Raw genomic sequence first — 72,089 nt, forward strand, 5'->3', positions numbered from 1 at the left:
CAAATTTCCTGTCTAACGTTTACTCTTCCAAGTGGAGATGACAAGGGCTTAAATAGCAACAACAACAAGAAAACAATTTGGGGAAGGGTTCAAATCCAGAGGAAGTGAACTGGCTGCCAGTTCTGGGTAGAGCATCATCTAATTTAGCTCCTGGTCCTGCAGATACTTCCTGGGCCTGTAGGGAGCTGTCTTTGGAGCTTTCCCTTGGCTGGCTGCTGAGGTCATGTTTAGCAATTCCAAAGCTTTCTTAGCTCAGAAGAGCTAATTCAAAAATCCAAAAAACTCCATGGCTGGGAATCAGGTTAATGTAATTGAAAACCACCAGTATTAAATGTTTTTCATTGTTTCTCATAAAAGCCAAGGTTGGCCAGGCATGGTGGCTCACATCTGTAATACCAGCAACTTGGGAGGCCAAGGTAGAAGGATCACTTGAGGCCAGGAGTTTGCAACCAGCCTGGGCAACATAGCGAGATACCTGTCTCTTAAAAAAAAAAAAAATAGTCTATAGACACAATCAGGAGTGAAGAATTTTGTTTGTTTGTTTTTTTTGTTTTTTTTGTTTTTTGAGACAGAGTCTCGCTCTGTCACCCAGGCTGGAATGCAGTGGCATGATCTCAGCTCACTGCAACCTCCACCTCCTGGCTTCTGGTGATTCTCCTGCCTTAGCTTCTAGAGTAGCTGGGATTACAGGTGCCAGCACTACCACGCCTGGCTAATTTTTGCATTTTCAGTAGATACAGGGTTTTGCCATGTTGGCCAGGTTGGTCTTGAACTCCTGACCTCAGGTGATCCACCTGCCTCGGCCTCCCCAGGTGCTGGGATTACAGGTGTGAGTCACTGCACCCGGCCAAAAAATGATTAATTTGGGGATTCTAATGGGTCATCCAATGGTGATTAGGGCAGAGCAAATTGCTGTAAAGACTGGTCTTCTTTACTTGTTTGTTTTTAATGGCCTATGTTCTGGATGTTTTCTCACTAAATGTAGTAGGGTCTCAAAACTTCTGCAAGGGGTCAGGCACTGTGGCTCACACCTGTAATCCCAGCACTTTGGGAGGTCGAGGCGGGCGGATCACCTGAGGTCGGGAGTTCAAGACCAGCCTGAGCAGCATGCTCCATCTCTAATAAAAATACAAAATTAGCCAGGCATAGCAGCGCATGCCTGTAATCCCAGCTACTCAGGGGATAAGGCAGGAGAATTGCTTGAACCTGGGAGGCAGAGGTTGTGGTGAGCCGAAATTGTGCCATTTTGCTCCAGCCTGGGCAATAAGAGCTAAACTCTGTCTCAAACAAAAGAAAACAAAACTTCTGCAAGAGAGATACTCTCAAAGTACCCTCAAGGAACAGATAGATCCACTTCCACTCATCCAAGAACTGTCAGAATGCGGTAGATATTTTGGAGTGAGAAATGTTATTTTGAAATCTGCTTACGGGCAGGAAGACTTACATCAGGGAATGGGGCTGTTGGCAGCCTTCCCGTCTCCTGACATACTCAGGGCTGACTGCTCTGGCCACGTGTTTGCTTTTTAGTCCCCTGAGGAAGTGTGTTGAGTTATATAAAAATTAGCCAGAAAACATAAAGCCACAGAAAGAGTTTTCCTGGAACCCACCAATGACCTTTGGAAAGTCTGTGATCCGACAGGTGCTGGGGCCAATATTGCCTATAACTTTAAGGATTTGTATCTGAGTGAGGGTTATTTCCACCATCTCTGACTCCTGTAAACATTTTTCCCCACTGTGTACTCTTTAATAGTAGCCTGTTTACCGATCTGAGCACAGCTTCCTTTTGTTAAATAATTGGATGACATTATTATTAACCCCGTCTTCTGCCTTCTGTGCTTCTCTTTGAAAAATGAATTCTCTCTCATGCTCTGGTGTTTTCTGGTTACAATAACACACAATGGCTTTTGGTCTTTTTTTTTTTTTTTTTTTTTTTTTGGTCTTGGGTCATCTAGAATCCTACTTTTTTGGAAGGAAGGATGAGGCAGTGTGAGTTTAATTTCTCTACTCCTGAGAACCAGGACAATTCGGCTTTGTATTTTGTATTTTGTTGCATTTATTTCCTCGGGCCCCTGTCTTCTTCAACCACCATTCTCCAATGCAGGTTATTCTCATTTCCATCCCAGAATATTGTAACTTGAAAAATAGTTAGATGATATTATTAGCAATGCTATGTGTGTGGTTCACAAGAATCATTATGTTAACATTAACATTAGAGATATAAATGATCAGTATAATTTGACATTCCTATCTTTTGCATATAGGAAAACGTAATAAATATTGTTGAGTAAGTTAATTCAGTAGCTAAATTACTCTTTATTCAATTGGAACTTGTAGAAATAGTTCATTGACTGGAGAGTGGAGTACTTGCTATTCATGTCTACTTTGCTCCTCCACCCTTCCCAGACTTCTGCCTTTATTACTAGGTCCCTTGCTGATAGTAACTCAAAATGTGACACAATTTGGATTTTTTTTGCTTAGGCAATACTTTTTTTTTTTTTTTTGAGATGGAGTATCGCTCTTGTCACCCAGGCTGGAGTGCAATGGCGCAGTCTCGGCTCACCGCAACCTCCACTTCCCGGGTTCAAGCAATTCTCCTGCCTCTGCCTCTCAAGAAGCTGGGACTACAGGCCTGCACCACCACTCCTGGCTAATTTTTGCATTTTTAGTAGAGATGGGGTTTCACCATGTTGGTCAGTCTGGTCTTGAACTCCTGACCTCAGGTAATTCACCTGCCTTGGCCTCCCAAAGTGCTGGGATTACAGGCGTCAGCCACCTCGCCCGGCTGGCACTGATTTTTCTTTATATATATATATATATATTTTTTTTTTTTTTTTTTTTTTTTTGAGAGACAAGGTCTTGCTGTGTTTCCCAGGCTGGTCTCAAATGCTTGGGCTCAAGTGATCCTCCTGCCTCCACCTCCCGAAGTACTAGGATTATAGGCGTGGGTCACTGTGCCCAGTGTTGGCATTGATTTTTAAGTGAGATTATTGAGGCAAGAGACACAGGCATCTCTAAGACTGTATATTCACGTTACTAAAATTTGTACCTGTTTATGCTCTAGTATATGCAGTGTGTATTTTACCACTTTCCTCAATAGCAACTGATTATCTCAGTCCTTTATTAATTAATTAATTAATTTATTTATTTATTTGAGATGGAGTCTCGCTCTGTTGCCCAGGCTAGAGTGCAGTAGCACGATCTCGGCTCACTGCAACCTCTGCCTCCCAGATTCAAACAATTCTCCCTGCCTTAGCATCGAGAGTGGCTGGGATTACAGACACCTACTACCACGCCCGGTAATTTTTGAATTTATTTTAGGAGAAACTGGGTTTCACCATGTTGGCCAGGCCAGTCTTGAACTCCTCACCTCATGTGATCCACCCACCTTCGCCTCCCAAAGTGCTGGGATTACAGGTGTGAGCCACTGTGCTGGGCCTAATTATCTCAGTCCTTTGAAGGGTCACTTAGGACATTTAAAATCAGGAAAACGGGGGGTGAGTGGGCCTCATCGTTTTAGGATTAGGGTGGAATAAGTTCATTTACAAAATAAGTTTTGCACAAGCTTTCTCCCTCCTGGAATGCTGATATGGTTTGGGGGGAGTCAATTTATTTACATGGTGGCCAAGGTGTCTTCTGGGAATTCATAATTACTAGTCCCCCTTCCCGCTTCAAGAAACACTTGTGGAGGCTGGGCACGGTGGCTCATGCCGGTAATCCCAACACTTCTTGAGGCCAAGGTGGGTGGATCACCTGAGGTCAGGAGTTTGAGACCAGCCTGGCCAACATGGTGAAACCCCAGTCTCTGCTAAAAGTACAAAAATTAGCCGGGCATGGTGGCACACACCTGTAATCCCAGCTACTCAGGAGGCTGAGGCAGGAGAACAGCTTGAACCTGGGAGGCAAAGTTTGCAGTGAGCTGAGATTGCACCACTGAATTCCAGCCTGGGCAACAGAGTGAGACTCCATCTCAAAAACAAACAAACAAGCAAACAAAAAACAGTTGTGGCGATTTGAATTATGAATATTTATAGTGGTAGATGAGGGTGACACTGATGAAAGCCTGATGAAAGCCCATTTGGAGTCTTGAAATGAGGTTATCAGAAAAGTTAAGAGAAATGCAAGTAATGGGTAAGCCTTGACACCAGATAGGAAGAAGCATTAAAAGCCCTCGATTCCAGAGACAGAAAGCTTGGGGAGAGAGAGACAGCTACAAAGTTCTTTTAATTTAGTCCAGCACAGGAAGACTACTTACAAATAGCATTTTGTTTGATTTTTTTTTTTGAGATGCAATCTCTTTCTGTCACCCAGGCTGGAGTGCAGTGGCACGATCTCGGCTCGCTGCAGCCTCAGCCTCCTGAGTTCAAGTGATTCTCCTGTTTCAGCCTCCCGAGTAACCGGGACTACAGGCACGCACCACCACGCCCGGCAAATTTTTTTGTATTTTTAGTAGAGATGGGGTTTCACTATGTTGGCCAGGCTTGTCTCGAACTCCTGACCTCAGGTGATCTGCCCACCTAGACCTCCCAAAGTGTTGGGATTACAGGCATGAGCCACCATGCCTGGCTAATTTTTCTATTTTTAGTAGAGACGGGGTTTCTCCATGTTGGCCAGGCTGGTCTCAAACTCCTGACGTCAGGTGATCCGCCCACCTCGGCCTCCCAAAGTGCTAAGATTACAGGCGTGAGCCACCGCGCCTGGCCCCTTGTTTGATTTTCGTAGCAGTTCTATGGGTTAAGGTTCTTGCTTCTGTATGTGTGACCTTCCTTCTCCAACTCCTCACTTGAACTTCTGGTTAGTACCTGGGGAATCCCTAAACACACAGAGAGCAGAAAGGAGCTGAGGCACTGTGTTAGTCTGTTTGTGCTGCCATAAAAAAAAAATTACAGGCAGTTGGCTTAAACAACAGACATTTGGCCGGGGGTGGTGGCTCATGCCTGTAATCCCAGCACTTTGGGAGGCCGAGGCGGGTGGATCACCTGAGGTCAGGACTTTGAGACCAGCCTGGCCAACATGGTAAAACCCTGTCTCTGAAAAGATACAAAAATCAGCTGGGCATGGTTACATGCTCCTGTAATCCCAGCTACCGGGAAGGCTGAGGTAGGAGAATTGCTTGAACTACATGGAGAAATGGAGAGCTCTCTGGTAGATGAGGGTGGCATTGATGAGGTGGCACTTACTCTCCTTGTAAGGGCACCAGTCCTATTGGATTAGGGTCCCACCTTTATGATCTCATTTAACATTAATTACGTCCTAAAGGGTCCCATCTGTATTGGTGGGTAGGGCTTCACATATACCTTTTGAGGGGACACAATTTAGTACATAACAGAAACCTTAGGAGAGTAGCTTGGATCTCTAGAGTTCTTGCTAATACTAGTGCTTTGAGCAGGGAGGTAGAGAATACCAGAACCAACTGTGGAATATTATACCACAATTGGGAGTTGGAGGCCGGGTGCGGTGGCTCACACCTGTAATACCAGCACTCTGGGAGGCCGAGGTGGGCAGATCAGCTGAGGTCGGGAGTTCGCGAACAGCCTGACCAACATGGAGAAACCTTGTCTCTACTAAAAATACAAAATTAGCCGGGCATGGTGGTGCATGCTTGTAATCTCAGCTACTTGGGAGGCTGAGGCAGGAGAATCTGGGAGGCGGAGGTTGCAGTGAGCCGAGATTGCACCACTGCACTCCAACCTGGGCAAAAGAGTGAGACTCCATTTCAAAAAGAAAAGAAAAAAGAAAAAAAGAATTGGGAGTTGGAGCTGGGCGCAGTGGCTCATGCCTGTAATCCTAGCACTTCGAGAGGCTGAGATGGGCTGATTGCCTGAGCTCAGGAATTCGAGATCAGCCTGAGCAACATAGTGAAACACTATCTCTACTAAAAACACAAAAAATTAGCTGAGCATGGTGGCAGGTGCTTGTAATCCCAGCTACTTGGGAGGCTGAGGCAGAAGAATCACTTGAACCCAGGAGGCAGAGGTTGCAGTGAGCTGAGATTGTGCCATTGCACTCCAGTCTGGGCCACAGAGTGAGACTCTGTCTCAAAAACAGCAACAGCAACAAAAAAAGAGAATTGGGAGTTGGAAATGAGTTTAGATATCTATTCCTTATTTTGTAGTTAAGGGAGGCCAAAAGAGCTCAAAAGAGTTGTCTAAATTAAATTTGGGACTTCATTCATTTTACTGCCAATAGATTATTGATTATGTATGCCAGGCCTTACGCCCTTTATATTTCTTTCCCAACACTAATTACCTAATTACAATCTGTATTTATCTGTTTACTTTATTGCTGTATGCAATGGCTAATATTAAGTACCGATTTGATTGGATTGAAGAATGCCTAGATAGCTAATAAAGTAATGTTTCTGAGTATATCTGTGAGGGTGTTGCCAGAGGAGATTAACATTTGAGTCTGTGGGCTGGAAGAGGAAGACCCACCCTCAATCTGGGTGGGCACCATCCAATGGGCTGCCAGCATGTCTAGAGGTCAGGAGATTGAGACCATCCTGGCCAACATAGTGAAACCTGTAATCCCAGCACTTTGGGAGGCCGAGGCAAGTGGATCACTTGAGGCCAGGAATTCAAGACCGGCCTGGCCAACATGGTGAAACCCTGTCTCTACTAAAAATACAAAATTAGCTGGCGTGGTATTGGGTGCCTGTAATTCCAGCTACTCAGGAGGCTGAGGCAGGAGAATCGCTTGAACCCGGGAGGTGGAGGTTGCAGTGAGCCGAGACCATGCCACTGCACTCCAGCCTGGGTGACAGGGAGAGACTCTACCTCAAAAAAAAAAAAAAAGGAAATGCACAATAAACATTTGGTGAATGAATAAATGACTGAATAATAAAAGCTGAACTTAAATGAATATTAATTATCAGCCATGTTAAAAACTCTACATACTTGCTTTTATTATCTTATCTTCATTTCATCTTTTTAAGTTTTGAGAGGAGGAACTTGAAACTCAGAAAGGCTAACACCTGTCAACTGAAAATGATGATGTTTATAAATTTGGAAAGGAGAGTTTTATTTTTCATAAAGAGTTGCAGCTTGTGGGGTAGCCATTCTGATAGATTGGGAAGCATAGTCTCCAGCCAGAAGCCGGAAACAGACACTTTGAGGGAGGGGCAAAAGGAACAGGAATTTATTCTGAATGGGGTGGTCAAATATACATATTTAATAAACTATAGGATGGGTCATGAATATGTATGAGAGAAACCTGTACATGCGCAATTGATCTTTATCCCTCCCTGTGGGACCCATGTACAAAAAATGGAGGTGTTAGCATTATCTGAGGTAGGAGTTTTTGGCCCTGTTACCTCAAAAGGTGAAGCAGAGCACAGGAAAACCCTTACTGTGCATTGTCCATAGACTGGCCAGAGCCACTCCATGGTAAGTGATATTTTTTTTTTGAGATGGAGTTTCAGTCTTATCACCCAGGCTGGTGTTCAATGGCGCAATCTCAGCTCACTGCAACCTCTGCCTACCGGGAGCAATTCTTCTGCCTCAGCCTCCTGAGTAGCTGGGACTACAGGTGCCTACCACCATGCCTGGTTAATTTTTGTATTTTTAGTAGAGTTAGGGTTTCACCATGTTGGCCAGGCTTGTCTTGAACTCCTGACCTCAGGTGATCCACTCACCTTGTCCTGCCAAAGTGCCGGGATGACAGGTGTGAGCCACCATGCCTGGCCCATGGTAAATGATCTCTTATCAGGTGAAAAAGGAGGAGCAGCAGCAGGTGGTTGGTTGATATCAATCAATAGTGGAGTCCTTTGAAAGGGCTGATTTCTGTTCAGCCTTTAGGGAGAAAGCCTAACTGTGGTTACCCAGGGTGGGGGTACAATGAGTGATAGCTGATCTCTTATCCCATCATGGCTAAGAACTCAGTTTTCAAGTTTACTCTGCAGTCCCCTTGGCCAAAGTATGGTCAGTTCAGTCAGTTGTGGTGCTTGGAATTTTATTTTGTATTTACACACCTTTTCCAAAGACAAAGCTAGGAAGGACAGAACTGGAATTCTGTTTTGTTTTGTTTTTTTTTTCAGATGGAGTCTCACTCTGTTGCAGGCTGGAGTGCAGTGGCACAATCTTGGCTTATTGCAACCTCCGCTTCCTGGGTTCAAGCGATTCTCCTGCCTCAGCCTCTGGAGTAGCTTGGACTACAGGCCCGGCTTATTTTGTATTTTTAGTAGATATAGGGCTTCACCATGTGGTTCAGGCTGGTCTCGAACACCTGACTTTGTGATCCACCTGCCTTGCCCTCCCAAAGTGCTGGGATTACAGGTGTAAACCACCGTGCCTGGCCCAGAGCTAGAATTTGAACTTACATCTGGCTGATCCCAAAGTTCATTAAAATGCTTAGTCAAAATGCTGAACTACCCACTTGAAATTCAACACAATGTAGGTAGGGAGGTCTTTGGGTAAAATAGAGAAAAACCGTATAGAATTTACTTTTTAAGATGTGTCTTAAAACATGTCTGGGCTGGGTGTGGTGGATCATACCTGTAATCCCTGCACTTTGGGAGGCTGAGGTGGGCAGACTGCTTGAGCTCAGGAATTCAAGTCCAGCCTGGGAAAGATAGCAAATTCCCATCTCTACAAAAAGTAGAAATAATTATCCAGGTGTGGTGGCATGCAACTGTAGTCACAGCTACCTGGGGAAGCTTGAGGCAGGAGAATCCCTTGAGCCCAGGAAGTTGAGGCCACAGTGAGCCTTCTTGTTCATGCCACTTCACTCCGGCCTGGGTGACAAAGACCCTGTCTCAAAAAAGAAAAAAAAAAGGCATGTCTGGGTGTTGCCAGGCAGATAAGAGGCACTGTTTTCAGATAGAGGAAAGAGCATGAGCCAAGCCATGGAGGTTGGAAAAAACAATGTGCATTCAGAAAACTTAGAAATTTTAGTAGGCCTAGAAGAGAAGGAATCTTAAAGCAAGTTGCAGCAGTAGACCAGATGGGTAATTTGGGTCCAAAATATGAAGAGTTCTTTTTTTTTTAATTTTTATTTATTTTTATTTTTTTATTTTATACATCAAAACCACAATCAGAAGAAATTATGAAGAGTTCTATATGCCAGTTGTAAACCAAACATAAAATTCTAAGTCCCCAGCCAACTAAATGGACCACTCCTCTCGGCCAAGGGCATTCCAAAGTTAACCTGAAAAAACAGTTCAGGACATGCCTTACGATATGCTCTTCCCTCTGGAATTCAGGGACAACTGACTAGCATTAACATTAAAACAGATCTTACGACTGACCAAACAGACTCTCTGTAGCAATAAGACACCAAATTCCAACCTGACTCTAGTATAGCATCACATGACTGATAGGAAGCCCTAAAAGAATTGAAGCATTTAGGCCAGGCGAGGTGGCTCACGCCTGTAATCCCAGCACTTTGGGAGGCTGTGGCAGGTGGATCACGAGGTCAGGAGTTTGAAAGCCTGACCAACATGGTGAAACCCCGTCTCTACTAAAAATACAAAAAGTAGCCAGGAGCAGTAGTGCACGCCTGTAGTCCCAGCTACTCAGGAGGCTGAGGCGGAAGAATCACTTGAACCTGGGAGGCGGAGGTTGCAGTGAGCCGAGATCATGCCACTGCACTCCAGCCTGGGTGACAGAGCGAGACTTTGTCTCAAACAAACAAACAAACAAACAAACAAAAAACAAGAAACTGAAGTATTTTATCCTAAAATATATCTTTGACATATTTTGAAATAGTCCTATAAAGCTGTCTCTTGTGGGGAAAGTCTACATTCTGTAGAGCATCCGCTTCCCTTTCCAGGTCTTTTCTCTGATCTGGGAGAGATTATCTAAGAGTCTGGCACGTTTAAACGTCTGATAAGGGGCTGGGCACAGTGGCTAATGCCTGTAATCCCAGCACTTTGGAAGGCTGAGGCGGGCGGATCACAAGGTCAGGAGTTTGAGACCACTCTGGCCAACATAATGAAACCCCATTGTAGAGAAAATACAAAAAAATTAGCTGGTGTGGTGGTGTGTGCCTGTAATCCCAGCTACTTGGGAGGCTAAGGCAGGAGAATTGCATGAACCCAGGAGACAGAGGTTGCAGTGAGCTGAGATTGCGCCATTGCGCTCCAGCCTGGGTGACAGTGCGAGACGCCATCTCAAAAAAAAAAGTCTGATAAGAAACATTTACAATCTGTTCTCTCGGAAGACTGCTACCTGGAAGCTTCATCTGAGTAATAAGGACCTTGGTCTCAGCAACCATTTATTAACCTAGACATTCCCTTCTATTGATTCCAGGTTTTTAGATAATAACTTTTTCAACCAATTGCCAATTAGAACATCTTTGAATCCCCTTATGACCTGGAAGCTCCCTCCTTCCCCACCCTTCGAGCTGACCCACCTTTCTAGACCAAACCAATGTACATAGTGAAAGGAAAATATCTTGGGCCCCCAAAATCACTAAAAAAACTCAAGGCGGAAACTGCTTAGGGCTTCGGCTTGGAATAAACCTCTTCAAATACTTTACAAGGTTTGACTGTTTTCCTCAACACAGAGATCATCAAACCAAGACTTGTAGGCCAAATTTGCCCCACTTCCATTTCTGTGGAGTCTTTGTAGAGAATTGTTTTTACATCTTTAGGGAATTGTTGGGGAAAAAAAGAATATGCGACAAAGACCATAGGTGGCTAGCAAACCCTAAAACATTTAGTATCTGGTGCTTTACAACGACGTCTTCCACCCACTGCAGTGTGCCAGGAGTTTAGGCTTTATTTTGTAAACGCTTTATCTTGTAAGGGGCTGTTGTTTCCAGGTATTCAGGTAGGGAAAGGATGTCTACCTGCAAGAGAAAAGGAAAGGGAAAGGATATGGCAAGCCTGAATTTTGTCTTGTTCCTTTGGGTAACTTCAAAGAAGTGGGAGTTGTTTTGGAGTGGGTGAATGTGTAGATGATTCTGGTGTAGATATCTAGCAGGCTGTGACAGGTGTAGCCAAGGTGGGGAGGTAAGATTGTTCAGGGTGTGGGAAAAGTTCTGGTTGTTGTCCTGTCTGCTTTTTGTTTTTCTCAATTCTCACTAAATTGTTCTTAACAATTGAGGTTTCCAAAGATGAGACCTTGAGGAAAGCTAGAGATCAGGAAGGGATGATCGGGCATCATGATATTATGGATTAAAGAGAACATATTCTCTTTTTCAAATAAGTTACTCATAAACTTTTGGAATTATGTTCTGGTGTAGTCATAGAGAAGATACCAGTGTTCACAAAGTATTTATTAGGCCAGGTGCGGTGGCTCACGCCTGTAAGCCCAGCACTTAGGGAGGCCGGGGCAGGTGGATCACCTGAGATTGGGAGGTGGAGACCAGCCTGATCAACATGGTGAAACCCCATCTCTACTAAAAATACAAAAATTAGCTGGGTGTGGTGGCAGTCGCCTGTAATCCCAGCTGCTCGGGAAGCTGAGGCAGGAGAATTGCTTGACCCCGGGAGGTGGATGTGGTGGCTCACACCTGAAATCCCAGCACTTAGGGAGGCCAAGGCAGGCGGATCATCTGAGGTTGGGAGTTTGAGACCAACCTGGTCAATATGGCGAAACCCCGTCTCCACCAAAAAATACAAAAATTAGATGGGCATGGTAGTGCACACCTGTAGTTCCAGCTGCTCGGGAGGCTGAGGCAGTAGAATTGCTTGAACCCAGGAGGTGGAGGTTGCAGAGAGCCAAGATCATGCCTCTGCACTCCAGCCTGGGCAACAGAGCAAGATTCTGTCTAAAAAAAAAAAAAGTATTAATGCTGACTGAAAAAAAATTACACAATTTAAAATGGGAATTTTTTTTAAAAAACACTCTTTTGAACACATCCTGAGGGTTATAGTGCTTTGTAAAGTTTGTGTATACAATTAACATGTTAAACCACTCATCACTTAGCCAACAAAATGGTAGCTTTTTCACTAAAGGGAAAGAAAAACTCCACACTAGAAAAATATGTTATACAGGCCGGGTGCGGTGGCTCACGCCTATAATCCAAGAACTCTGGGAGGCTGAGGCAGGCAGATCACCTGAGGTGGGGAGTTTGAGACCAGCTTGACCAACATGGTGAAACCTCGTCTTTACTAAAAATACAAAAATTAGACAAGCATGGTGGTGAGTGCCTTTAGTCCCAGCTACTTGGGAGGCTGAGGCAGGAGAATCGCTTGAACCCAGGAGGCGGAGGTTGCATTGAGATCACGCCACTGCACTCCAGCCTGGGCGACAGAGCGAGACTCCATCTCAAAAAAAAAAAAAAGAAAAGAAAAGAAAGAAAAATACATTATACAGCCAACTTCCTTAAGGTAATGACAAGGGCATATTGCCCCAAGATAGAAGGGAAAATCGCTAAAAACTTCTTTCTCAGCCCTCTAAGACTTTACAGAAATGATTGCCTTTTAATTCATTTGTGGATATGTTCTGGATACATTTTAGATAAAAAGGTCTATTCTTTGGCGTTGTCAAAAAAAACAAAATTGCAACAAATTTAAAGATCATAATTGGCTTTAATTTGTGATTCTACAATCACTTTTCATTATATAAAGTGAAATTAGTGTTCTGATGGGCTGAGCAGAGGAGGTTGCTTTATAAACAGAACCTGGCTGAGGAAAACAGATACAGAGAACAAAATACAGATCTGTAGTTTGAAAGTTACTTTCCCTGTAAACATTAAAGCAGAGGGGACTTCCTTATCATGCTGGTTAAAACTGGCCTGTTTGGGGATTTGGCTATTCTCTCTCTCTCTCCCCTGATTTCTTGGAAGGTCAGATAAACAACTTAGTTTTGGCTTGGTGGTATGGAACTTCCACATGAGTGACTTTATTTTGGTTTGGTCTGTTGGTCCAAGTGCAGAAGTTCAGTCCAAACCAAAGGCCTCATATAAATTTTATTCTATTTTCATTTTTATTTATTTATTTTAAGACAAGTTCTCTCTGTGTCACCCAGGCTAAAGTGCAGTGGCACAATCGGAGATCACTGCAGCCTCAACCTCCTGGGCTCAAGTGATCCTCTACCTCAGCCTCCTAGTGCAGCTGGGACTACAGGCACCTGTCACCATGCCTGCACAATATTTTTATTTTTTGTAGAAATGGGGTCTCACTGTGTTGCCCAGGCTGGTTTCGAATTCCTTGACTCAAGCAATCTTTTTTTTTTCTTTTTTCTTCTTTTCTTTCTTTTTCTTCTTCTTTTTTCTTTTTCTTTTCTTTTTTTTTTAAGATGATCCTTCTAACATGCTGCTGGATCAAGCAATCGTTTTACCTCGGCCTCCCAAAGTGCTAGGATTGCAGGCGTGAGCCACTGCACTGGCATATACATTTTATTTAACAGCATTTTAAGAGTAATGTTTCTTAAAAAATTTTCTTCCTCATTTCTCCTTAGCCATTTGATTCTAAATACCATTTACTTGATAGGTAAGTGGCTTTTTTCTGTAGTTGGCAGATATTGCTAAAAATATTGTAACCACCCAAGGGGTTCACCTTGTCCGCTGCCTACACAGAGACAATTCATCAAGACAGGGGAATTGCAATAGAGAAAGAGTAATTCACACAGAACTGGCCGTGTGGGAGACCAGAGTTTTATTATTACTCAAATCAGTCTCCCAGAGCAGTAGGGGAGCAGAGTTTTTATGGATAACTTGGTGGGTAGGGGGAAGCCAGTGAGCCAGGAGTACTGACTGGTCAGAGATGAAATCATAAGGAGTCTAAGTTGTCTTCTCGCACTAAGTCAGTCAGGGTGGGGGCCACAAGATCAGCTGAGCCAGTGTATCAATCTGGGTGGGGTTAGCTGCTCCATCAAGTGCAGGGTCTGCAAAATATCTCCAGCACTGATCTTGGGAGTAGTTTAGGGAGGGTCAGAATCTTGTAGCCTCAGCTGCATGACTCCTAAACCATAATTTCTAATCTTGTGGCTAATGTTAGTCCTACAAAGGCAATCTAGTCCCCAGGCAAAAAGGACATCTGCTTTGGGAAACGGTTGCTGTCATCTTTTTTTTTTTTTTTGAGGTACAGTCTCGCTCTGTCACTCAGGCTGGACTGCAGTGGTGCGATCTTGGCTGACTGCAACCTCTGCGTCCCGCGTTCAGGTGAGTCTCCTGCCTCAGCCTCCCAAGCAGCTGGGATTACAGGTGTGCACCATCATGTCTGGCTAATTTTTAAATTTTTAGTACAGACAGGATTTCTCCATGTTGGCCAGGCTCATCTTGAACTACTGACCTCAAATAATCTGCCTGCCTCGGGCTCCCAACGTGCTGGGATTACAGACGTGAGCCACTGAGCCTGGCCGAGATTCTTTACAGATGAAAATTTGTCACTTGAAATTGGGAGTTCAAGACCAGCCTGACCAACATGGAGAAACCCCGTCTCTATTATAAACAAAATTAGCAGGGCATGGTGGCACATGCCTGTAATCCCAGCTACTCAGGAGGCTGAGGATAATGAATTACTTAGACCTGGGAGAGGGAGGTGCGGTGAGCTGAGATTTCACCATTGCATTCCAGTCTGGGCAACAAAAGCAAAACTCCATCTCAAAAAAAGAACATCTATTAACATAGCTAGATATTTTTCTTCCAAACCCTCCTAATTAACTGAATAGGAAATTTGTGTCATCTATTGTCTCTAAGGGCAGCCACTACTATAAGATTTCAAAAGAAATTTGGTCTCCATAGTCTTTATCTTAACCTGAACATTCCCTTTCTATGAATCCCAGGTCTTTAGATAAACTCAACCAATTGTCAACCAGAAAATCATCTATAGCCTGGAAGCCCTTGCTTTGAGTTGTCCCACCTTTCTGGACCAAACCAATTTATTTATTTATTTATTTATTTATTTATTTATTTGAGATGGAGTCTCTGTCACCCAGACTGGAGTGCAGTGGGGCGATCTTGGCTTGCTGCCACCTCCACCTCTGGATTCAAGTGATTCTCCGGCCTCAGCCTCCCAAGTAGCTGGGACCACAGTCATGCACCACCACGCTTGGCTAATTTTTGTATTTTTAGAAAAGAAGAGTTTTCACCATGTTGTCCAGGCTGGTCTTGAACTCCTGACCTCTGGTGATCCACCTGCCTCAACCTCCCAAAGTGCTGGGATTACAGGCATGAGCCACTGCACCTGTCAAGAGTAAATCTTATAGAACTATATAATCAATTCAAAAAGTTTTCACCAACGCTCTGAAATAATCACTTTAATCACTTTCGGGGTCTGATTTAAAATCTTGAAGGAGGCATATTTCTTGGTCCCATTCTCAATTTAGGTGTGTATTTGAGGAGGTATAGGGTGAGTGTAGGTTCGGTTACACTGATGTTTTAAAATTATTGTATAGTCATTAGCCATTATGTCTGGATAAAATGTTGTTTCTTGGGATCAGGAACACAATGAACTTAATTGCCTTAGAATGGACACATTATTTCAATGTGTCTGTATTTATTGGACCACCCTGTTTTATATTGTCTAAATTTTCTAATATCCTCACCCTGAGACACTTCAGTCTCCCATTGTTATTATTATTACTATTATTTTTCTTTGAGAGAGAGTCTCGCTCTGTTGCCCAGGCTGGAGTGCAGTGGGCATGATCTTGGCTCACTGCAACCTGTGCCTCCCAGGTTCAAGGGATTCTACTGCCTCAGCCTCCTGAGTAATTGAGATTACAGACGCCCACCACCACGCCCGGCTAATTTTTGTGTTAGTAGAGATAGGGTTTCACCATGTTGGTCAGGCTGGTCTTGAACTCCTGACCTCAAGTGATCTGCCCGCCTCGGCCTCCCAAAGTGCTGGGACTATAGGCTGAGCCACCGTGCCTGGCTCTCATTTATTATTATTATTATTATTATTTCAAGATGGAGTTTTGCTCTTGGCGCCCAGGCTGGAGTACAACGGCATGATCTTGGCTCACTGCAACCTCTGCCTCCCAAGTTCCAGCGATTCTCCTGCCTCAGTGTCCCGATTAGCTGGGATTACAGGTGCCCACCACCACACCCAGCTAATTTTCTGTATTTTTGGTGGAGACGGGGTTTTACCATGTTGACCAGGCTGGTCTCGAACGCCTCAGGTCAGGTGTACCACCGGCCTCAGCCTCCCAAAGTGCTAGGATTACAGGCGTGATCCACAATGCCCAGTCTCTCTCTCTCTCTCTCTCTTTTTTTTTGAGATGAGTTTTGCTCTGCGGCTCAGACTGGAGTGCAGTAGTGTGACCTCAGCTCACTGCAACCTCTGACTCCTGGGTTCAAGTACTTCTCTGGCCTCAGCCTCCTGAGTAGGTGGGACTACAGACATGTGCCACCAGGCCTGGCTAATATTTTGTATTTTTAGTAGAGACAGGGTTTCATCGTGTTAGTCAGGATGGTCTCAATCTCCTGAACTTGTGATCGGTCTACCCTGGCCTCCCAAAGTGCTGGGATTACTGGCATGAGCCACCGCGCCTGGCCCAGTCCCTCATTTTAATTGTGTTTTTTTCGGCTGTGTTTAGAGTTTGTCGTCTTCTCCTCCATTCTCTTCCCTCAACCTTGCGAACCACCTCCATGAACATTAATTTAAATAAAATGATTGCCACAATTGTCCTCATGCTCTTGCTAGTCTCTACATAGTGAAATTATATTGAGTCGTAGCAAAAGACAATTTGATTTTCCAATCTGTTTTAAATTAAAAGAAAACATAATTCAAGCTAACAGGCTAATTATTTGCAGAGATATGGTAAGAAATAAAGGAAGATGAGTAATACAAATGATAATGAAGGTAAGCCATTCAGTTTATAGGGATTTTACATGCTTAGGAAAATTCCTCTCCCAGTCAACAAATGACAAAACATAAACTCACAAGCTATGTATTAGGTTGGTGCAAAAGTAATTAATAAATGATATTAATAAATGGGCATATTGTTAAAAAATAATAAGAAAGTGCCAGGATTTGAAAAGCCAAGTGCAATTATGCAAGCCAATTTTTTAAGTAATGCAATTTATGCCAGAATTCCTTGTTTTTCTATTAAAATGAATACTGAGAGGACTTTTGTTTAATTGTACAGCAGATGTGGGTGCAATGCAAGTTCAAGACAAGTTTCTTGGTTGGTTTGTGCGGACTTGGGTTAGCTGCTTGGTGGTCAATATGGCTTTGTATTCATATAATCCCATGGGGTTTCTCAGTGAAGACCTTGACCTTGTTCTTCTGTCGGATTTAAATAATAAGAATGATGCTGGTTGGGTACAGTGGCTCACCCCTGTAATCCCAGCACTTTGGGAGGCCCAGGCGGGTGGATCACTGAGGTCAGGAGTTCGAGACCAGCCTGGACAACATGGTGAAACCCCATCTCTACTAAAAATTAAAAAAATTAACCGGGTGTGGTGGCATGTGCCTGTAATCCCAGCTACTTGGGAGGTTGGGAGGCTGAGGCAGGAGAATCACTTAAACTCAGGAGGTAGAGGTTGCAGTGAGCCGAGACTGTGCCATTGCACTCCAGCCTGGGCGACAGAACAAGATTCCGTCTCAAAACAAACCAGAATGATGCTAAAAAATTATGTCCTCGGCCGGGCACGGTGGCTCACGCCTGTAATCTCAGCACTTTGGGAGGCCGAGTTGGGCAGATTGCCTGAGCTCAGGAATTCGAGACCAGCCTGGGCAACACAGTGAAACTAGGTCTCTACTAAAAATATTAAAAATTAGCTGGGCGTGGCAGCGTGCACCTGTAGTCCCAGCTACTAGGGAGGCTGAGCCAGGAGAATTGCTTGAACCCGGGAGGCAGAGGTTGCAGTGAGCCGAGATCATGAAACTTCATTCCAGCCTGGGCAACAGAGAGAGACTCTGTCTTGAAAAAAGAAAAAAAAATTATGTCCTCTTGCCAGGTTAGGAATTACAAGGTTTCTAGGCCCTTCTTTACCTCCTTTGGATTCCTGGCAGGAACTCAAGAGAGAGAGCAGGTAAACAGATTCCAATCTCAAGCAGCAGGGCATTAGAAAAATATTGGTCCCCTAGTGAGCCCTTGCACCCTTAGAAAAGTATGGCTTGAAACAGGGTTTCTCTGATCTTTTACAAGCCTATTTCCTCAAGCATGTGAATTCTGGTAGGGTGTTCAAAATATTCTTAAAAAATTATTCTGACAGTGTGCAAGTGATGGGCCTAAATTTAAAAACAATTATGGGACACTTCTTAAAATGGTAAGGAAGACTTTGTTCATGACTATTGCAATAGGCGTCAAGACTATTGCAATATAGCCTAGCATGGTGGCTCACGTCTGTAATCCCAGCACTTTGGGAGGCAGAGGCAGGAAGACTGCTTGAGCCCAGAGGTTCAAGACCAGCCTGGGCAACACAGGGAGACCTAGTCTCCACAAAAAATAAAAATAAATTAGCCAGGAGTGGTGATGCATGGCATGGAGACCCAGCTACTCTGGAGGCTGAGGTGGGCAGATCTCTTGGGCCCAGGAGTTTGAGGCTGCAGTGAGCCATGACTGCGCTACTGCACTCCAGCCTGGTGACAGAGCGATACCCTTCCTTGAAAATCAAAGTTATCACAATAGGGGTGAGTGATGGTTCTCAACTCTGAACACAGCAGGGAATTTATAGTAAATGATCAGAGTGAATGGATCAGTGGGGGGAAGATTAGGCCTCCCAAAGTGCTGGGATTACAGGCGAAAGCCACCGTGCCAGGCTTTTTTTTTGAGGTGGAGTCTTGCTCTGTTGCCTAGGCTGGAGTGCAATGGCATGATCTCGGCTCACTGCAACCTCCGTCTCCCGGGTTCAAGCGATTCTCCTGCCTCAGCCTCCTGAGTAGCTGGGATTATAGGCATGCGCAACCACGCCTGGCTAATTTTGTATTTTCAGTAGAGATGGGGTTTCTTCATGTTGGTCAGGCTGGTTTCGAACTCCCGACCTCAGGTTATCTGCCCGCCTGAGCCTCCCAAAGTGCTAGGATTACAGACGTGAGCCACCATTTAACAGGATTTTTACTGGTGGCAGAGTGATCAGATATCAAGGGTGGGGTTGAGGAATTTGATCGGATATTTAAGATGATTCGATATTAAGGGTGTGGGAGTTCTCACTAAACTGACTTAATTGGATTCTTGCCACAAATGGACTAGACAGGTCAAAGACGACCCAAGGAGGAGACCTAGTCAAAAAGAGCTCAGAGGAGCCTCCTCACTAAAGTTTGGTCAAGGAGAGAGTCTTTGTCAATACCCAGCTGGTTTTCCCTTTGTACCACCATGTGGCGCCCTCCCTTCCCCCCATTCCTTCAGTCATAGGCTCTTTAAACCAAAATAATGAAATTCAGGTTATGGAAATTCTAGGACGGGCGATCCCTCCCACTTCTCCCTTCCCCCTCCCTAGTTGCTGAAGGCAACGGACTACAAATCCCCTACGCTATCGCGGGGCTACGATCCGACCAGCCCTTCCCCGCATTCCGGAGTCTCGCGCCTGCGCAGAAGGCAGAAGGCGCTGCGCTGAGCGAAGGGGGCGGAGACAGGACTACGCGCCAGGAGTAGGAAGGGGAGGAAAAAAGAGACCATAGACTCCCATCCTGGCCTAGAGCGGCCCTTAAAGTGCCAGGGAGAGGAGGGCGGGCGGGGACCACTACAGAATTGGCCGCCGGCGGTATCATGGCGACCCGGAACCCCCCTCCCCAAGGTGAGCGGCCAGGGCCTGAAGTGATATCTGGGACGCGGCTCACAGCTCTCGACCTTGCTCCCATGGCACCTATTCCTTCCCCTGCCCTAGGATTCTTCGAGCTCTATTGTTTATTTTTAAGGCAGCCCCTTTGAGCACCCCCTTCGAGTTAGACTTTTTCCTCCCCTCTCTGCGGAACTCAAGCGGAGAGCCACCCCGCAACCCCCAGCACAGCCCTACCTGCCTCCTGCCTTACCTTAACCGTTGGCCCATCATCTCCATCTTCAAATGTATTATTATTTTTCTTTTTTTAAACGTCTAGACTCTGAAGTGATTTCGCTGGGCTCCAGACTAGTTCTCAGAGGAGGACCCCTCCCCACCCCCACTCCTCCCACTGATGAAAATGGACCCTGCACTGACCTTGACCTTACTAAGATTTGGAGTGGGGGTGACCCCTCACTACTGTGTCATTCTGAGTTGGCCCTGGCTTCGTGACCCCAGGCCGGTCTCTGGGCCTTTGAGAAAGCAGACGGGGGTCATTGTTGCAGGGCCCTTTACTCTTGAGGCCGTGGTCTCAGGAATTAAGTAAAGTCAGTAGTTTCCATCTGGGCATTTTTAGCTGTAGGCCAAAAGTAATGAGTTGTAACAGATTTTTTAAAAGATGTATGGGACATTTCTGACTTTTGATTGACTCTACATTTATTTTTTCCATTTTGCTATTTTAAAGAATATGAAAGTGATGACGACTCTTACGAAGTGTTGGATTTAACTGAGTATGCAAGAAGACACCAGTGGTGGAATCGAGTGTTTGGACACAGTTCGGGACCTATGGTAGAAAAATACTCAGTAGCTACCCAGATTGTAATGGGTGGCGTTACTGGCTGGTGAGAACAACGTTTTTTTCATTAAATTTCATTTGGGGGCCTGACGCTGCTGTCCTTTCAAACATGGGTGAGAGTCACTGTGCACATTCAGTGGGTCTACACTGTTAATTCCAGAAGAGGCTTTTCTCTAAGTTAAAATTGGTGTAATCTACATTCCCAGACTCCCTGTTAGGTTTTGGTGATTCCCCTCCCCCATGCCCACCACTGTTCTCTCCTCCCTCCTCACCCTTCTTTTGATTCTTTGTATGTTTTCCCCATTCTCGTGTTCAGCAAATGTCGTGGATCTGATTCAGTAATAGTAGATAGGAAGAAATATATGAGTTAATTATATGTAAATTTTTACATTTCATTCAGTGCTAACTACTGAAAAAAACCTAAGAAACTCCCACGGTAGAACTGGCCTCTAGTATTGTCAGCCTTGTAGAGAGCAGTGTAAAAATGCTCTGCACAAATTATTGGTGATGATACAGATGATTCTGGGTTTTTCTTTTGTGGGCTCGTTCAGATTATGATAACTCTTTGGAAAAGAGCTGTAGAACATTAGTTCTGTGTTGAAATTAAAGATCTGATTGCTTACTTTGTAATATTGTGGAGTCCATTAAGAAGTGGTTAATAAGCACCAGCCTGACCAGTTAACATTTCAAACCACGTGATAACACAATGGCTACTGTGACTCTAATTAGATAACAAGGGGCAGAAACAAATTTCACTGTTTTGAAAATGTTCGTGACTGTAGAGAAATTTTGGAGTTAGTGAGGGTGCTTAACTTGTGCATGAGCATTTTTTCTTAGATTCTCATTTAAGTTCCTCTTACATTGATTTAATGGAAATATTTACATGTTTCCACTTGGTAAGTGTAACAATGAGTTTTTTGATTTGTGTTTTACATGCACTTTGGAATAATGACACACTCCTCTATGCCTTTTTGCAAATGCCATTTTATGATAGAAATACTGATTGTGAAGATTCTGTGGTGCAGAGGTGCGGTATTTATTCATGATATGTACTTATTAATGCTGCTGCGGGAAAAAAGCCGGCAATAAAAAGAGAGATGCCTGTCAGGGCCTGGTCATTCAGATAATTCTCCATAGTAGTTCCTCTAGCCCTGTAAATTCAGGGTATGGCTCTCTGCTTAAATAAGCTCACAATTTGGTGCCATAAGTGATTGGTTAATGTCAGTCAGTGCCTAAAGTCTAGTCTTCAAACAGACTAAAAAATAATTGAGAAATAGAATTACCAAGTCATTTCATGGTTTCTCCTTGGAGAGCAAACTCCTTATAGACCAAGCCCTATCATTCGTAGAAGTTTGCTCGAAAAGGCTAGAGACAGAGCAGCAGGAAATAGGTTCATTTTAGTGACTGATGCCATCAAGCAATGGCTACACATGCTTGTGGAGCACAGTCCAAGAGATATTGTGGCTGCTGCCTGCTTTTTCTGTTCCCTTTTCTGAGCCTTTGTTGCTGACTCCCCTATTGAGGGGCACATTCTTTATAGTAATACAATCGTCCATCAGCATAGGTTACCAAAATCTGCAGATGCTCAAGTCCCTGATATAAAATGGCATAGTATTTCCTTATAACCTACACACACTCTCATATACTTTAAATCATCTCTTAATTACTTATAACACCTAATGCAATGTAAATAATGTAAATACTATGCAAATAGTTATGTGGAATTTTTTTTGGTGTTTTTTTTATTTTTTATTTTTTTGTCTTTTTTTAAGTTTTGTACCCTGATTGGTTAAATTGTGGATGTAAAACCTAGAGAGGACACAGACACACACACACACACACACACACACACAGAGTGTTGGTCCAGGAGCTCACACACACAGTGTTGGTCCAGGAGCTGTATAATAGAACTCTAATAATACAAGTGATTTGTTGCAATGACTTTATTCAGTGTAGTAATTTTTGCAATTTTCTTAGGATGTAAAACTGATGTGATATTGTGGTGTATATTAAGGAGGAACAGTTAATAGGCATTAACTTGACCAGGTAGCAATTTAGACCAATTCAAGATGTGAATAGGAGGCTGAGGAGATTTTATTTAGCTGTGGGTAGCTGTAGGCTTTGATCATGACAAAAAAATTAAAACTATTATCAGGATGGATGATTGCTAGGAGAGATGGGAGGTGTCAAGACCAGCTAGAGGGCCCTTAGAATGGTCTGGAAGCAAGGTAATGATGACCTTGAGAATGGAAAGAAGACAGTCAAATCACGTTTTGGAGATAAAGTATATAGAACTGTGGAGGCCAGGCGTGGGCCTCATGTCTGTAATCCCAGCACTTTGGGAGGCTAAGGCAAATCTCAGACATTTAGGGTAAATTACCTGAGGTCAGGAGTTCAAGACCAGCCTGGGCAACATGGTGAAACCCTGTCTCTACCAAAAATACAACAATTAGCCGGGTGTGGTGGCAGGTGCCTGTAATCCCAGCTACTCGGGAGGCTGGGGCAGGAGAATTGTTTGAACCCAGAAGGCAGAGGTTGTGGTAAGCCAAGATCGCGCCACTGCACTCCAGCCTGGGCAACAGAGCAAGCTCCATCTCAAAATAAATAAATAAAATAACAGAAATTTATTCTCTCACTATTCTGGAGGCTAGAAGTCTGAAATCAGGATGTCAATAGTGTTTGTTCCTTCTTGGAGGCTCTGAGGGAGAAATCTGTTTTTTTTTTTTTTTGGGACGGAGTCTCGCTCTTGTTGCCCAGGCTGGAGTGCAGTGGTGTGATCTTGGCTCACCGCAACTTCCACCTCGAAGGTTCAAGTGATTCTCCTGCCTCAGCCTCCTGCATAGCTGGGATTATAGGCATGTGCCACCACGCCCGGCCAATTTTTGTATTTTTAGTAGAGATGGGGTTTCTCTGTGTTGGTCAGGTTGGTCTGGAACTCTCCACCTCAGGTGATCCGCCCACCTCGGCCTCCAAAAGTGCTGGGATTATAGGCGTGAGCCACCACGCCTGGGCAGAAATATGTTTTATCTTTCTCTTTTAGGTTCTGGTGGTTGCCAGCAATCCTTATCATTCTTTGGCTTGTAGACTGCCAAATCTCAGACTGCCTTACTCCAGTCTGCTTCTGTTGTCCTGACAGGTGTCTTCCCTCTGTGTGTGTCTTTATTGGATTAAAGGCCCACCCTGTTCCAGTATGATCCCATCTGAACTCATTACATCTGCAATGACTCTGTTTTCTTTTTTTTTTCCTTTCTTTCTTTTTTTTTTTTTTTAAAACGGGGTTTCACCCTGTTGGTCAGGCTGGTCTTGAACTCCCGATCTCAGGTGATCTGTCCGCCTTGGCCTCCAAAGTGCTTGGATTACAGGCGCGAGCCACCACACCTGGCCAACTCCGTTTTCAAATAAGGTCACATTTAAGAGGTTTGGGGAAGGATGTGAATTTTGGGGACGGGTACCAGTCAACCCAGTGCAAAAGGCTAGAGTTAGAAATATAGGATTCATTTGCACAGTATGGATCTAGAATGCTGAAGGGAATGTCAGCTCACTGAAGGAGTGAATTAATCACAAAAGAAGTAGGGAGGCTGACACTCTTAGAGGGTAGATGAGACACAAAAAAGGTTTAATGTAAAAATAGGTAGATGTAGATAAGGAGGCCTTTAGAAATGTGGGCTCAAGTATAGTCATTGAGGTGGAACAACAGCTGGACCTGAAAGGGTAGGAAAGCTTTAGATAGGCAGAGCTAGGCAGAAACCCCTAGAAGCAGAGAGAGTAATAGCTTGAACAAAGGTGTGACCCATTTGGAAGTTAATGGGATTGGAGCAGAAGGTTAAGGTAGAGGTGGGGGTCAACCACGTGTATGGACTATCTTGACTGTGTTAAGCAAAACAAATTACTTTTATTATGGGAGGTTTCAGCTTATACAAACGTAGGGGCTGGGTGTGGTGGCTCACGCCTGTAATCCCAACACTTTGGGAGGCCAAGGTGGGTGGATCACCTGAGGTCAGGGGTTCTAGACCAGCATGCCCAACATTGTGAAACTCCATCTCTACTAAAAATAGAAAACTTAGCTGGGCGTGGTGGTACACTCCTGTGATCCCAGCTACTTGGGAGGCTAAGACAGGAGAATTGCTTGAACCCAGGAGGTGGAGGTTGTGCTGAGCCGAGATTGCACCATTGAAATTCAGCCTGGGCAACAGAGCGAGACTCTGTCTCAAAAAAAAAAAAACAAACGTAGGCGAAGTGTAATGAACCCCTGAGTACTCGTCATTATTTTAGTAGCTGGTCCTTTTTCCTATAAATTCCCCTCCTCTTCTCTCCATCCCTTATTTTAAAGCAAATCGCAGACACTTTAGATTGTGCATTTTTGACTAGCCTATATAACTAAGGGGAAACATTGAGGTTTCTGAGCAGGTAACAGATATGATCAAAAGAAATGTGAAGTCGTAAGATTTTATTAGGAAAGCAATGAAAAGTAGAAGAGAGAGAGGGTTTAGTACATAATTGATTGTTTTCATCTTTTGTTGTTTCTTTGATTAAAGGTGTGCAGGATTTCTGTTCCAGAAAGTTGGAAAACTTGCAGCAACTGCAGTAGGTGGTGGCTTTCTTCTCCTTCAGGTATGTCAGAGTCTTAAGTACTTGCCTTTGCTTACATAGAAGGTGGAATTTTTCTTTTAGGCATCAGTTTATGGAAGAGCTACAATGAGTTTTGAAAGCTGACTTTTGTCTTGAAAGATAATAATTTAAATATTTCTGAGTTATTAAGCATAGTTTGATCCCAGCTATTGAAAAGACAGCCATTGCCAGACACATTGGCTCACGGCTGTAATCCCAGCACTTTGGGAAGCTGAGGCGAGCAGATCCCTTGAGGTCAGAAGTTCAAGACCAACCTGGCCAACATGGTGAAACCCCAGTCTCTACTGAAAATACAGAAATTAGCCGATGTGGTGGCGCATGCCTGTAATCCCAGCTACTCGGGAGACTGAGGCAGGAGAATCACTTGAACCCAGGAGGTGGAGGTTGCAGTGAGCCGAGATCGTGCCATTGCACTACAGCCTGTGTAACAAGAGCAAAATTCTGTCTCAAAAAAAAAATTAGTTATAATCTTATTTCTGAGAGGCAGGTGGATTTGAAGTTTTGGTTTTGTTCATATTTGCTATTTGAGGATGTTTATCAGGGCATTATCTGGCATTCATGTCTGTTTAGCATATATTTTTTCAAAAATATAATTCTTTGAAGATCAAATATAGTAAATCCAAAAATTGAAAATCTCTAGGAATGATTGAGAGTAGCACTTTTAAAGATACAGAGAACTGTCAGTTGTACTAGATTTTAAAAATGATTGATGTTCATAGCAACCAAAATCTGAATTCAGCACCGAAGCTTTTGATCATGTAACAACCAGTGTAATCACTTTAAGTACAAAGGGACTGGATCTGTATGTATGAAGCACAGATTTTGAGTTGTTCACTAAATAGCCTTTTAAAAAATATATATATTTTCTTTCTCTTGGTGACATTATTAGGAATAATTGCTTATTACCTGTGGTAAGAGATAGAAAATGATAAATATCTAAATTTGGTTCTTTGGATGAATATGCCAGCATTAGTACAGATAATTTTACTTAAGCTGATTTTGACTTGGGTTTATATGGAATCAAGAGCATATTTTATTCTATAGCTATTTTGAAGACTCAGTTGTCGTTTCTGTTAGCGTAAAAGGGTACTGGACTGAAGCACAGTTTCCTAAAATGTTCACAGAATGGAGAGAAGTGTATATTTTAATCCACTCTGCATGTCAGTTTTTCAGAAGTCCATTTCAGTTCACTCAGTATGCACCATTCAAATCCATATTTTGCCATTGCCACCTCCCACTTTTCTGCATTTAGTGCACATATTCTTTGAAGTTTTTAAGGCAGAACAACAGAGGACCTATCTGCTTCAAACCAGTTTTTGTCACAAATATAACTAACCTTGAAAACTAGTAGAAGGAAAGTGAAAGAGGAAATAAAGTAACAAATGGCTTTTAGGCTAATTGCCTAATATTCTTTAGGCCCACTTTCATATTTTTGTGATTAAAGATAAATATTAGTTTATTTAAAACTTAAAGCTTTTCTGGTAACAATATTGTTTTCCAATAGATGTTTATTACACTGCCATCTTAAAATACAGTCTCTTTTTAAAAAAATTTTTGAAATTATTCATGCATGTAATTCAAAGGGCCAAATACTTGTGCAAGGCTTGTTACAGATTAGAGTAATCCTCTGCCTCTCTCACTACCCCTGTTTTTCCATCCCTTGAGACATCTACTTTGAATTCTTAACTGATTCTTAAGGTAATTCTCTCCTTTTCCCTAAACAAGTTTATTGACATTTCTTGACCTTTCAGTTTTAGGTGTTAACTGTTGGCTTCCCATTATGGAATAGGACAATTTAGCTTTCATTTATTGACCTATTTTGTTTTCCCTACACCTCTCCTTCCAATCTCACATACTTGAATGCTTTCTTCCCTCTCCCTCAATAGTCTGAGTGTTGTTATTCATAATTGTGTTAGATCATTTATTACATGGAGTTCACTGAGCTGCTCGAACCTGTAAATTTATATCTTGTTTGGGAAGATTTTGGCCTTCCGAAAGTGCTGGGTGCTGGCGGCTTTTGGCTTCCTGCTCTCTTCTGCCTTGTCCCTTCTATTTGGCCATTATTTCTTTTAGGAAGTTTGGGATCCTTTCCTTTCCTTTCTGCTTTCCACTTTCCTCTTTCTTTTCTTTCTTTTATTTTGACGGAGTTTCGCTCTTGTTGCCCAGGCTGGAGTGCAGTGGTGCAATCTTAGCTCACTGCAACCTCCACCTCCCGGGTTCAAGCGATTCTCTTGCCTCAGCCTCCTAGTAGCTGGGGTTACAGGTGCACACCACCATGCTTAGCTAATTTTTGTATTTTTAGTAGAGAGGAGTTTTCACCATGTTGACCAGGCTGGTGTCAAACTCCTGACCTCAAGTGATCCATCTGCCTTGGCCTCCCAAAGTGTTGGGATTATAGGTGTGAGCCACCGCACCCGGCCAGTTATTTCTTTAGGCAACTACTGGTTGTATAAATCATCTTTCATCGTTGTCATATGCATCAAATAGTTCATCAGTTTAACCTTCTGGGCAAACTTGGTCCCAGAGTCATTTCTCCTATTTGTGTTCTAGGCCTGGTATACAGCTCTTATCCTGGGATCTCTCTTTGTTACCTTCTGGATATTCCCTTTGGTTTTTGTCTTGGGTTGTTTCCTATATGTTATGTCTTTTGTTTGTTTGTTTTTTTGAGACAGTCTTGCTCTGTTGCCCAGGCTAGAGTGCAGTCGTGCAATCTCACTCACTAAACACTCCACCTTCTGGGCTCAAGGGATCCTCCTGCCTCAGCCTCCCAAGTAGCTGAGACTACAGGCGTGTGCCACCATACCCAGCTGATTTTTGTATAATAGGGAGGTCTTGCTATGTTGCCCAGTCTGGTCTCGAACTCCTGGGCTCAAGCAGTCCATCCACCTTGGCCTCCCAAAGTGCTGGGATTGCAGGCACAAGCCACTGCACCTGGCCTATCCTATGTCTTGATATATTCTCTTGGTGGACACATCCTCTAATAGCTTTCATAGAAAATGAGGACGGGAAGTGTAGTTTTTGAGATTTTGCATGTCTGAAAATTTCTTCATTTTATCCTCACATTTGTTTGATAATTTATTAATAGCTGCTGGGCATAGATATTACTCCATTGTTTTCTGACTTCCAGTATTGCTGTTAAAAGTCTAAAGTAATTCTAATTTCTGAACCTTTACATGTGTGGGTTTTTTTTTCCTCTCAGTAAATGCTTATAGGATTTTCTTTTTGTCCTCAGTATTCTGATTTTTCCCAGTGATGTGCCTTACTGTGGGCCTATTTTCATCCGCTGTGCTGGAAACTCAAGGGACCCTTTCAGTTTGGGGAAATTTTCTGTATATTTATTTAGTTAATGATTTCCTGCTTTTTAATTTTCCCATCTTTTTTTCTGTTGTTCCATTTATATGGATCTCCTGTACCAGTTGTCTAATTTTCTTTATTTTTGTTTGTTTATTTTTCGGTTTTAAACTTTTTTTTTATGTTTTAAAAATAAGGATGAGGTCTTGCTATCTTGCCCAGGCTGGTCTCGAACTCCTGGTCTCAAGCAATCCTCCCACCTTGGCCTCCCAAAATGTTGGGATTACAGGCATGAGCCAGTGCACTTGGGCTAATAATCTTTTCTTTTTTCTTAGGTTTGGCAGAACACTAATAATCTTTTCAATTTTTTACTTCTGTCCTTTTGGTCTGCTTTCTGGGAGATTTCTTCAACTTTATCTTCTAATCATTTTACTGAGGTTTTTGTTTTGTTTTGTTTTGTTTTGAGACAGGCTCTCACTCTGTTCGCCCGGGCTGGAGTGCAGTGGTGCAGTCTTGGCTCACTGCAGCCTTGACCTCATGGGCTCAGGTGATTTCTCCACCCCAGCCTCCCAAGTAGCTGGGACAACAGGCATGGCGTGCCACCATGCCTGGCTAATTGTATTTTTAGTAGAGATGGGGTTTTGCTGTGTTGCCCAGGCTGGTCTTAAACTCCTGAGCTCAAGTGATCTGCCCACCTCAGCCTCCCAAAGTGCTGGGAGCCACCATGCCCAGCTGTTGTTCTTTTAATGTGACTTTAGCATTCTGTTTCTTGCTTTTCCTTCATGGATGGAGTGAGCAGTATCTTTTTTTAAAATGTTTTAATGGCTAATACTTGGATACTTTTTTTTGAGAGATTGGTGGAATGTATTTATTATGTGAGACTTGTCCTCCTCCAACCCATTGTTTCAACCAATGCAATGGTTAGAAGACAGTCCCTTCAATAAGACTTTTAAAAACACATCATATTACTGAAGCACTAACATTCTTGGAAACCATTTTAATTGCATGTCTATAGACCAAGGTTTGTGAGAGATGGTATAGTTGAATGCCTTCTGTAATTCGAAGATAGAAGGTTCTTAGAGAGTGGCAGAGACTGAAAGTTTTCCTTAAATCACCAGATGCTACTTTGAAGTGACTGCCTTAATAGACTGCAGGTTCAGAGTGTTGATCCAAATAGTCTGTCCCACATGCAATTCTTAGCATCTACACAGAATGTTCATCTAGCAGTTTATTTTTTCAGCTTTACAAACAACTCTACAGTGACTAGCCATTTATATACATCTTTGCACACTTGTTTAAGACAAAGCAAAAATATACATATTTAGGCCAGGCGTGGTGGCTCACGCCTGTAATCCCAACACTTTGGAAGGCTGGGGTGGGTGGATCACCTGAGGTCAGGAGTTCGAGACCAGCCTGGTCAACATGGTGAAACCCCGTCTCTACTGAAAGTACAAAATTAGCTGGGTATGGTGGCATGCACCTATAATCCTAGCTACTTGGGAGGCTGAGGCAGGAGCATCACTTGAACCCGGGAGGCAGAGGTTGCAGTGAGCCGAGATCGTGCCATTGCACACTAGCCTGGGTGAAAAGAGTAAAAGTCTGTCTCAAAAAATATATATAGATATGTATATACACACACATATACATATATATATTTAAGCCTCTTTATTGTCAAGTAACCTTCCAGAAAGTATTCCCACTATCCCCATGAGAGGATCCACCAGCTTTCCCCCCTTTTGATACTGTACTGTGGATAGAGATCCAAGATGGCTGATCACTAGCAGCTCAGGCACATAGCTCCCAGTGAAAGCGCAGAGAACGAGAGGACGCCACACTTTCAGACGAATATTTGTAGCTCACGGACCAGGAGATTCCCAGCGGAGGAGCTCCACGGGTCGCCAGAGCGACTCTTGTGGCCGGCGCGGCGGTTTTGCTGGCGCCTTAAAGCGGCAGTTCTTGGTGCAGAGTCCAGAGATTCCTGGGCAGAAAGGCACCATCAACCTTAACACCGCTGTCTTGGCCGGCACAGTGGATTGCTCAGATTTCGGCGCTGGGAATCAAAAAGATGGACGTCCGCTCAGAGACCTAGTTAGAAAGTCAGTAATTACAAAGACGACAGATGGATAAATATATAATCAAGGGAAGAAAGCAGCCTAAAAAGGCAGAGAATACTCAAAATCAGAATGCCTCTCCCTCTACAGGGGATCGCAATTCCTCATCAGTAACGGAACAAGGCTTAATGGAGAACGAGTGTGTTCCAATAACAGAAGCAGGTTTCAAAATGTGGGTGATGAGAAACTTCTGTGAATTAAAAGAACTTGTTCTAACCCAATGCAAAGAAACTAAGAACCTTAAAAAAAGGTTTGACGAAATGCTAACGAGAATGGACAATTTAGAGAGGAATATAAGTGAATTGATGGAGCTGAAAAGCACAACACGAGAACTTCGCGAAGCATGCACAAGCTTAAACAGTCGAATTGATCAAGCAGAAGAAAGGATATCAGAAGTCGAGGACCAGCTCAGTGAAATGAAATGAGAAGACAAGATTGGAGAAAAAAGGATAAAAAGGAATGAGCAAAGTCTCCAGGAAATATGGGACTATGTGAAAAGACCTAATCTACGTTTGATAGGTGTACCTGAATGTGAGGAAGAGAATGAATCCAAGCTGGAAAATACTCTTGAGGATATCATTCAGGAAAACTTTCCCAACCTGGCAAGGCAGGGTAATATTCAACTCCAGGTAATACAGAGAACACCACAAAGATATTCTTCAAGAAGACCAACCCCAAGGCACATAATTGCCAGATTTATTAGGGTTGAAATGAAGGAGAAAATACTAAGGGCAGCCAGAGAGAAAGGTCAGGTTACCCACAAAGGGAAATCTATCAGACTCACAGCAGATCTCTCAGCAGAAACCCTACAAGCCAGAAAAGAGTGGGGACCAATATTTAACATCCTTAAAGAAAAGAACTTTCAATCCAGAATTTCATATCCAGCCAAACTAAGCTTTATGAGCGAAGGAAAAATTAAATCTTTTGCGAACAAACAAGTACTTAGAGAGTTCACCACCACCAGGCCTGCTTTACAAGAGCTTCTGAAAGAAGCACTATACATATAAAGGAACAACCAATATCAGCCTTTCCAAAAATATATCAAAAAGCAAAGAACATTAACACAATGAAAAATTTACATCAACTAATGGGCAAAACAGCCAGCTAGCATCAAACGCCAGTATTAAACTTATATATATTGCAATTGGATAAAAAGCCAAAACCCATCGGTATGCTGCATCCAGACCCATCTTACATGCAACAATACACAAAGACTCAAAGAGAAGGAGGAAGATTTACCAACCAGAGAGTAAAAATAAACAAATAAACAAAAAGCAGGAGATGCAATTCTCGCCTCTGATAAAGTATACTTTAAAGCCACAAAGATCAAAAGAGGCAAAGAAGGACATTACATAATGGTAAAAGGATCAATGTAACAAGAATAGCTAACGATTCTATAGATCAACGAGATAGAAAATTAACAAGGATATTCAGGACTTGAACTCAGACCTGGAACAAGTAAACTTAATAAACATTTATAGAACTCTCCACTTCAGATACACAAAACATACATTACCACCTCACACCTATTCCAAAAGTGACTATATAATTGGAAGTAAATCACTCCTCAGTAATCGCATAGCATTTCATAGGTTTAAATGAAATATTGGTTGGCTGTTTGTTTGTTATCTTCTTCCCTTATTCCTTCCTGACTACATCATTAAGTATAATTATCAGTATAAAAGACGTTTTCAATACCCATTACTAAACTGCATTCTAGCCTGGGCAAGAAAGCAATACTCCCATTCTCTCTCCCTCTTTCTTTTCCTTTTTCCTCCTCCCTATTCTCTCTCTCTCTTTCTCTTCCTTTTTCCTCCTCCCCATTCTCTCTCTCTCTTTAAAAAAAAAAAAAAAAAAAAGAAAGGAAAAAAAAAGGATACTGTACTGTTTGTCTTTTTTTTTTGAGACAGAGTTTCACTCTTTCGCCCAGGTTGGAGTACAAGTGGCACCATCTTGGCTCACTGCAGCCTCTGCCTCCCAGGTTCAAGCGATTCTCGTGCCTTAGCCTCCTGAGTAGCTGCGATTATAGGTGCACGCCACCGTCTGGCCAATTTTTGTATTTTTAGTAGAGACAGGGTTTCACCATGTTGGCCACGCTGGTCTTGAACTCTTGACCTCAAGTGATCTGCCCTCCTCAGCCCGCTGAAGTGCTGGGATTACAGGAGTGAACCACCACACCCGGCCTCTTACTGCACTCTTTGGAAGGGAGTCACTGTATGTAGCCCACATTTCTGGTGTGTAATTATGCTCCACCTTTCTGAGGGCAGAGTAACTACATAAATTACTTAGAAATAGTCTTTTGGAAGGTTTGTCTCTTCTTTCATTTATTCAGTCATTTATTTATGTCAATATGGACTCATGGATATTTATTTTATACTTTGGGTTATAATCTAATGCTCTTGTATTGCTCAAATTTTGCCAGCTTTGGACATTAAGAGCTCTTTCAGTTGTGCATCATCTTTTTTAATCTCTCTGAGGACATAAATGATTAAGCATCTTTGTGTGTGTTTTTTTAAGATTCTTCCTACCAAGTCCCTGTTTGTCTAAGTTTTTTTTTTTTTCCCTTCCTCTTTCCTGCTTGTTTATTTTGGTCTTTAGTTTTCAAGTTAAAGGCCTTCCTCCATGTTTGATGATCCTTGGTTGTCTGCTCATATTTAAGAATTGAGCACTAGGCTGGGTGCGGTGGCTCACACCTGTAATCCCAGCATTTTGGGAGGCCGGTGCGGGCGGATCACCTGAGGTCGGAGTTCGAGACCAGCCTGACCAACATGGAGAAACCCTGTCTCTACTAAAAATGCAAAATTAGCTGGGCATAGTGGCGCATGCCTATAAACCCAGATACTTGGAAAGCTGAGGTAGGAGAATTGCTTGAACCCGGAGGCAGAGATTGCAGTGAGCCGAGATTGCACCATTGCACTCCAGCCTGGGCGACAAGAGCTAAAGTTTGTTCCAAAAAAAAAAAAAAGAAAGGAAGGATTGAGCACTAAAAGTGCTCAATAAACTCTAAACATGTGGACCTGTGGATGGGGCTTTCTCTTTTCTGGGAAATCTGACCAGTCCAAGAAAAATGATCTAAAGATAAGGAGTTGGTGGGGGCAGAATTTTCTGCAGTGAAATAGTCCAGTTAGATCAGCAATCAGCATATGGTGAAGTTCACAAGCAAAAAGCCCCATCTACCTGTTCGGAGCTTTCTGGCTGACATGAATCTTTATCCAAAAGCCTGGTGTGTGTGTGGTTTTGTTTTTTTGTTTTGTTTTGTTTTGTTTTGGAAACAGAGTCTCACTCTCTGGCCCAGGCTGGAGTGCAGTGGCGTGACCATGGCTCACTGCAGCCTTGACCTCCTAAGGCTCAAGTGATCTTCCCATCTTAGCCTCACAAGTAGCTGGTACTACAGGTGCATGCTACCATGCCTGACTAATTTTTGTATTTTTTTGTAGAGACAGAATTTTGCCACATAGCCCAGGCTGGTCTCAAAGTCCTGGGCTAAAGCAGTCCACCTGCTTCACCCTCCCCAAGTGGGGATTATAGGTGTGATCAATCGCACCTAGCCTCTGGCATTATTATTTCTTTATTTCTTTTTTTTTTTAATCTTTTTTTTTTTTAAAAAAAAACAGGGTTTCACCATGTTGATCAGGCTGGTCTTGAACTCCCGACCTCAGGTGATCCGCCTGCCTCAGCCTCCCAGAGTGCTAGGATTACAGGCGTGAGCCACCGTGCCTATTTGTTTATTTCTGAGATGGTCTCCCTCTGTCACCCAGACTAGAATGCAGTGGAGGGATCTCTGCTCAATGCAACCTCTGCCTCAAGTTCAAGTGCCTCCGCCTCCGCATAGCTGGGATTACAGGCATGAGCCACCACACCCAGCTAGTTTTTTGTATTTTTAGTTTCACTGCCATAGTTTCACCATGTTGGCCCAGCTGATCTCAAACTCCTGGCCTCAAGTGATCTGCCTGCCTTGGCCTCCCAAAGTGCTGGGAGTACAGGGGTGAGCCACCATGCCCACCCCCTCTGGCATTATTATTATTATTATTATTATTATTTTGAGATGAAATCTCACTCTGTTGACCAGGGTGGAGTGCAGTGGTGCGATCTCAGCTCACTGTAGTCTCTGCCTCCCTGGGTCTAGCAATTCTCCTGCCTCAGCCTCCCAAATAGCTGGGATTATAGGCATATGCCACCACGCCTGGCTAATTTTTGTATTTTTAGTAGAGATGGGGTTTCACCATGTTGGTCAGGCTGGTCTTGAACTCCTGACATCAGGTGATCCGCCTGCCTCTGCCTCCCAAAGTGCTACGATTATCGGCACAAGCCACAGCGCCCCCCCTGGCATTTTTTTTTTTAACTTGGAAGCTTTTATTCTAATGAAAGTACCTTACCTAATCCTGTTAAATATTTTAGTGTTGTTGGAAGTCAGATGTTCAAAACGCAGGCATCACTGCCCCATTCCCTCCCCAGTCTGTTGGCTTGCATTTCTCTGTAGTTGCAGATGAATTTTGTGTGGACAAGACCGAGTAGGGTCCTGTATATATTTGTTGATTAGGTTGGTTGTACCTGAACCCCACTGGGGGCAGATTGCTTGTCCTTGGTCATCTCTGTACTGGAGCAGGGTGCTCAGTTTGGACTGGTATTCTTCGGTTTGATCAGAAGTGCACTTCTCAGCTGGGTGCTGTGGCTCACGTCTATAATCCCAGCACTTTGGGAGACCAAGGCAGGAGGATGGCTTGAGGCCAAGAGTCCGAGACCAGCCTGGGCAGCATACTGAGACCTCATCTCTCTCCCTCTTTCTTTTTTAAGGCATTAATATCTTTAGTATCTCAATATTTTTCATTTTCCCTGCAAGGTAACAGATTCTCAAGGGAATTTGTTCAGTTATGGTAGATCACTTCAGCATCAAAGATCATTCTCTTTAGTAGACATGGTAGGTCAGGCCCTTTGGGGTAATCTAGCCCATTTGTTGCTGAGAGTCATTATTTGAGCCAGGTTGGTTAATACAGCTTTTGAGATTTAGTCTTTATTCACTGTCTTTGTTATCATTCATTTAGTATGTCTCATTCATCTGGCATTAGTTGGGACTCCAGGGATATAGAGATTCGCAGCCCATATGGTCAGTGCTGAGCTGGAAGGGTGTGTTTAGTGCTGAGAGAGCAGAGTGAAGATGCTCTGACTGCTTGGAGGTGTTGAGGAAGTTTTCTCCCGAAGAGGCATTAGTGTTTTAGCATCTCAGGTTTTTCATTTTCCTGCAACTGTTTGACATATTTCCCCGAAATGTAGAGGATTCTTTAAACTATACAAAATCTTTATCTCAGATAATGCTGGGTTTACTTATTATCAGTGACAAATGGCTATGTAAAAATATTTTATGTAGGGGCCGGGTGCAGTGGCTCACGCCTGTAATCCCAGCACTTTGGGAGGCCGAGGCGGGTAGATCACAAGGTCAAGAGATCGAGACCATCCTGGTCAACATGGTGAAACCCCGTCTCTACTAAAAATAGAAAAAATCAGCTGGGCGTGGTGGCGCATGCCTGTAATCCCAGCTACTCAGGAGGCTGAGGCAGGAGAATTGCCTAATTGCCTGAACCCAGGAGGCAGAGGTTGTGGTGAGCCTAGATCATGCCATTGCACTCCAGCCTGGGTAACAAGAGCGAAACTCCGTCTCCAAAAAAAAAAAAAAAAAAATTTTGTGTATAGAATGCCATTTGTGAGAATTTGTTTAATCTGTGTCATTAAATGGTTTCCTTTATTCATTTGCTGGGGATGGGTGGTGGATAAGGGGTCTTACCCAGGGAATATAGTTAAGGTTATTTTTTTGTTGTTATTTTATTACCAATTTAACTCATGGCATGAAGATTAACTTTTATTATTATTTTTATTTGAGACAGAGTTTCGCTCTTGTTGCCCAGGCTGGAGTGCAGTGGTGTGATCTTGGCTCACTGCAACCTCTGCTTCCCGGGTTCAAATGATTCTCCTTCCTCAGCCTCCCGAGTAGCTGGGATTACAGGCATGTGCCACCATGCCTGGCTAAGTTTGTGTTTTTAGTAGAGTTTCTCCATGTTGGTCAGGCTTGTCTCCAACTCCCGACCTCAAGTGATCCGTCCGCCTCTGCCTCCCAAAGTACTGGGATTACAGGCGTGAGCCATTGTGCCTGGCCGAAGATTAACTTTTAATAAAAAATGTTTGTAACTTAAAATGTTAAGACTTGAAAATGACAGTTGAATTGGGAGTTGCTGATGAGTGGTGGCATAGATAATATTTTTGTCCTAAACAAAAAATAAAGCCATATACATACATGAAAATTTTGTACAAGCTTTGGATTGAGTAAGAAGAAATGTTAAGATTCAGCAAAACGTAAAGTTCTTCAAAAGCTTCAAAGTAATCAACTATTTTGATTACTTAGTGGAAGCTGGTAAAAAGTCTTTTCAATTTATATGTAGAAAATGGTAGGTCAGGCCCTTTGGGGTAATCTAGCCCAAAGGTTCATCATCTTTCCTAAGGTTCATCATCTTTCCTAAGGTTCATCATCACCTCCATGCCTGTGACTCAAATTGCTATATCAAATACTACCAGAAAAAGCTTTCACTTGCCATTTGATTTGATCACCACTGTTTTGCTGCGGCTGGAGTTTGAAGTGATAGTGGATGAATAAATACGAGAAGAAATGCAGATAAATTCTTCTATGGAGTCCTTCACAGATAAAATAGAACCTAAGATTTCTAGTCAACCTGTTTAGCAAAATCAGATATTTTTATTATTTAAAGTATTTTCTGTGTGGCTAAAAGTCAGTGTGTTCATTCAGGGTGCAGATGGCAAAAAAAAGAAGTGTTGCACTAAAAAATTACAAAGAAAGCGTAAGCTTGACAGAAGTGATTTATGATGGTATATATGTCTGTTTTATTATTTGGAGGCACTGACTTACTGAACTGGCTTGCACATACACTGTTTTTCCTGTTCAGATATTGCAGTTTCTCAGTAGCATCGTATGATAATTTTTCTTATGTTAGGCATTTAGCTATAGTTTTATTAAAAGGATTTATAGCATGAAACTTGTGTAGAGTGCAGCTCGTTTTACATTCTAGTTTCTTTTTTATTGTTTTTTTGAGACGGAGTTTCGCTCTTGTTACCCAGGCTGGAGTGCAGTGGCGTGATCTCGGCTCACCGCAACCTCTGCCTCCTGGGTTCAAGCGATTCTCCTGCCTCAGCCTCCCAAGTAGCTGGGACTACAGGCGTGCTCCACCATGCCTGGCTAATTTTTGTATTTTTAGTAGAGACGGGGTTTCACCATGTTGACCAGGATGGTCTTGATCTCTTGACCTCGTGATCCACCTGCCTTGGCCTCCCAAAGTGCTGGGATTACAGGCGTGAGCCACCGCGCCCGACTTACATTCTGTTTTCAAAAGCAATTGCCAGAAAGTATTCTTAATTTAAATAAAGAGTCAGAGCTATTTAAATACTTATCAGGCTACTTAAATTTCTTTAGTGATCTAATAACTGATTGGCTTATGAACCTTTATAATTAAATATCTATTTAATTAAAAGGTATTTTTAAATTAGCCATATAGTCTAGATACTCTCCATATCTTTTTAACTAATTCCCTATTCCAAAAAGTATGAAAGAATGATAGTATAGTTAAAAAACAAATTTTGGAATTATTTTCTCATCATGTACTAAACACCGTTCATCACATCTAAATCATTAGTTACTTATGCTTTTCCCTAACAGACCTGAAGCTCTCTGAGGGTCTGGGCTTATGTCTCCCTTAGCATAGGGTAGGCACTAGTGTCTGTTAAATGAATAAAATAGTGGATAAAAAGCGATTTCTTAGCAATAAGTTTTGTAGGTTTCTTGAAATCTGTGTGTTTATATATTCTTGGTTATTATATTAGTCAGCAACCTAGTTGGTTTGGTATTAATCATTTTTATGTTTTTTGCAGATTGCTAGTCATAGTGGCTATGTGCAGATTGACTGGAAGAGGGTTGAAAAGGATGTAAACAAAGCAAAAAGACAGATTAAGAAACGAGCGAACAAAGCAGCACCTGAAATCAACAATTTAATTGAAGAAGTAAGATGATATATAATTTTGACTCTTGTTTTTGGTTAATGGGTATCCCTTAACAGACAATGTGATGGGGGTGGGGGGTGGGAGGATTTTATTATCTTTTTAAAAAATGCTGTTTTTGGTTATATATCTAGAGTGTTAAGTAAAATTTGAAATCATACTACTACTTAAATCAGTCATTTTTTCTTTTTTTGGTGGTTGCTATAGATTCTCCTGCCCATCTCTAGCTCGATTTGATCTTGTTGTAAAAACTCAGAACATTCTTTTCAACATTTTTCCTCTGCTTTTATACATCGACATGTACAGGCGTAGTAAAACTTAAAAGATCACATTTTTTTTTTCTTGAGGTAGGACAGTTTGAAAACATATATGTTTTATTAATATGACTAATATATTTTATTAATGTTTTCACGTGTAATTTGACCCTTTTCTTTTGTACTCTGTTTAACATGGAATTGAATACTTCCTTGCCTTTGTTTTTGTTTTATCCTTTTAACTCTCTCAACTTTTTAGTTTGAAAAGTTTCAAACCAGTTAAAAAGTTGAAAGACAAATATAGTGAATATCTAAATACCCTTTATGTATTCACCAAACTGTTCATGATTTGCCATGTTTACTTTATCTATGTGTGGGTGATACACACAGATAAATTTTTTTTCCAAACTAAGATGTCATAACTTTTTATCCTTAAATACTTCAATATGTATCTTCTAAGAGTACAGATGTTCTCTTACACACTTTAAGTACCCCCCTCCTTTTTTTTTTAAACTATGTGAGACCTGCCAGTTTAGAAACTTTTTTTTTTTTTTTTTTTTTTTTTGAGACAGGTCTCATTCTGTCTCACTGTGTTGCTTCGGCTGGTGTGCAGTGGTATTATCATGGCTCACTACTGCCTTGACGCCCCTGACTCAAGTGATCCTCCCACCTCAGCCTCCCAAGTAGCTGGGACTACAGGTGTGCATGACCATGCCCAGCTAATTTTTAAAGTTTTAGTAGAGACAGGGTCTTGCTATGTTGCACAGGTCTCGAACTCATGGGCTCAAGCATTCCTCCTGCCTCAGCCTCCCCAAGTGCTAGGATCACAGGCGTGAGCCCCCATGCCTGGCCAAATGCCATTAATAATAATTTTTAAAAATGTAACATTAGATAATAATATTTCCTTTCTTTCTTTGTTTTTTTGAGACACGGTCTTGCTCTGCTTCCCAGGCTAGAGTGTAATGGTGTGATCACCGCTCACTGCAACCTCAGCCACCTGGGCTCAAGTGATCCTCCCACCCTAGCCTCTCAAGTAGCTGGGACTGCAGATCCACGCCCAGCTAATTTTTACATTTTTGTAGAGACGAGGTTTGGCCATGTTGCCAGGCTGGTCTCAAACTCCTGGGCTCTAGCAGTCTGCCTGCGTCAGCCTCCCAATGTGCTGGCATTACAGGTGTGAGCCACCGCGCCCAGCCAGTATTGTCTAATGTACAGTTCATAGTAATATTTTTATACAAAATACCTTTTATTGCTTTTTTTCCCCAATTAAGAATTATATGCCAGGTACAGTAGCTCACACCTGTAATCCCAGCACTTTGGGAGGCTGAGGCAAGAGGATCACTTGAGCCCCAGGAGTTTGAGATCAACCTGGCAACATGGCAAAACCTTATCTCTACAAAAATATACAATTTTTTTTTTTCAGAGACAAGGTAACAGAGACCTTGTCTCTACAGAAAATACAAAAATTAGAGCGTGGTGGCGTGCACCTGTAGTCCCAGCTACTTGAGAAACTGAGGTAGGAAGATTGCTTGAGGGTGGGAGAAGATTGAGGCTGTAAGTGAGACATGATTGTGCCACTGCATTCCAGCCTAGGTGACAGAATGAGACCCTGTTCCCACCTTCATCCCCCCGCAAAGAATTATATATTGTTTTTGGTTATGTTTATAATGTCTCATTTAGTCTTAAACAGTTCTTTCATCTGTTAATTTTATTCCCCCATCTTTCATGGCACTGACATTTTTTGAAGCCTCTAGGCAGAGTATCCCACAGTCTGGCTTTGTCTAATGGCTTCCTCATGATTTTATTCTGGTTAAGCATTTTACCAAAGTGATTTGTTTTGGTTTTGATCCTGTACATTTTTTTTCTGTTGGCTAATTGGACTATTAATAAATACCATTGTGCCTGCTGGGCAATTTATTAAATAATCTGTGTTAATAACTTGATGATGGGCCATTTATATCTACCTTACAGGTAGGTAGATTTCTTTTTACTTGTGAGATTATTGCTGCCCATATACTTATTGTCTGAATAGCCAAGGAGCTTACTGGGCATGACTGTGTGCTCTAGGCTCCTTCAATTAGTAAGGATCTTGCATGCTATTTGGCACCTGCAGTAGTAGGTGCACAGGAATTTTTGCTGAATATTTATTGAATTAAGGAAAATAACTGAAACTGCTACTTGGCTCTAGATTCAGCAATTATTTTTTTTTTAAATGTGCCTCTTTTTATTGTAGTAAAATATATATAACCAAAAATTCACCGGTTTGACCATTTTTAAGTGTACAATTTAGGGGCATTAAGCATATTCACATTTTTCTGCAATCATTACCACTATTTATTTCCAGAATTTTTTCATCATCCCAAACTCTGTGCCCATTAAACACTAATCCCAAACTCTGTGCCCATTAAACCCTCCCCAGCTCTTAATGATCTGTATTCTGCTTTCTGACTAATCATATGAGCAGAATCATGTGATATTTGTCCTTTTTTGTCCACCTTATTTCACTTTGCATAATGTTTTCAAGGTTCATCCATGTTGTAGCACAATTGAGAATTTTTGTTGAAACTTTGTTTCAGGCAACAGAATTTATCAAGCAGAACATTGTGATTTCCAGTGGATTTGTGGGAGGCTTTTTGCTCGGACTTGCATCTTAAGGACATGAATATTCTCCCATAGTGGATTCAACTATGAGAAGAGAAGTGGCAGCAGTAAGGCGGTCTCTCAACAGTACATGCTGCCAGAGTCTCTAGGGCAAGGAAGAACAACTAGCTGGACAATACTGAATTCACAACTTAGCATTTTGCCATCTGAAGCTTGGCAAACTAGTATCTGCTGTAAAACAACCTATATGGTATGTGAACCATAGTATTCCTGAGCAAAACATGGCTTTCATCACTTTGTAAAAATTTGCATCTGTTTAGAAACTAGCCTATAAGATATCAACATTGGATATAGATATGGAGAGAAAAGAAATTTGTTGGATTTATTGCCTAGTGAAATATTATTTTCTTTTTATTTAAATGTTCTTCATTGTGTTTTATGAAATATGTCAATAATTTAAAATTTGTATTATAGCTTCAGTATTAAGGCTGACTTTTTTTTTTTTAAGATATGTTTGCAATAAGTTAAAAAACTGTAATACCCTTTTGTGGAAAGCTTTAGAAATGATATAATTATTAAAGATATGAAACAGACTCTGCTGATGTAATATAATACCAATTTTTATGTTGTTTTTTTCCTGGAGTTACTACTTTGCTATAAGTGTAATAATTGTACATTTCTTTCTTTCTTTTTTTTTTTTTTGAGACAGAATCTCTCTCTGTCACCTAGGCTGGAGTGCAGTGACACAATCTTGGCTCACTGCAACCTCTGCCTCCCAGGTTCAAGTCATTCTTGAGCCTCAGCCTCTCAAGTAGCTGGGACTACAGGTGTGTGCCACCACACTTGGCTAATTTTTCTATTTTTTAGTAGAGACGGGGTTTCACCATGTTGGCCAGTCTGGTCTCAAACTCCTGACCTCAGGTGATCTGCCAGCCTCAGCCTCCAAAACTGTTGGGATTACAGGCATGAGCCACTGCACCCAGCCATAACTGTACACTTCAAAAAAGGCACTTCTAGGGAAATACTACAACATGTCTAAAGCTCTTTTTTCTTTTTTGATGTCTGTAGTTTTAAAAATATCTTCTTAGATGTAAGCTTCTAATTTTTTTGTTTATCCTGGCAGTCTGGGCAGAATTAATTATTTTGGGGTTACATATTTTGGGGTTAGATCACTGATTGGTTTAACCTTGAATGCATCTGCTTTTCATTTCTAAAAATCATTATTTTGGTCCCTTCATTACCAAGAGGCCAAAGTCACTTTAAAATACTTAGTAGTATAATATAAATTTACTCTCTGATGAACAGTGATTTCTAAGAAAATATAATTGTGAAATTGTAGCTTGAAGAGAATTGTCTTCTTGATTTAATCTAGTGTTAGATGTAAATACCAAGATTTCAGGCTTTTGGTAGCATTATGTTGGTTAAACACTAGGCCAGTTCAATTGTTTCTCAGGGCTAGTATCACACTCCCTCAGAGGCTCCTTTACCCAAAAAAGCTTTCGGTGTTGTTAGTTTTGCCCATAGAGTTCTAGGTTGGAATTGGAAGAAGCAGCAGAACAATATGTATTAGAGTCTTCATATTAGAAAGTCTTTCCAGATACTCAGACCACCTCCTTTTGATAAGAAGTCACTATAGCGTATTTTGTGTATTGTAAATATATGACATTTCATATTTTCAAGTTTGGTTACAGGCTGCATGCTTTCATTATCGTGAGACTCCTTAAAATTTAATGTGTGCTCTATCTTTGGTTTCTTCCTTATTCTCGTTAGTGCCTCAGATACAATGCTAAATAAAACTCAGACTTTCTTAATAGGAAGTGATTTTACTCATAAATACTTGTTTTTTCTTTGAGCTCTTATTTGTTTCTGCCTTGCCAAGCTTTTTGTTGCTGTGGAATTAAAAGGGACAAATATTCATGAGTGTGATCAGGTCACATTCTGTGTGCCACACTTGCGTGATGCTCTTATCTGATACAGTGAGGCAGGCTGCTGTGGAGAGCTCTAGTCGCTGGATCATTTTGTTCATTTCTGAAAATATAGTGCCCTGTGCATGATACACTAAGAATGTGGGGGGCACAGAAATCTCTGCCACTGAGCTTTCAATGGAATAGACATAAATATTCCTACATGAAAAGTTACATAATATAGGAGAACTTGGCATATGACTTAGTGGTAAATGAGTAGTAGGGATAACTACTTTGAGAGTTTGAACATAGATTGAAAAAGGTAGCACTTCACTTTTACCTATACATTTCTAAGTATCTGTCATATTTGAAAATATTTGTGTGCAAGTACAGAATATTAACAGTACTCTCCACACTGTCCCCTCTCTGTTAATGCTCCTTGTTCTGTCTCTTATCCATGCTGTTTTCTCCCACAAGGTTGGAGTCTACTTGGAACAGTTGTATGTGTTAATCAATTTCTCACTTGTAAAGCATGTAACTTTGCTCACAGTAGGTATTCAGTTAGTATTGTGATGTGTGATCAGGTATGTGAAAAGCATATTACTGTGTCAGATTTAGTGTCAGCCTGTAGAAAACTGTTCCCTCTCTGTAGCAGTCCAGTGAATCAGAGGCTCCATCAAAAATGACTTTGTGGGATTTGGTTGCAGTGAAAAGCTTACGTAGCCTGCCTTTGACAAAATGGAGATGTTTATGTTTGAGGGCATAAAGGCTATTTGCAAGATTTATTAAAACTTGAGTATATAGAGGCTAGGCATGGTGGCTCATACCTGTAATCCCAGCACTTTGGGAGGCCGAGGCAGGCGGATCGCCTGAAGTCAGGAATTTGAAACCAGCCTGGCCAGCGTGGCAAAAACCCGTCTCTACTAAAGATACCAAAATTAGCTGGGCTTGGTGGCAGGTGCCTATAATCCCAGCTACTTGGGAGGCTGAGGCACAGGAATTCCTTGAACCCGGGAGGCGGAGGTTGCAGTGAGCCAAGATTATACCACTGCACTCCAGCCCAGGCAACAGAGCGAGACTCTTGTCTCAAAAAACAAAAACAAAAACAAAGTTGGGTATATGGAGTCTATTTATTTTGAGGCAGAGGCTTTGAAAGATATGTAAGAACATTTTGATTGACTTTTAATTTTATGATAATCTTCCCATTACCCCCTAACAAAAATAGATGATTTTTGTTTTCTTATTTCAAATATAATATGAATGAAATATGTTCGTTATAGAAAAATCAACATAAAGAATAGATAGGAAGTTTACGATATACTTAGGGATACTTATTGTTCAGATCCTGGAGTCTTTTTATTCCTGTGTATGATCATGTATGTGTATATTATATAAAAATTGAGTCATAGTTTATATCCTATTTAGTAAGTAGCTACTTTCAGTTATACATTATGAATATCTTTTTATAATAGTAGGTACATTTGTGATAACAGAAAGGTATAACATTAATGCCCATCCTCGTTCCCTTTTATGGAACAACCAATACTAAGAAACACATTTTTTTTTTGAGGCCAGGCATGGTGGCTCACACCTGCAATCTTAGCACTTTGGGAGGTTGAGGCAGGAGGATTGTTTGAAGCCAGGAATTCATGACCAGCTTGGGCAACAAAGTGAGACTTCCCCACCCCCACCCCATCTGTATTAAAAAAAAAAAATGGCCGGGCACAGTGGCTCACGCCTGTAATCCCAGCACTTTGGGAGGCCAGTGCGGTTGGATCACGAGGTCAGGAGTTCAAGACCAGCCTGACCAACATGATGAAACCCTGTCTCTATTAAAAATACAAAGATTAGCTGGGCATGGTGGTGCATGCCTGTAATCCCAGCTACTCAGGAGGCTGAGGCAGGAGAATTGCTTGAACCTGGGAGGCAGAGGTTGCAGTGAGCCGAGATTGTGCCACTGTACTCCAGCCTGGGCAACAGAGTGAGACTCCGTCTCAAAATAAATAAATAAAAATAATTTAAAAAATCTTTTAAAATATATACTTAATATACTTATTTTTATTATCTTAGTTTGGATAGTATATACTGAATGTCCACTCTGGAAGGAGAGGAATTTTGTGTACATTCATTGTTTTCTCTTTCTTTTGATTACTAATAGATTTTTAGTTTTTCTAGTGGTTGCCTTTATTTTAAATATTATACTTTAATTTTTCAGTCTTTATTTACCAACTTTAGCTATCTGCTAGTTCCCTATAATGAAAGATGAAGACGATAGAGCCTGTCTTCTCTCCTTGTTTTTGTTATTATTACTGCATTATGTCATATTCAAATGATAGAATTCTATGCAATTTTTTTAAAGAGACAGGGTCTTGTTAACATTGCCTAGGCTGGAATGCAGTGACTTTTCACGGGTGTGATCATCGAATACTACAGCCTTTGCTCAAGCAAACCTCCCACCTCAGCCTTCTGAGTAGCTGGGACTACAGATGTGTGTCACTTTGCCCAGCTCTATACAATTATTATTATTATTATTTTTTTTTTTTTTTTCGAGACAGAGTTTCGCTCTTGTTACCCAGGCTGGAGTGCAATGGCGTGATCTCGGCTCACCGCAACCTCCGCCTCCTGGGTTCAGGCAATTCTCCTGCCTCAGTCTCCTGAGTAGCTGGGATTACAGGCACGCACCACCATGCCCAACTAATTTTTTGTATTTTTAGTAGAGACGGGGTTTCACCATGTTGACCAGGATGGTCTCGATCTCTTGACCTCGTGATGCACCCGCCTCGGCCTCCCAAAGTGCTGGAATTGCAGGCGTGAGCCACTGCGCCCAGCAACCATATTTTTTAGAGTTCCTATTATGATAAATGACTTGAACTTCCTATTGTGGTAGATGTGGAGTTAGCTCTATAACACATTTTTCACATTCTTGTCTACCAATTTATTAAATTCCTATGAAGTTTTACACATTATTATGACAAACGCTCTACTGTTGAATAAGGATGCAACTTTTTTTTTTGAGATGGAGTCTCTTTTTGTCACCCAGGCTGGAGTGTGGAGTGTAGTGGCACGATCTTGGCTCACTGCAGTTTCTGCCTCTTGGGTTCAAGCGATTCTGCTGCCTCAACCTCCCAAGTAGCTGGGACTACAGGCACGCGCCACGATGCCTGGCTGATTTTTATATGTATTTTTAGTAGAGATGGGGTTTTGCCATATTGGACAGGCTGGTCTTGAACTCCTGACCTCAGGTAATCTGCCCACCTCAGCCTCCCAAAACGCTGGGATTGCAGGTGTGAGCCATCGCGCCTGGCGGATGCAACTTTTTTACAGTTCCATTTATGTGAGTTCAGCTGGACTGTAGCCTTAGCCTGAACCTGCAAATAGCTCTGAAGCGTGAAAGGCACTGTGATCAGTGGCCCTGAAGGATGTCCACGTCTCAATCCCCAGAATCCGTGCAAATGCAGCTGTTTTGTTTTTCCAATTCCCTGTCCCTGGAATAGTGCCAATTTTACTCCAGTTTTGACACCCTCCTTGAGGCCAGTTTCTTTAGAGAAGCATTCTTAGATTTTACTGCCAGCAGTTCTGTTCAGGTGAGGGAGAAAAGGGCATGGTGAAGAGAAAGGAATCTAAGTGTCTCTACTCATGCCGATAAGTTTTCAAAATACAGAACATTAGGCAACCATATGACCCCTTCCCCCTTTCTCCAAGGCTTCTTTGACAAGAACCCTTCTGATGACTGATCTGTGGGTTTCTGTCCTATTTCTCTTCCAATCTATTTTTTCAGATGTCCTGAATGTCACTTTTTTTTTTTTTTTTTTGAGATGGAGTCTTGCTCTGTTGCCCAGGCTGGCATACAGTGGCACTATCTCTGCTTACTGTAACATCTGCCTCCCGGGTTCAAGTGATTCTCCTGCCTCAGCCTCCCGAGTAGCTGGGACTACAAGTGTACACCATCACACCCAGCTAATTTTTGTGTTTTTAGTAGAGACAGGGGTTTCGCCATGTTGGCCAAGCTGGTCTCAAACCCCTGACCTCAGGTGATTTGCCTGCCTCAGTCTCCCAAAGTGCTGGGATTACAGGAGTGAGCCACCGCGACCAGCCTTCACAAAATTTTTCATCTGTGAATGGTACCTGTTTTCTAGCACTGTTACAGTTTTTAAAGACCTTTTATTTTATTTTATTTTATTTATTTTCCGAGATGGAGTCTCACTCTATCACCAGGCTGGAGTGCAGTGGCGTGATCTCGGCTTACTGCAACCTCTGCCTCTCGGGTTCAGGTGATTCTCCTGCCTCAGCCTCCCGAGTAGCTGGGACTACAGGTGCACGCTACCATGCCCAGCTAATTTTTGTATTTTTAGAAGTGGAGACGGGGTTTCAACATGTTGGCCAGGATGGTCTCGATCTCTTGACCTCAAGATCCACCCACCTCAGTCTCCCAAAGTGCTGGGATTACAGGCATGAGCAATCATGCCTGGCTAGAATGAATAATTTGTAAACATGGGTTTTTTAGGAAAAAAGAACATTTCTTCATCACCTGTTTGGTTACTTTAGATGCAGTTAGAACAGGAAGGTCAGGATATAAAAATTTGCATGAATTGTATAAATTTTTCAAAAAACAATTTACTGACCAGGCGCGGTGGCTCACGTCTGTAATCCCAGCACTTTGGGAGGCCGAGGCAGACAGATCACTTGAGGTCAGGAGTTTGAGACCAGCCTGGCCAACTTGGTGAAACCCCTTCTCTACTGAAAATACAAAAATTAGCCAGGCGTGGCGGCAGGCACCTGTAGTTGTAGATACTCAGGAGTCTGAGGCAGGAGAATCGCTTGAACCCGGGAGGTGGAGGGTACAGTGAGCCGAGATGGTGCCACTGCACTCCAGCCTGGGTGACACAGCCAGACTTTGACTCAAAAAAAAAGAGAAGAAAAGAAAGTCAGTCAATGTTGTGGAGAAATGGTACACTGTTGGTAGAAATGTAGATTGGTTCAGCCATTATGGAAGGCAGTATGGAGGTTTGTAAAGAAATTAAAAATAGAACTATCATATGACCCAGCAATTCCTCTTCTGGATGTAAATCCAGAGGAAATGAAATTATCACGCTGTAAAGATGTCAGAATTCCTACAGTCATTGCAGCGTTATTCACAATGGCCATTATTCACTTAGGTTATGAAAAAACCTAGGTGTCAGTTGATAGACAAATGAATAAAAAAGCTGATAATATATGTATATATTTTCATATACAATGAACTATTATTTAGCCCTAAAAAAAAGAGGTCTTGCCATTTGCTACAACATGGATAAGTCTGGAGGAGATTATGCAAAGTGAAATAAGCCAGACATAGAAAAATATTGCGTGATCTCACTAATATGGGGAATCTAAAAGGTTCCAACATGTAAATATAGAGAGATAAAAAACAAAACAGTGATTACAGTGTAGGGATTGGGGGTGGGAAAGGAAATGGGGAGATATAGGTCAGAGGATACAAAGTAGCATATATAAGGACTATAGGTAATATTAATAAAACTGTGCTGTATTTGTGATTCCTGGTAGATGAGTAGATTTTAGCTGCTCTTGAAACAAGAAAAAAAAGGGTAACTGCAAAATGATGGATATGTTAATTTGCTTCACTATAGTAACCTTTTTACTATGTATATTTATCCCATAACATCATGTTGTGTGCCTTAAATACATAACATAAAAAAACTCATCAATGTATTTTGCCTCATTAACAGAATAAAGGAAAAGGCCATATTACTATTTAGTAGATGCAGAAAAAGCATTTAATTAAACAATTACTTATGATAAAAAATACGGACTCAAACTTAGAAGGAAACTTCTGCAATCTCATAAAAGGTATCTTCAAAAAGCCTAGAGCTAGGATCATATTAATAATGAAATAGTGTGCACATTTGGAATGAAACCAGGAAGTCTATTTTAACTGCTTCTATTCAACATTGTACTGGAGGCTTTAGCCAGTGTGTTATTAAACTTGAATTTTGCCAATCTGATAGGTGAGAAATGGTATCTTAGTGTAACTTTAATTTGCATCTCTTTTATTACCAGTGAGAGTGAACATCTTTTCATAAGCTTAAGGATAATTTGCATTTCTTTTTCTTGAAATGTGTGTTCATTTCTCTTTCCCATTTTTTTTTCTATGAGGGTAGGTGGCCTTTTTGTTTTCTATTTAAAAAAAATACATAAAGGAAATTAAACCTTTATCTGTGATGCAGTTTCCAAATATATTTTCCCAAATTGCCATTTGTCTTTTTTTTTTTTTGGACTTATGATGTATTTTAGCATGCAGTTTTCTTTTTCACTTTTATATGGTCCAATTTAGTAATGTTTTCCCTTCTTGCTTATGAATTTTGAGTCCTAGTTAGGATGATTTTTTTGCACTCCCGAGTTATAAAAGAATTTACCTATGATTTCTTCTAGACTTGTATGGTTTAATCTTTTTACTTTTAAATCTCTGCTCTATTTGGAATTTATCAGATCCCTTTTTATCTTTTTCTATCTAACAAGTTATGTAATTATAATTTACTAAAAAGACCATCGTTCCTCCATTGTATTGAGATGTTACCTTTATTATACGCCTAATTTCCATGTGCAAGTGGGTTCATTTCTAAATGTTATGCTCATGTGCCAGTACTCCACTTTAAATTGAGGCTTTATGTTTTTTAAAAAACAAACTATCTTATTTATCTTTTCAGATGGAAATATAGGAGAACGGTTTATTATTTTAACAGGATGGATTTCTCAAAGGAGCAACACACCATTGCTAGAAGGTAGCTAGTCAGACAAGAGCAGGGCAGGGGAGGGCCTCACCCCCAGGAATGTCAAGCGACCATCAGGTGATGGTCAAGTGGTTGTTAACTGTCTCTCTAAAATGACAATTGGTCACAGCCGGTGCCTGGGAACGGCAGTCTCCCAATACACAGAAAACACCTGGAGCTGGTGATCAGCAGCTTCCTGATAAGATTTTAGGAGTTGGCAAAGTGGATTCAAGAGGCAAAATGGTGGAGTTTAACCAGTACATGACTTTTCTCTGGGACTGCTCCACTGGTAAGGGAAAAATGCCTCAAGTGAGCACGCGCACAACTTCAGTAAACACACTGCACATGCAGCCCCTCCCAAATGCTGGCAGGCCACTATGCCTGTGGACAGCCCACCCCAAGGGAAGGATCAAGGGAGAAGAAACACAAACCCCAGAACCATGCCAATGTATAAAACTATGCCATGTCAAGGGCCAAATAGGGCACTTGACTCTCTCAAGTCGCCCACTTGGCCGTCTTCCGAGTATAGTTTGCTTCCTTTCACTCCCGATCTAAAACTTTATTTAATAAACTCTCACTGCTGCTCTAAAATTTGCCTTGTTCTCTCCCTCTACTTTGAACTGACTTCTGCCCCTTGGTCAAATTCTTTCCTCCAAGGAGGCTAGGATTGAATCTGATGCAAACCCATACAGATTTGCAGCTGGTAACACCATAAAGAAACAAACAATAATTTTGACTGTATCAATATTTAAAAGTTTAGTATCATAAAAGACACCATAAACAAGGTTTAACATCAAGGATATAAGGAGATATTTGACACACGTATATATAAATACTCTAAAATACATAACAACTTCTACAAATCAAAATGAAGATGACAGTAGATTAGCCACTAAATAGGAACATGGTCAGAGTAAGAAAACATGGAAACACAGATGAGGAAGCCCTAATGGTTAGTAAATGATGAAAGATAAATGACTTTACTAGAAATCACAGAAGTGCAACTTAAAATAACTGTTCATGTCATGTTTTTACCTAGCAGATTTACAAACAAATTGAAAGTCTGAAAATAGTAAAAATCAATGAGGATGCACGTGTTATTGGGGAAGTGGAGTGGAATTACATTTCTCATACACTGATGGTGGGGATGACAATTGGTACTATTTTAAGATCAATGTGACAGTATCTAGCAAAGTCATTCTATGACCTAGCAATTCCACACTTCTAGGTCTGTTCCCCAGTTAACCTCTAGCGCAGGCCACAAGGTGACAACTACAAAAATGTTCCAAGTAGCATTTTTCTCAAAAGACTATTTTTTAGAACAGTTTTAGCATTACCAAAGGAAAAAAGAAAGAGAGTGCTCATACACTCCACACCTAGTTTCCCGTTATTAACATCCTACGTTTAGTATGGTACATTTGTTACAATGAATGAGCCAATACTGATACATTATTATTAACTAGAGTGCATACTTCATTCAGATCTCTGTAGTTTTTGCCTTGTATCCCTTTTGCATTCCAGAATCCCATCCAGGATACTGTACATATGACATATAATAATGTCTCCCTAGGCTCCTCTTGACTGTGACAGTTTCTCGAGCTTACCTTGTTTTTTTGTTTGTTTTTTTGAGACCGAGTTTTGCTCTTGTTGCCCAGCTGAAGTGCAATGGTACGATCTCGGCTCACTGCAACCTCCGCCTCCCGGGTTCAAGCGATTCTCCTGCCTCAGCCTCTTGAGTAGCTGGGATTACAGGTGACCGCCACCACGCCTGGCTAATTTTTGTATTTTTAGTAGAAACGGGGTTTCACCATGTTGGCCAGGCTGGCGTTGAACTCCTGACCTCAGGTGATCCACCCGCCTTAGCCTCCCAAAGTGCTGGGATTACAGGCGTGAGCCACTGTGCCCAGCCAAACTTACCTTGTTTTTGATGATCTTGGCAGTTTTGAGGAGTACTGGTCAGGTATATTGCAGAATGTCCCTTTACTGGAATTTGTCTGATATTCATGATTGGAGTGGGTTTATGAATTTGGGGTAGGAAGCCCACAGTGGTACATCACTTCATATCAAGATCGTATATTACCAATATGATTTTATCATTGCTGATGTTGACCTTGAGCTCTTGGCTGAAATAGTGTTTGTCAGGTTTCTTCACTGTAAAGTTACTCTTTTTTCCTCTGTGTATTGTACTCTTTGGAAGAAAGTCACTATGCAAGGCCCACACTTAAAGAGTGGGGAATTATGCTGTAATTCCCTGAAGGTAGAATATCCACATAAATTAAATGAAATAACTGCATGTGAGATGTGTCTTTTATACCCTATTTGTTTATTCAATCATTTATTTATATCAGTATGGACTCATAGATACTTATTTTATACTTTGGGTTAATAATGTGTTTTAATATCTGATAGGGCTAGCTGCCATCTTTATCTTTTTATTTATTTATTTATTTTTTGAGACAGTGTTTTGCTCTTGTTGCCCAGGCTGGAGTACAATGGCGCGATCTCGGCTAACTGCAACCTCTGCCTCCCGGGTTCAAGTGATTCTCCTACCTCAGCCTCCCGAGTAGCTGGGACTACAGGCATGCACCACTGAGCCTGGCTAATTTCTTGTATTTTTAGTAGAGACGGGGTTTCACTATGTTGGTCACACTGGTCTCGAACTCCTGACCCCGTGATCCGCCCACCTTGGCCTCCCAAAGTACTGAGATTACAGGCGTGAGCCACTGCACCCGGCCCCATCTTTATCTTTTTCAGGTGTTTCCATTCTTGCTTACTTGTTCTCCCTAAACTACCAACTCCAGGAAACAAAAATCTGATGCTATTTTTACTGGGATTGCATTAAATGTATACACTACCTTGGAACTAATTGACATCCTTCATGATGTCAGGTCTGCCTATTCCATAATATGGTATGTCTTTCCATTATTTCAAGTGTACTTTTGGTCTTTTAGAAGAACTTTGTCATTTTCCTCATATAAATAGTTTTGAACTTTTCTTATTAAGTTCATGCCTAGCATTATTTATTCTTTTTTTAAAAAAGGTATAATTTCTGTCATATGAATGGAGTGTTATGTATGTGTTCTTCTCATTGGACCAGAAGCCCTGATTCATTTTTTTGTCTGTATCCTTTTTTCTCCCCCCAAGATGGAGTGTCTATATCCAGGCTGGAGTGTAGTGGCACGATCTTGGCTCACTGCAACCTCCACCTCCTGGGTTCAAGTGATTCTCCTGCCTCAGCCTCTTGAGTAGCTGGGACTTCAGGTACCTGCCACCCTAATTGTATTTTTAGTAGAGACCGGGTTTCATCATGTTGGCCAGGCTGGCCTTGATCTCTTGACCTCGTGGTCTGCCCACCTTGGCCTCCCAAAGTGCTGGGATTACAGGCATGAGCCACCTCGGCCAGCCATTTTTTTTTAGACTGAGTTTTACTCTTGTTGCCCAGGCTGCAATGCAATGGTGTGATCTTGGCTCACTGCAACCTCCTCCTCCCGGATTCAGGTGATTCTCCTGCCTCAGTCTCTCTGGTAGCTGCCATTATAGGTGCCCACCAAAATGCCTGGCTAATTTTTTGTATTTTTTTTTTTTTTTTTTGTAGATGTGGGGTTTCTCCATGTTGGCCAGCTGGTCTTGAACTCTTTTTTTTTTCTTTTCTTTTCTTTTTTCTTTTTAAAGGAAGAAAGAAAGAAAGAAAAAGAAAAAAAAGAAGAAAGAAAGAAAAAAAGAATGAAGAAGAGGAAGAAAAAGGAAGAGAAAAGGAGAGAGAGAATGGGAGTATTGCTTTCTTGCCCAGGCTAGAATGCAGTTTAATAATGGGTATTGAAAACCTCTTTTATACCAATAATTATACTTAATGATGTAGACAGGAAGGAATAAGGGAAGAAAATAACAAACAAGCAGCCAACCAATATTTCATTTAAACCTATGAAATGCTATGCGATTACTGAGGAGTGATTTACTTCCAATTATGTAGTCACTTTTGGAATAGGTGTGAGGTGGTAATGTATGTTTTATGTATTTGAAGTGGAGAGTTCTATAAATGTTTATTAAGTTTACTTGTTCCGGGTCTGAGTTCAAGTCCTGGAAGTCCTTGTTAATTTTCTGTTTCGTCGATCTATAAAATCGTTAGCTCTTCTTGTTACATTGATCCTTTTGCCATTATGTAATGTCCTTCTTTGCCTCTTTTGATCTTTGTTGCTTTAAAGTCTATTTTATCAGAGGCGAGAGTTGCATCTCCTGCTTTTTATTTATTTGTTTATTTTTACTCTCTGTTTGGTTGGTAAATCTTCCTCCTTCTCTTTGAGTCTTTGTGTATCGTTGCATGTGAGATGGGGCTGGATGCAGCATACCGATGGGTTTTGGCTTTTTATCCAATTTGAATATATATGAGTTTAACACTGCTATTTGATGCTAGCTAGCTGTTTTGCCCATTAGTTGGTGTAAATTTTTCATTGTGTTGATGCTCTTTGCTTTTTGATATATTTTTGGAAAGGCTGATACTGGTTGTTCCTTTATATGTATAGTGCTTCTTTCAGAAGCTCTTGTAAAGCAGGCCTGGCGGTGGTGAACTCTCTAAGTACTTGTTTGTTCACAAAAGATTTAATTTTCCTTCGCTTATAAAGCTTAGTTTGGCTGGATATGAAATTCTGGATTGAAAGTTCTTTTCTTTAAGGATGTTAAATATTGGTCCCCACTCTTTTCTAGCTTGTAGGGTTTCTGCTGAGAGATCTGCTGTAAGTCTGATAGGTTTCCCTTTATGGGTAACCTGACCTTTCTCTCTGGCTGCCCTTAGTATTTTCTCCTTCATTTCAACCCTAATAAATCTGGCAATTATGTGCCTTGGGGTTGGTCTTCTTGAAGAATATCTTTGTGGTGTTCTCTGTATTACCTGGAGTTGAATATTACCCTGCCTTGCCAGGTTGGGAAAGTTTTCCTGAATGATATCCTGAAGAGTATTTTCCAACTTGGATTCATTCTCTTTGTCACATTCAGGTACACCTATCAAACGTAAATTAGGTCTTTTCACATAGTCCCATATTTCCTGGAGACTTTGCTCATTCCTTTTTATCCTTTTTTCTCCAATCTTGTCTTCTCGTTTCATTTCACTGAGCTGGTTCTCGACTTCTGATATCCTTTCTTCTGCTTGATCAATTCGACTGTTTAAACTTGTGCATACTTCGCGAAGTTCTCATGTTGTGTTTTTCAGCTCCATCAATTCACTTATATTCCTTTCTAAATTGTCCATTCTCGTTAACATTTCGTCAAACCTTTTTTCAAGGTTCTTAGTTTCTTTGCATTGGGTTAGAACAAGTTCTTTTACTTCACAGAAGTTTCTTATCACCCACCTTTTGAAACCTGCTTCTGATAATGGAACACACTCGCTCTCCATTAAGCCTTGTTCCGTTGCTGATGAGGAACTGCGATCCCCTGTTGAGGGAGAGGCATTCTGATTTTGAGTATTCTCTGCCTTTTTAGGCTGGTTTCTTCCCTTCATTATATATTTATCCCTCTGTCGTCTTTCTAATTACCGACTTTCTAACTAGGTCTCTGAGCAGACGTCCAACTTGTTGATTCCCAGCGCCGAAATCTGAGCAGTCCACTGCGCTGGCCAAAACAGCAGTGTTAAGATTGATGGTGCTTTTCTGCCCAGGAATCTCCGGACTCTGCACCAAGAACCGCTGCGCCAGCCACAAGAGTTGCCCTGGCGACCCGTGGGGCTCCTCCGCTGGGAATCTCTTGGTCCGTGAGCAACAAAAATTCGTCTGAAAGTATGGCGTCCTCTCGTTCTCTGCGCCTTCACTGGGAGCTACTAGCCCGAGCTGCTAGTGATCAGCCATCTTGGATCTCTCTCTATTTTTTGTATTTTTAGTAGAGACAGGGTGTCACCATGTTGGCCAGGCTGGTCTCGCACTCCTGACCTCAGGTGATCCACCTGCCTCTGCCTCCCAAAGTGCTAGGATTACAGGTGTCAGCCACCACACCTGGCTGTCTGGATCCTTTTTAATTGATTTTTTTATTGTAGTAAAATACACATCATAGTTATCATTTTAACCATTTCTGAGTGTGTAATTCAGAAGCATCAAATACATTCACATGTATTTGATATGAATCAATACCCATCACCACTATCTACACCCAAAACTCTTTCATCATCCCCACGTAAACTCTATACCCATTTGTTGTGATACTGGAAAAAGTAAAGTGTTTTCCCTACTCTCACACAGTCAACACTTCTGATACCAGATGTGTAGGGGTATTTCCCCACATACCACAAGCGATTCTGCGGACACAAGCTGAGTGTCAGCTTATTCAATTAGATAGAGTCAGATCCCACAGGTTGAGGGCTCAATCCCATGATGTCCGTCACAGGTCTGGGCCTCCAAAACTTCTCATAAACCAGCTACAAATCAGAGCTCCCCTGACTCTCCCCTCTGGTTTGATTATTTTGCTAGAGTGGCTCACAGATCTCAAGGAAACACTTTACTTACATTTGCCCATTTATTATAAAGGGTGTGACAAAGGATACAGATGAACAGCTAGATAGAAGAGAAGCGTAGGGCAAGACATGTGGGAAGGGGTGCGGAGCTTACATGCCCTCTCTGTATGCCCTACCATCCAGGAACCTCCAGGTGTCCAGCTATCTGGAAGCTCCCAGAACTCAGTCCTTTTGGAATTTTATGGAGGCTTTATGATGTATTCATGATTGATTAAACTATTGCCCATTGGCAATCAACTTAACCTCCAACTGGTTTCCTTTACCCAGAGGTTGGGGGATGAAACTGAAAGTTCCAACCCCCTAATCATGCCTAGTCTTTCCAGTGAAACCAGCTCCCATCCTAAAGCTATGTAAGAGTTCTCAGCCAGCAGTCAACTAATTAGCATAAAAAAGACACTTATCACTCCAGAGATTCCAACGGATTTGGGAGCCACAGGCCAGCAAATGGACTAGGAAAACAAGATGTATATTTCACAGTATCAGCTCCATTAAACAATAACACTTCTTTCCCTCCTTCCCCAGCACCCCCCACCGCCAACCTCTATTCTGCTTTCTTGTCTCTATGAATTTATCTATTCTAGGTACCTCCTGTTAAGTGGACTCGTACAATATTTGTTCTTCTGTTCTGCTTTATTCATTAAGCATAATGTTTTCGAGGTCTGTCTATGTTGTAGCATGTATCCAAATATCATTCCTTTTTATGGCTGAACAGTATTTCCTAATCCATTTTTTATCATAAAACGTTATTTATTTATTTATCTACACTCCTTGTTTCTTAGGTAATATAAAATATATTTAGTATTCTTTTTGCTGTTGTTGTTTTTGAGACCGAGTCTCTCTCTGTTGCCCAGGCTGGAGTGGAGTGGCACAATCTCAGCTCACTGCAATGTCTGCCTCCCAGGTTCAAGCAATTCTCCTGCCTCAGCCTCCCAAGTAGCTGGGACTACAGGTGAACGCCACCACACCGGCTAATTTTTTTGTATTTTAGTAGAGACAGGGTTTCACCATGTTGGCCAGGATGGTCTCGATTTCCTGACTTCATGATCCACCCGCCTCGGCCTCCCAAAGTGCTGGGATTACAGGCATGAGCCACCGCGCCGGGCCATAACCTACTTTTTAAAAGTCAAACTAATGTAAGCTTTAGAGCGAAAATATAGCCTCACATTTACTGTTCAAATTGAGGAAAGGAACATAATTTCTGCTTCAGAAGTACAATAATTTATTACAGTCAGCATCGGAAACATTTAAATATTTATCCTTTTGAATGCATATCTTTATTTATTTATTTATGAATACAGAGTTTCGCTCTGTCACCCAGGCTGGAGTGCAGTGACGTGATCTCTGCTCAAGTGATACAGGAGATGGAAATTATTTAGGCAGATAGTGAGGGCAAAAGGGTCCCTGGCAAGGCTTCCCTTCCAATAAAAAGGAGCCCAATAAATTATTTTTTTCTAACAAAGAGCAGCCTGAAAAATAGAGCTGCAAACATAGATAGGCAAGCTGGAAGCTTGCATGGGGAATGCCGGCAGCTGTGCCAATGGGAAAGTGCTACCAGGCATGTCTAACATGGAGGCTTCATCCTCCCTTTCTTTGTTACCATGTGTACAGTAAAAAGACATGAGCAACATGACACAGCTCAGGCAGAGAACTCACCGGCATAATAAACGTTTAGGGTGGGCGAGGCCAGAGATTTGCACCCTATGCAAATGGCACATCTGGTCTAACCAGTCTTTCGCACCCTATATAACTCAGACACTGCCTTCTCACCAGCTCATCTATAATTTCACCACGGATTTGGCAACCCGTTTTTCCAGGACCCATCTCTGCAGCAGAGAGCTGTTCTCTTTCTTTTGCCTATTAAACTTCTGCTGTCAACCTCACTCTGTGTGTCTGCGTCCTTGTTCTCCGTGGTCAGGAGACAACGAACCTCTGGTGTTACTCCAGACCAACGAAGTCATTTCACAACCTCTGCCTTCTGGGTTCAAGCAATTGTTGTGCCTCAGCTTCCTGAGTAGCTGAGATTATAGGTGCGTGCCATCATGCCCAGCTAATTTTTTTGTGTGCATTTTTAGTAGAGATGGAGTTTCACCATGTTGGTCAGACTGGTCTCAAACTCCTGACCTCAAATAATCCACCTGCCTCGGTCTCTCAAAGTACTCTGATTATAGGTGTGAACCACTGCGTCTGGTCAAAATGTCAATTTAAAACAAAGACTGAAGAGTTTATGGTTTATGGTAATCTGAGGAACAAAATTGTTAACTGTTCACTTGACAGGAGTAGACGTAATTTAGTTTTCTGGAAAGCAAGAGTTGATTAGGAATTTAGATGACGCGGGGATAGACTCTCTCTGGTAATAATGGGCTTTAATAGTCCGCTGTTAAAAAGAGTTTCTCTTTTTAAGAGAAACTGACAGGGAGGGAAGAGAGCTAGGAAAAAAAAAAAAAGAGAAACTGACAAAATATGAACAAATAGGGATCAGCTGGCTAATAAGTCAGTGTTTGGCTGCTTAGGGTAGTAATTTAATTTGCAATCCTCTTCCCTCAGTCAGGGTTGCTTGAAAACATATTTTATGTGACAATATTATGGAGATATTCAGCAAAACTAAAAGAAAATGGCACATGAGTAGCATTAGTCATTAGAGTAATGAGTAAAAGAATTTTTTTTACTCATTTAGAATAATTACTCATTTAGAATTTGGAAGAATTCTTTTACTCATTACTCTAATGACTAATGCTACTCATGTGCCATTTTCTGAAAAGATTTAGAAGAACCAAGGCATATAAAACTGTAGAAACAGGCCCGGCATGGTGGCTCACACCAATAATCTCAGCACTATGGGAGGCCGAGGCAGGCAGATCATCTGAGGCCAGGAGTTCTACACCAGCCTGACCAACATGGTAAAGCCCCGTCTCTGCTAAAAATACAAAAATTAGCCAGGCATGGCGGTGCACGCTTGTAATCCCAGCTACTCAGGAGGCTGAGGCAGGAGAATCGCTTGAACCTGGGAGGGAGAGGTTGCAGTGAGCTGAGATTGCACCACTGCACTCCAGCCTGGGTGACAGAGTGAGATTCCATCTCCAAAAGAAACCCAAAAAACAAAAAACTGTAGAAACAGAATTTTTATATCTAGAGACACAAAACAAAACAACAAAAACCAACCAACCAAATAAACAAAAACCCAGCCGGCCCTGGTGCCACGTGCCTGTAGTCCCAGCTACTCAGCTGAGGCAGGAGTGAGGGAAGGTGTTCTCTTTCCGGGTCCACAATGGGGCGTAGTTTTAAGGGCAAGAACTTCCTAGCGCCATGCCCCTGCTCCTGTCTCTTTCCATCTGGGAGATTTAACGGTTTATGTTTGAATTTCGAGGGCACGGGAAGAAACTAAGAGTCAATCACTCCAGCGGAAGTTCTAAGGAACTCCTTTCATTGGCCTGGGGTCTTAGAGAAGGTGGGGGTTCCTCCCAGTTTAAAAGTCCCCTTCTTTAACACCCCTTCGGACTCCATGTTTGGGTCCCCTTTCACAAACACTGCCTTCGTGGAAGCTGTTTTTCTCTCCCAGATTTCCCCTCCGGAGTCCCCTTCTACACTCTCTCGTGGAAGCCTGTCTTCCCCTCCTAAACTCCATCTCTCTCTATTCCCTTCCACTCAGTGTGGAAGCTGCTTTCCTCTCCTGGATTCCATCTTTCTGGATTCTCTCACTCAGGGTGAGAGTTAGCTGTTTCTTTCTCTCTCCTTCTCCTGTTTCTCTCTCTCTTCAAATAAATCACTTTCTACACACACTTTTGAGTCCGGCATTTACTGCGCACTGTGCCGTGATCCCCTCTCTCAGTCTTGAGAGGGCAGGAGACCAAGAACCTGGAGAAACGTCCAATCAGGGGAGCTGAGGGCACCCTGAACCCCTGAACCCCAATATTACAGGAGGATCACTGGAGCTCAGGAGATTGAGACTGCAGTTCATGCCACTGCACTCCAACCTGAGTGACAGAGCAGGACTCTGTCTCTAAAATTTAAAAAAGAAAAATAAGACACATAAGTAAAAACTCTGACTGTGTTGGTCATTTATTGACTGAGAAATGGCAAAAAATTGAGTAAAGAAGTGCTCTTAATTTAAAAATAAAGTGACCAAAGCAGAGATCCTAAAGAATTCTAGAGAAACAAAGGTAAATGATAGGAAAGGAGGGAAGGGGAGGTCTGAGGAGGGCAGGGGCTAGAAATGGGAAGCAGCAGATGTAGAAATAAGAGGAAATAAAAAATATCCAGGTCGTGCGTGGTGGCTCACGCCTGTAATCCCAGCACTTTGGAAGGCTGAGGTGGGCAGATCACCTGAGGTCAGGAGTTCGAGACCCGCCTGGTCAACATGGTGAAACCTCGTCTCTACTAAAAATACAAAAAAATTGCCCAGGCATGGCAGCATGCGACGGTAGTCCCAGCTACTCTGGAGGCTGAGGCACAAGAATTGTTGAACCTGGATGGCGGAGGTTGCAGTGAGCCGAGATTGTACCACTGCACTCCGTCCTGGGCGACAGAGCGAGACTCGGTCTCAAAAAAAAAAAATCCCGACTCAAAAATCTGCTGTCTACATGAGTGATGTTGTAAAGTGAAAACTGGTCTTTCAGATAAAGACCTGGAAGAATAGCAAGATCCCAAATTAATGAAAATTCTGTTTTTCAGCATTCTGGGTTTAATAAGACAAAAAGCAGAATTGGTACAGTTTAAGCAGGTGTTTTTTTCTTTTTTTTTTTTAACTGGGGTTGGGAAGTTGTGGTAGATGATCTCAAAATTCCCTTGTAGTTCTGAAATGGATTCTACAGTTGTAGTGCTTACAGATTTACTTCTTAGACCACGTGCCCATGGTAAAATGGGCTGTCACTTGCATCAGTGGGAAAATATATCACAAAGACTGAGTGGCTATGTGAGATTGAACAATTTGTTTCTGAGATGGGTCAGTGTTGGTGTATTTGTAGCTTGTTCCTTTTTGTTTCTGAGAGGTACTTCATCGTAGCGACATACCCACAGGTTTACCTATTCGTCTGTTAATAGATAAGGAATACTGCTGGGTTTTGTCTCCTTTGCTGAAGCTACTCTTAACATTTGCAGACAGTTCTTTGTTTAGACATGTTTCCTTTTTTTCTTTTTCTTTTTTTTTTCTGAGATGGAGTCTCGATCTGTTGCCCAGGCTGGAGTGCAATGGCGAGATCTCCGCTCACTGCAACCTCTGCCTCCTGGGTTCAAGTGATTCTCCCACCTCAGCCTTCCGAGTACCTGGGGGTTACAGGCACCTGCCATTATTCCCAGCTAATTTTTGTATTTTTGTAGAGATGGGGTTTCACCATGTTGGCCAGGCTGGTCTTGAGCTCCTGACCTCAGGTGATTTCCCTGCCTCGGCCTCCCAAAGTGCTGGGATTACAGGCGTGAGCCATCGCACCTGGCCAGTTTAGACATGTTTTCACTGATCTTGGGTAAATGTCCAGGAATGAAATTACTGGTTTGTATGGCAGGTGATTTTAACTGGCAAACTGTTTCCAAAGTGGTTGTGCCATTTTCTATTCCTATCAGCAATGCATGAGCGTTCCATTGGCGTCGTATCCTTGCCAACAACTAGAATGATCAGATGTTTACATTTTAGACATTCTAGGGGGATACAATAGTATCTCACTGTGGTTTTCATTTGCATTTCTAGGGTGTCTAAGAATTTTCTGTACCTACTTTTAAAAAATTTGCAAAATACTAAACTCAAAGATCCTAGCCTGTACCCATGGAGTCATTTGATGCTAAAAATCTTAGGATGACATCAGCATAGCCATTTCACATGGTATAAATCTCTACAATTTACAACGCCCTTAAGGGTGGATACTGTACACACAGTTCTTGACATATGGTAGTTTCAATAAACATGGGCTGAATTATGGTCTAATCAAATGCTTAAAGGCAACAGTCACTATTATTAAGGGCAGGAAGGGTTTTACAGAATGTGCTGTATCTGATTTAACTTGGATATTTCAATATCTCTGATTTCATCAGGCAGTGAAGCTCCTAAGGGGGAAATCATTTTCAAGATTATTTTTAATTAATAAAATGTCGAAAATAGTAGCAGAATCCTTGAAATTTAAGACTGGAAAAGATTCCTGTGTAAAGCAGTTCTTGAAAAATACAGAGTATGGCTGGGCACGGTGCCTCATATCTAAAATCCTAGCATTTTGGGAGGCTGAGGTGAGAGGATCGCTTGAGGCCAGGAATTTGAGACCAGCCTGGGCCAGATAGTGAGACCCAGTCTCTACAAAAAATAATAATAATAAATTAGCCAGGTATAGGGGCACATGCCTGTAGTCCTAGCTACTCAGGAGGCTGTGGTGGGAGGATTACTTGAGCCCAGGTGATCAAGGTAACAGTAACTATGATTATGCCACTACACTCCAGCCTGGGTGACAGAGCAAGGCCCTGTCTCTAAAAAAATTTTAAAATAAGTAATAAATAAAAATACAGGGCATGATCTCCACAGTACTTAGTTTCTCCATCTACAAAATAGAACGATCAGTGAATCTGAGCCCTTTCTTGAGATGGAGTTTCGCTCTTGTTGCCCAGGCTGGAGTACAGTGGTGAGATCTCTGCTCACTGTAACCTCCACCTCCTGGGTTCAAGCAATTCTCTTGCCTTCAGCCTCCTGAGTAGCTGGGATTACAGGTGCCCATCACCATGCCCGGCTAATTTTTGTATTTTTAGTAGAGACAGGGCTTCACTATGTTGGCCGGGCTGGTCTCGAACTCTTGATGTCAGGTGATCCACATGCCTTGGCCTCCCAAAGTGCTGGGATTACAGGTGTGAGCTACCAGGCCCAGCCTGAGCCCTTTCTTAACTCTAGTCAACCTCAATATATAACTGCCTCATGACTATCAGGTAGTTTTATCATGTTATTAGATTACTGAGTTGTCTGTTTGTTTTTGAGATGGAGTCTCGCTCTGTAGCCCAGGCTGGAGTGCAGTGGTACTACAATCTCGGCTCACTGCAACCTCTGCCTCCTGGGTTCAAGCAATTCTCCTGCCTCAGCCTTCCGAGTAGCTGGGACTACAGGCACATGCCTCCACACCCAGCTAATTTTTGTACTTTTAGCAGAGACAGGGTTTCACCATGTTGGCCAGGATGGTCTTGATCTCTTGACCTCGTGATGATCCACTCACCTCGGCCTCCCAAAGTGCTGGGATTACAGGCATGAGCCACCTCGCCCAGCCTTAGATTACTGAGATTTAATAGCAAAATTTTGGAGGAAAAAGAATATCCCTGGCAGTACTGACAAAGATCTTTTTATCCCTTTATTTTAAAAATTATTTATTTATTCATTTATTTATTTCTGAGACAAGGTCTCACTCTGTCACCTAGGCTGGAGTGCAGTAGTGCGATCTCAACTCACTACAGCCTCTGCCTCTTGGGTTCAAGTAAGCTTCTCACCTCAGCCTCCCGAGTAGCTGGGGACACAGGTGCCACCATACCCAGCTAATTTTTTGTATTTTTAGTAGAGACAGGGTTTTACCGTGTTGCCCAGGGTGGTCTCAAACTCCTGACCTCAAGTGATCCACCTGCCTTGAGCTCTCAAAATGCTGGGATTACAGGCGTGAGCCACCTCTCCTGGTGTTTGACAAAGATCTTTTTCTGTGTTTTTTTTTCCTGTAAGATCATTAAGAGAATTGAACATCTTGATTTTCTAGCTATGATAATATCCATAAATTCTTTTTTCCTAACATTTTATTGTAAATATTATCTTTTCTTTTCTTTCTTTTTTTTTTTTTTTTGAGACCGAGTCTCACTCTGGTGCCTGGCTGGAGTATAGTGGTATGATATTGGCTCACCATAACCTCCGCCTCCTGGGTTCGAACGATTCTCCTGCCTCAGCTTCCTGAGTAGCTGGGATTACAGGCACAAACCACCCTTCCCAGCTAATTTTTGTATTTTTAGTAGAGATGGGGTTTTACCATGTTGGCCAGGATGGTCTCGATCTCTTGACCTTGTGATCCACCTGCCTCAGCCTCCCAAAGTGGTGGGATTACAGGCATGAGCCACCGTTCCTGGCCTATTGTGAATATTTGCAAACACAGAAAAGTTGAAAGAATGTTACAACGAACACTCATATAGCTACCACCTAGATTCTACAATTAAAATTTTACTGAACTTGCTTTTTATCATATATCTGTCCATCTATTTATTGCTCTATCCATCTTATTTGTTTTTGACATATTTCGAAGTAAATGACACATATCAGTGCACTTCCCCCTAAATGATTATAAATTCTGTTTTAAGGATGGACTCTCTGGGTACGTATATGCACTGCTGCATACACACGCCTACTTTCTGGAAATAAAAGATGCTAGTGGCCAGGCGCGGTGGCTCCCGCCTGTAATCCCAGTACTTTGGGAGGCCGAGGTGGGTGGATCACCTGAGGTCAGGAGTTTGAGACAAGCCTGGCCAACCTGGTGAAACCCTGTCTGTACCAAAAATACAAAAATTAGCCAGGCGTGGTGACACACGCCTATAATCCCAGCTACTAAGGAGGCTGAGACAGGAGAATCACTTGAACCTGGGAGGCGGAGGTTGCAGTGAGCTGAGATTGCGCCACTGCACTCCAGCCTGGATGACAGAGCAAGACTCCATCTCAAAAAAAAAAAAAAAAAAAATCCTAAAGTTCATATGGAACCCCAAAAGAGCCTGAATAGCCAAAGCAATCCTAAGCAAAAAGAACAAATTCAGAGGCATCACATTGCCTGACTTCAAATTTTACTACAAGGCAATATTAAACAAAAGAGCATGGCAACACAGATCAATGAAATAGAATAGAGAACCCAGAAATAAAGCTACATATCTACAACCAACTGATCAACAAAGTTAACAAAAATAAACAATAGGCAAAGGACACCCTGTTCAATAAGTGGTGCTGGGAAAACTGGCTAGCCATATGCAGGAGAATGAAACTGGACCCTTATCTCTCACCAAATACAAAAAGTAACCCCATATGGATTAAAGGCCAAAACAAAAGACCTGAAACTATAAAAATCCTAGAAGATAGCCTAGCAAAAACCCTTCTGGATATTGGCCTGGGTAAAGAATTTATGATGAAGACCCCAAAAGCAAATCCAACAAAAATAAAAATAGACAAATGGAACTTAATTAAACTAAAAAGCTTCTGCACAGCAAAAGAAATAATCAACAGAGTGAACAGACAACCTACAGAAAGAGAGAAATTATTTGCAAATTATGCCTCTGACAAAGGAGTACTATCCACAATCTACAAAGACCTCAAACAACTCAACAAGGAAAAACAAACAAACAAATCTATTAAAAACTGGGCATTTTTTGCCCAAATGTTCAAAGAACGTGAACAGACATTTTTCAAAAGAAGACATACAAGCAGCCAACAGCACATGAAAACATGCTAAACATCACTAATCACTGGAGAAATGCAAATTAAAACCACCGCGAGATATCATCTTACACCAGTCAGAATGGTTATTGTTAAAAAGTCGAAAAACAACAGATGCTGGCGTGGATGCACAGAAAAGGAAACATTTATACACTGTTGGTGGAAATGTGAATGAGTTCAGCCTCTATGGAAAACAGTATGGAGATTTCTCAAAGAACTAAAAATAGAACTACCATTCAACCTAGCAATCCCACTATTGGGTATCTACCCAAAGGAAAAGAAATCACTATAAAAAAGGCACCTGCACTCGTATGTTCATCGTGGCATCATTCACAATAGCACAGTCATGGAACTAACCTTAAGTGTCCATCAATGGTTGACTGCATAAAAAAAAAGAGAAAATGTGGGCTGGGCATGGTGGCTCATGCCTGTAATCCCAGCACTTTGGGAGGCCAAGGCTGGTAGGATTGCTTGAGCTCAGGAGTTTGAGACCAGCCTGGGAAACAAAGTGAGATCTTGTCTCTATTAAAAATTGAAAAAAAAAAATCAGCCAGGCATGGTTGTGCATGCCTATAGTCCCAGCTACTAGGGAGGCTGAGGTTGGAGGATTGCTTGAGCCCAGGAGATTGAGGCTGCAGTGAGCTGTGATTGTGCTACTGGGTGACAAAGCAAGACCCTGTCTCAAAAAAGAAAAAAAAGTGGTATATATACACCATGGAATACTACACAGCCATAAATAAGAATGAAATCATGTCCTTTGCAGCAACATAGATGAAGCTAGAGGCCATTATCCTAAGTGAACTAACTCAGAAACAGAAAATCAAATACCGATGTTCTCTCTTATAAGCAGGAGCTAAAAACAGGTACAGATGGACATAAAGATGGAAATAATAGACACAGGAGATTCCAAAAGTGGGGAGGATTGAAAAACTACCTATTGGGTAAAATGTTCAGTATGTGGGCAATGAATACACTAGAAGCCCAACCCCCACCAGTACACAATATGCCCACGTAACAAACATGCACACGTACCTCCTGAATCTAAAATAAAATGAAGGCTGGGCATGGTGGCTCACGTCTGTAATCCCAGCACTTTGGGAGGCTGAGGCAGGCAGATCGCTTGAGGTTAGGAGTTTGAGACCAGCCCAGCACACATGGTGAAACCTCGTCTCCAGTAAAAATACAAAGATTAGCTGGGCGTGGTGGTGGGCACCTGTAAACCCAGCTACTCAGGAGGCTGAGGCAGAAGAATCACTTGAACCCAGGAGGCAGAGGTTGCAGTGAGCCGAGATCGTGCCACTGCACTCCAGCCTGGGTGACAGAGAGAGATTTAAAAAAATAACAATAAAGAATAAAATACAATTCAAGAAAGAAAAGGCTTTTCTGGTTTTTGTTTAACAACCCTTGTTCTGCTTGTGAAATTATTTTACTGAGGTATCTTGTGCTCATCATTTAATTTTTTCTGTTCCTAATTTTTCTCATTTTTTTTTTTTTTTTGAGACCGAGTCTTACTCGGTCGCCCAGGCTAGAGTGCAGTGGTGTGATCTCAGCTCACTGCAACCTCCACCTCCCGGGTTCAAGCTATTCTGCCTCAGCCTCCAGAGTAGCTGGGACTACAGGCGTGTGCCACCATGCCTGGCTAATTATTTTTATTTTTAGTAGAGACGGGGTTTCACCGTGTTAGCCAGGATGATCTCGATCTCCTGACCTTGTGATCCACCCACCTTGGCCTCTCAAAGTGCTGGGATTATAGGCGTGAGCCACTGCACCCAGCCTCATCTTTCTCATTTACACCTAAAATAATTGTGCATTTTCTTATAAAGTGGTCTGAAATCTGCCAGTAACAGGAAAACTCAGTGGTTTCAAGATGACAACTGCCACACAAAAACACCACCTAGAGTATGAACACATCATCTCTGAAGTTAGGTAGGAAACGGAACAGGAGTCTGAAACAGGCATGTGGATTCCTCAACGGTATTTTCTCAGTTTTTGCGTATGCTTCCTTAATTCCGATGGCATCTTGCTTTACGTAATCTGAACAATTTTCTCTAAATTTCTCATCTCCACTTTCTTTCCTTCTTTTTTTTTTTCTTTTTTTGAGACGGATTTTCGCTCTGTTGCTCAGGCTGGGGTGCAGTGATGCAATCTCAGCTCACTGCAACCTCCATCTACCAGGTTCAACCAATTTTCCCACCTCAGTCTCTCGAGTAGCTGGGATTATAGGTGTGTGCCACCACACCCGGCTAATTTTTTTGTATTTTTAGTAGAGATGGGGTTTTGTCATATTGGCCAGGCTGGTCTCGAACCCTTGACCTCAGGTGATCCGCCCACCACGGTCTCCCAAAGTGCTGCGATTACAGGCATGAGCCACCACACCCGGACCTCATCTCCACTTTCGATGTCATACACATACTCGAGAAGAATAAAAATGGAAAAAAAGCAAAGGGTTGAAAGACAAAAGCAAAAATAAAAATCATATCCGATGACAATTATGCATTCATGGTAATTATCAATGCATGTTTATTTCTTTGCCATGTTCTCGCCAACCTCATCCCTGTCTGCTGTTATTAGGTAAGTGTCATAACAACTGCAGTGGAGAGGAAAGGGAGTGCAAATCCTCATTATTTCTCCTGAAACTGAAATAGTGTATTTGAAAGTCTTCCCCTCGGTGGAGATTGCAGCGAGCCAAGATCGCGCCATTGCACTCTGGCCTGGGTGACAAGAGTGAAACTCTGTCTCAAAAAACAAAAAAGAAAGTCTTCCCCTCATCATTGCACACCCTTGGAGTATCACAAATGCTGACCGACTCACCAGATTGATTTTGATACATTCACGAGAACTTTGCGATTTTGTGTTTCTTTTTCCTCTAGTCACTAATTTTTAAAATAGGTAAACCCATTTGTATAGTAAAAATTCACCAGACACAGGACGGTATATAGTGCAAATGAGTCTTTATCCTTCCTATCCTTCTAAGTGTCCCCAAACAACCAATGTTGTCAGTTTTTTGTGCATTATTCCAGATATATTATATGCTTATCCAAGCTTGTACTTACAGAGAATCTCCGTGCTCCTTTTTATGCAGAGAGAAGCCTTCTGTGCACACTGCCCTGTGCCAGGCCTTTTGAAAAATTGAAGTGTAGCCTACATACAGTAAAGGGCACAAGTCTGATGTGTGCAACTGAATGAATTTTTATATAAGTATATGCCTGTGAAACCACCTGCTCAAACAAGATGAGAATGTTATCTGCACCCCAGAGGTTCCATGATGTCTAGAGAAGCCAAGAATCTTTCATTTTAAAGAGATCTCATCCTCTGAAGTTTTGATGTGGCAGCAAATTTTTTTTTTGTAAGCATGTTTTTTAAAAAAGTGACAAATTTCTGGTCGAGTGTCGTGGCTCACGTTTGTAATCCCAACACTTTGGAAGACCAAGGCAGGCGGATCACCTGAGGTCAGGAGTTCGAGACCAGCCTGGTCAACATGGTGAAACCCTGTCTCTACTAAAAATACAAAAATTAGCCTGGCATGGTGGCACGTGCCTGTAATCCCAGCTACTCAGGAGACTGAGGCAGGAGAATCGCTTGAACCTGGGAGGCGGAGGATGCAGTGAGCTGAGATTGTGCCACTGTACTCCAACCTGGGTGACAGAGCAAGACTCATCTCAAAAAAAAAAAAAAAAAAAAAAAGATGGTCTCTGGTTGCCAAGATCAGGCTGCCCAGGTTTTCAGTGTTGATTGTGCTCGGAAGGAGAGGAACCACGTTTGGAAGAGACAGAATCCCAAATTATTCACTTCTCAGCCTGGGGGTATTCTGATTCAGTTGTCAGAGACTCTTGGTTCTGGTTGAGGGCTTTTGGGGAGATAGAATTGTTACAACATAGAATGGGAAGGGTGGTGAATGATCTCTCAGTGGCTTGTTCATCCTGGCTGTGTGTGTTTCGTCTTAGCCAGCGTTGGGTAAACATGGCCCACTTCTGGGTTTTGGGGCTGCTTTTCCTAATCTGGAGTCTACTAAACCCATCCTGGGGTCACCCTTTCCTCAAACAGGCACAATTCAATCGATTTAGTCTCTAGCTAATATATTACGACCACGTTTGGCCTTTTTCCTTTCTGAGGTTATAACCAGGATACAAAGACATTTTGATATGTATATATACATGTTGAGGGGCCATGGGCAAGGTCTCTCATTAAGAAAAAAATCCACCACTGGCTAGAGTCACAGAGATTTGTGTGTGTGTGTGTGTGTGTGTTTAATCAAAATTTAGATTCTAATGTAAATATTAATTTTGAAGTAAATCCAGTTTGGAGGGAATGTTTATTTAGAATGTCCACAGGCCTCCACTTCATTCTACAGGAGGGAAAGTGTGATGAAAAGTAAGTTGCAGTGGAAACAGACAGTGATCTCAAGTGACTGGAAGGCCGGGCGCGGTTGCTCACGCCTGTAATCCCAGCACTTTGGGAGGCTGAGGCGGGCAGATTACAAGGTCAGGAGTTCAAGACCAGCCTAGTCAATATGGTGAAACTCCATCTCTACTAAAATATAAAAATCAGCCGGGTGTGGTGGGCACCTGTAGTCCCAGCTGCTCGGAAGGCTGAGGCAGGAGAATCGCTTGAACCCAGGAGGCGGAGTTTGCAGTGAGCTGAGATCACACCACTGCACTCCAGCCTGGGCAACAGAGCGAGACTCTGTCTCTAAATAAATAAATAAAGTGAGTGGAATGATACTATCTGTCTTTTGTGAATTTTACAGAAACTTCTGACTGCATGAACATACAGCTAGGACTCCTTTCAGGGCCTTGGAAGGTGCCTATGCAGTGAGGAGCCCTGAAGCTTCATAGTAAATCCACCTTCGCCAGGTTTATGGAGGCCCATCTGTGATAGATTTCTCCCACAAGTGGCCTCTTACATTTCCACGTGGAGTTTGCTAATTCTCTCAGAGGCCAACTGTATTCTCAATGCTCCCCACATGAGTTTATAGAAGAAGCCAAACATGTAAAATTCATGAATAATGGATATTTTAAGATCACAGTTTAGCTAGTACAAGGCCATTTAATCTTTTCCTTTTTTTTTTTCTTTTAGAGACAGGGTCCTACTCTATCACTCAGGCTGAAGTGCAGGGGCACAATCACAGCTGACTGTAGCCTTCAATTCCTAGGCTCAAGTGATCCTCCTGCCTCAGCCTCCCAAGTAATTGGGATTACAGGTGTGAGCCACTGTGCCAGCTCCCTTTTTTTCTATTGCTTTAAAACTGTACCTAGTTGGAATGTTGCAGGGAGAGGAAGGGGTTGGGGATAAAAGTCTGCTAAAAGAGGCATAAGAGGCCGGGCGCAGTGGCTCACGCCTGTAATCCCAGCACTTTGGGAGGCCGAAGCAGGTGGATCACCTGAGGTCAGGAGTTCGAGACCAGCTTGACCAATATGGTGAAACTCTGTCTCTACTAAAATATAAAAATTAGCCAGGTGTGGTGGCTCACACCTGTAATCCCAGCAGTTTGGGAGGCTGAGGCGGGTGGATCCCTTGAGTCCAGGAGCTCGAGACCAGTCCTGGCCAACATGGTGAAACCCCATCTCTACTAAAAATGGAAAACTTAGCCAGGCATGGTGTGCACACCAGTAATCCCAGCTACTCAGGAGGTCGAGGCAGGAGAATTGCTTGAACCTGGGAGGCGGAGGTTGCCGTGAGCCGAGATTGTGCCACAGCACTCCAGACTGAGCAACGAGAGCAAAACTCCATCTCAAAAAAAAAAAAAAAAAAAAAAAAAAAAAAATTAGCTGGGCGTGCTGGCAGGTGCCTGTAATCCCAGCTACTTGGGAGGGTGAGACAAGAGAATTGCTTGAACCTGGGAGTCGGAGATCGCAGTGAACCGAGATCTTGCCACTGCATTCTAGCCTGGGAGACAGAGCTAGACTCTGTTTCAAAAAAAAAAAAGAGGCATAAGAGATTACAGATGTTATGCTAAGACATCACTGCCTCTGTGAAAACACTTGTGGCTTTAAGGGGCTCTCCAAGGGGAGACGCTACCTATAGCCAAGTGATCCTGATGATCTCAGGCTGGCTTTGTGAATGAATTATCATCCAGAGGTGGTTAATACTGAAGGAAGTGAAAAGCTGGATGTTTACTCTTTCTACAAAAGACAGGTGGGGAAGGTTGGGGTTAGGTATAAGAAAAAATGATTTTATTTTGAGGATAACATGGAT

General features: G+C 42.2%; 1 protein-coding gene across 1 annotated transcript; it reads left to right on the forward strand.

The window, feature by feature from the left end:
- The first annotated feature begins 19,416 nt into the window (after positions 1 to 19,416).
- FUNDC1 (FUN14 domain containing 1) lies at positions 19,417 to 41,937 on the forward strand. The gene is made up of 5 exons (XM_012448210.3): positions 19,417 to 19,569; positions 20,276 to 20,432; positions 24,922 to 24,997; positions 38,347 to 38,475; positions 41,303 to 41,937. Exons 1-5 carry the CDS (start codon positions 19,542 to 19,544, stop codon positions 41,378 to 41,380), a joined length of 468 nt encoding a protein of 155 aa, XP_012303633.1. The 5' UTR covers positions 19,417 to 19,541; the 3' UTR covers positions 41,381 to 41,937.
- Positions 41,938 to 72,089: the final 30,152 nt, after the last annotated feature.

The sequence above is a fragment of the Aotus nancymaae genome, unplaced genomic scaffold, assembly GCF_030222135.1.
Source record: "Aotus nancymaae isolate 86718 unplaced genomic scaffold, 86718_ANA_hifiasm-v0.15.2.pri h1tg000058l, whole genome shotgun sequence".
Taxonomy (NCBI): domain Eukaryota; kingdom Metazoa; phylum Chordata; class Mammalia; order Primates; family Aotidae; genus Aotus; species Aotus nancymaae.

Coding starts and splice junctions, on each gene's coding strand:
- FUNDC1 (XM_012448210.3), top strand. CDS start 19,542: ATGGCGACCCGGAACCCCCCTCCCCAAG. Junction 20,433..24,921: donor ATGGGTGGCGTTACTGGCTG/GTGAGAACAACG, acceptor CTTTGATTAAAG/GTGTGCAGGATTTCTGTTCC. Junction 38,476..41,302: donor TCAACAATTTAATTGAAGAA/GTAAGATGATAT, acceptor ACTTTGTTTCAG/GCAACAGAATTTATCAAGCA.